Here is a 72,089-nt window from a genome sequence, read left to right on the forward strand (position 1 = left end):
AGTGATGATTTTGTAGACTCATCTGGCCAGGTAACATATAATATTATCTGGCTTATTAAGTGCAACACGAAGGGAGTAATCTATTATGCATGTTGCCCCAGCCCAAAAATCTATATTGGTCTCACTACAAGAGAACTCAAAACAAGGACGAGGGAACATGTAAATAGTATTGAGGCAGCTAGGGGTACGGCTCCTGATAATATAGATCTTTTGAAAACTCTGCCACAACATTTTCTCCTGCATCATAATTGCGCATCTAAAGACCTTAAAATTAAAGGCATTGATCATGTGGAACTTGACCTGAGAGGGGGGTCCTTAATGAAAAAACTGTTGAGAGTATAATCCAAATGGATCTGGAAACTGAAGACAGTACAACCCAATGGTTTGAATGAAAACCTGGGTTTTGCAGCTTTCCTGTGAGGGTGTTAGGATTCTTCATGGTGTTGTTTTTAAGATGTTTGTTTATGTGTCTAGCAAAGGCCGTTTTTTAATGTTTATCTGTTTTTAGTTCCTGCAGATTGTCATCCAATTTATTTGTGAATTTGCTGTGACCTAGTACTCTGATGTCCTCCTGAGCCTGTAATAATTCTTCATCCTTCTCATCGAATTGACGAATAGCTTATTAGGGGATGCACTCCATTTGACCTACCTCGACAGTGGTTATCTGGATCCAGATACAGCATATAGATGGATTCATTCATTTGGTGTTGCTTCTTCATCTTCTTTCTTTATTTAGCATCATCTTTCACTTTTTAACTTTATTATATTATATATGCATATATATGTTTTTCACTATATAATGAATTTTGTAATTGCTATTTTGCACTTTATGTCAATTTTGTATTTAATTTTCAGTGTATCTACGTATGTATGTATGTATGTATGTATGTATGTATGTATGTATGTATGTATGTATGTATGTGTGTATTTGTACGTATATGTATATATTTTAGCATTGCTTGTGCATTTACACAATCTCCTAGCATGTACTTGACAGATATCTATTTTTTTTAATCTATTATATTTTTTGTAAATGCTTCTTTAACATGGCTTTTGATAATCATCACTTTAGCTATATTATTAGTAGTTCTTGCACGACATTCACTCTTTTTTCAACAATATGTATTTGTTTATTATTTTATGATTTTATTATTTATATTCTTACTTGTCTTATAACTTTTCACAGTCTTAGTCACATACCTGACACAATTAATTAATTATTTATACACAGGTATACATGTATATATATATATATATATATATATATATATATATATATATCCTCTGATGTACACAATCATATATCACATTATCCCATTTTTAGCGACTATTTTACCGTCGTCTTACACAGTTTTGTGATGTTTCTTGTGGTTTTCTTTATTCATACTTTATCTTTATTTTTGGTTTTCCCACTTTTTTCATTAATAATAAATTTCTCTCCTCCGGTAGCAGATTGTCACTACATTGAATTATATTTCCTTATTTATGTTTTTCAGTTTGTCACCTCATTATATTTATTTATTCACTTTCATAGTCTGATATGCTCAGATATGCAGCGCACAAGTATGAGCATGTATATATATCTTACATATATTGTTTTTAAGTGTAACTTTTTATATTCTCCATTACTTTAAACATCTAAAACAAAATTTTTTTTATGTGCACTTATGAATTTTTCATGTGCACTTATAACAATGTTATTTTTCATTAATTCTATGTACTGTCACGTTATGTATGTGTTATAGATGTGTAAATATATATTTTTTGGAAACAACAAATTGATTTGTATGTTCAGTTGATTCAATTGACTATTTTACTCTTTATTGAATATGTATAGATGCTTTATGCAATAATGGTATGCAACACCAATTTTTATTGTGGGTTTATTCAATTTACATATTTTTCCTTCTTTCCCCTTTTATAATGAGTGTAGAGATAGGTTAGGGATAGATTATAGATCCATAAATATACAATAACAAGTCCCTTTTTCCCACATGCTTGCATTGCGCTCTTTTCTTATGTATGTATCCATCAAATGTTTTCTGTATCACGAACGATCCCCTGCATCCTACCTTATGCGCATGCGTGGTCTCGCAGTCCGTGTCTCCACCTCCCAGGCAAGACCAGATTGCGGGACACGTGTCTCTGACGTCTTCTGCTTCCGGTGCCATGCCCCGGATGTTGACGCATCGGACTGTGATGCCGTAGATGTTATTTTATTAGACCTTTCAAAACTCCTTTCCTGTGATTGGTTGATGGGGATTTAAAGGGCTTGGGTACTCTTCTTGACACCACCCCCAGACGAAGGCTTCTGGGCCAAAATGCGCGTCAGGGTTGACGCCAGATACGGTGACTCTTGAGATGGGTAAGAGATCTTCTTGTGCATTATAACAGACCTTTATATATGGTGTGTATACTCCTGTGCTAAATTTATTTACTACTGTTATGGGCAAGTTCTCATATGCATCCTGTAGAGGCCACGCATGGTGAATATATCATTGTTGCATCCATCATCGAACCACCATATGTTTATATACATTTGGCTGCTGGAATTATCTTTCAAATATAGTCCATATACAAAAGGCTGAGTACGTTTTCTTACTCCTTTATGCTGTGATAAATATATATATATACATAGGTGTAATGTGCTATAGTCTTGTCCTTTCTGGTTTATACAGCGCCATCATCTCTATGTTTTTAATGTGTTTTGTTAAGTTTAATTGATCTAATAAATTTATATCGCTTTAATTCATTTTTGGTGTGTCAGACTCCAATCTTTAGGTTTTGTTTCAAATCAGCGGGTTTCACCGTTACCACCATGTTCACTATGGCCCTTTGTGCCCGGTTCCCTACAGACATCATACATCAATTGGAATGCATATTTACAAAGAATATTCTAGGGATTCTCTTGGTGTTCTCCACTTAGTTATAGTAGACACATTAAGCAGAGGCGTAGCTAGGTTCTTCTGCACCCGGGGCAAAGATTCAGATTGGCGCCCCCCCCCCAACTTATTTCCCGACATCTCCTTCCCCCTCGCCATATTTTCTTTCCCTACCAATCATTGAGATGTAATTTTTTGTTCACAATTTTTTTAATGTAACTCGAGTATAAAAGCATTTCTACATTTTACAAGCGATATAGTTCTATAATGTAATTAACATAAAAATAAATTAAAAGAAAATAAATTAAAGAGGCCACACACAGCCCCCCTTGTAAATAGCGCCACACAGCCCCCCTTGTACTTAGCGCCACACTCCTCCCCCTTTGTACTTAGCGCCACACTGTGAACAGTGGTGTTACATAGGACTGCAGGCAACAGCTACTACATTATCTGTAATCAGAGTAATCACTGTGTTATCTGTGGTGTTACATAGGACTGCAGGTAACACTACTACATTATCTGTACTCAGAGAGATATCACTGTGATATCTGTGGTGTTACATAGGACTGCAGATAACATCTACTACATTATCTATACTCAGAGCGTTATCACTGTGTTATCTGAGGTGTTACATAGGACTTCAGGCAACACTACTACATTATCTGTACTCAGAGAGATATCACTGTGTTATCTGTGGTGTTACATAGGACCGCAGGTAACATCTACTACATTATCTGTACTGTGTAGCAGAGCTGAGATTGTAATTTAGCACACAGTACAGATAAAGTAGTAGATGTTACCTGCAGTCCTATGTAACACCACAGATAACACAGTCATGTCTCTCTGAGTACAGATAATGTAGTAGTGTTATCTGCAGTCCTATGTAACACCACATATAACACAGTGATAACTCTCTGAGTATAGATAATGTAGTAGATGGCAGAGACAAACACATGCAGAGACAAACACATGCAGAGACAAACACATGCAGAGACACACACATGCAGAGACACACACACGCAGAGACACACACACACACACACACACACACACACACACACGCAGAGAGACACTCACCATGTCTTCTTGCTGACAGGTCAGGACGGGCTGTGTGTGGGCAGAGCTTCCTCTCTGCTTCTCGGCAGAGCACAGAGCACAGGCAGATGCAGGGAGGCTGCAGCACGGGAGTGGACCTGGCTTTGGATGCTCCCAATCTGCCAACCTCCAAAGAATGCACCTTCACCAGGTCACCCATGATATTGCTAACAACCTCATCCACAAGGAGAATTTTCTTCTGGGTAGAAACCAGACATTGTGCGTTCCACGTAAAGTGCCTGACCACTATACTGTCTAGAAACAAGGTGCAATGGTCCCTACAACCAAGGTCTCTGAACATCCCATAGGCCCAACCATCATAGGAGAGGCTGGAGGCTTCCACCCTTTTGTATACCTCTGTATTAAAAGGGCAATGAAGCAGGAAATGCTCCATGCTTTCCAGCATTCCGCCGCACTCCAACCCCTATCATCAGAGTTTCTGTACTTCAAATTGTCCTTTACATACAGTCTCCCGTGGAAGCAACGCCAAGCCAGATCCCAAAACTTCTGGGGAATCCTCGCTGAATTTAAAAGTTTTAATCCCACCCCAAGGTCAATACTTGGGCAGTCTTTGAGCACCAGGGGCTTCTGGAAGTGAGTCATCAGGACCCTCATGTCAAGAAATTTTCTCGACATGGTCCTGATCTCCCACACTCCCAGACCCCACGACTAACAATCTTCAGTGCCAGGGTGGCATAAGCCGGGAGATGTCCGTGAGGTGTGCGCAGGTCTCTCACTTGCCCCCCTCTCTCCCATTCCTGGAAGAAAGGCCGAAACCACCCCTTGCAGGAGGATATCCACCAAGGAGCCCTCTCTTGCCAGAGGTTTGCTAGGTTGATCTTAATAGAGGTGTTCACTAGGAACACCACCAGGTTAAACATACCTAACTCGCCTAGTGTACTTGGTACGTAAGTAACCTCACTTGATTAGGTTAAGCCTGTTCCCCCATAACAGCTGGAAGAACAGGCTATAGACCCGAGCCCAGAGAGGTTCTGGCAAGATGCACACACTGCCCAGGTTAAGCAACATGGGCAACAGGTAGGCCCTGGCCAGGTGAATTCTTTCTCTCAGGGTTAAGGACCAACCCTTCCATTGGCCGACCTTCTGGGCAGCTAGATTCAGCCTATCCTCCCAGTTCTTCTCGGGGTAATCACCCGTGCCAAATTAGACTCCTAAGATCTTAGCAGACCCCTGATGCTCTGGAAGGGTGTATACGGGAGATCAAAACCAGGATCTCCTCCTCTCAGCCAGAAACTCTTGCACTTATCCTGGTTGATCTTGGACCCAGATGCCAATGATGCCAACGTTCCACTTCCGACATCACCCACTCTGCCCCCCCTCTCGAGGAGACAAAAATGGAGATGTCATCTGCGTACGCAACCACCCTCTGAGTGGCTTCCGGCTCCTCCAGGCCGGCCCCGATTCCTGCTTAATGGCCCACGTTCAATATTTTTAAGACAAGGATTAATTGCGAACGTATATAGCAAAGGGAACTTAGAGAAAAAGAAGTCATTACGCCACAAGTATGATAAAAATGTACAAATTTTATTAGGACATACAACACAAAATACTAATATATAAAATTCAAAGGAGAATCCGAAAAAGAAAACCAGTGTGATGGCTTCAAGCAAATAGAAATTGGGGTATCTAGCCCACCAACAGAGTTCCCTGGCAATAGTTCTCTGTCTGATGTAGATCACAGGTAACAAAATCTAAGTAATATAATAAGGGCGTAACTGCGACTTGGTGGTGACAGCACAATTATAAAAATTACAAGGAACAAAAAGGTCAATCTATGACCATATGTTTCAAAATTGGCCAGATACAAAATATTACAAAGCAAGTTTACGCTTAAATAGTAAGAATAGATCAGGACCAGAGTGTCATAATCAGAACAAAGTTGCTAGAAAGGAAGTCAGGTGTACATAGCATGTGTAGATCACAATAGATCTGTTTGTAGCGTAAGAGATATTAAGGTAGGCTTACCCATAAGAATGAACGTTATAGTGGCCCCACACTGCAGCCTGAAATGGTAGCGCCCCGACGCGCGTTTCGCTAATCTAGCTTCCTCAGGGGGTAGTGTATTGAATACTGACATTGTTATGCTTTTTATATGGTTGAGTCAGTAATGGTGATTGGGCTCCGGTGTCTGTCCTCTAGTTCCGGTCCACGGCGCATGCACGGGATTCTGACTTGAGCCGCGAGATCCATGGAGATCCTTGTGGCGTAATGACTTCTTTTTCTCTAAGTTCTCTATGATGTAATGAAGTTTGCTATGTTACTTATATACAATGAGGTGCGTGGACACTTGTTAATGGCGTCTAACTTGCAACTCAACCTGGTGAGTCTTTATATTTAAAGTATATAGCAAAGGGCTCAGGGACAACCCTGGCGGACACCAGACCCAACCTCAAAGGGGGTTCCAACCCACCCATTCACAAGCGCAAAAGTCTCAGCCCCAGTGTATAAGGTCTGTAGCCAATTGACAAACCCCCCCCCCCCCGGTAGCCGTACCTCAGAAGGACCGACCAGAGGTATTCGTGGTCCACCCGGTCAAAAGCCTTGGCCTGGTCCAAGGACAGGATATACTCCTTCCACCGACCAGAATTTCCCTGCTCCACTGCCTCTCTGACACTGCGGACAGCACTAAACGTGCTGCGGTCTGGAACAGAGCAATGCTGGACCAGCAAAAGAAGCCGGGATGCAAACTTCACCAGCCAATTAAACAGCACCTTTGCAAGAACCTTTCTTTCCATATTGAGCAGCGCTATGGGACGCCAATTCTCAATACGGGTCGAGTCTTTTCCCTTGGATAAAATGATCAAGGCTGACCTCCTTATTGACTTTGGCAAAGTACACGAGGAAAGACAATCATTAAACACCGCAGTCAAGAGGGGAACTAGGGTTCCTTTAAAGGTCCTATGAAACTCGGATGTTAAGCCATCCGGCCCTGGCGATTTTTTGAGGGCAAGCCCATCAATCGCCAGTCCCACTTCCTCTTCCTTGATCGAGTCTATCAAAACACTGAGAGCGGGGTCTACCCTTGGCTCAGAAATGGTTTCAGCCAGGAAAGCCGACATCTCGTCTCTGCTTAGATCCTGCTTTCCCAAGAGGTGCGAGTAGAAGGATCTGACGACCTCCAGGATTCCTGATTTGGATCTCTTCAGGGAGCCTGTACTATCAGCCAGTCCTTTAACAATCTTACGACTCACTGACATCTTACAGTTCCAGTAGGGGTCGGGCGAGCGGTACCTCCCGAAATCCCTCTCAAGAACCAAAGATGAGTGCCTATCATACTGACACCTCTTAAGCAAAGCTTTCACCCCGGAGATCTCCTCCCCACTACCTCCGGTTGAGACCAGATGTTCGAGTTTCCTCCTCATCTCCTGATATAGGCAATACATACTCATGGACCTGAGGCACGAGAGCTGGCGGAAAAACTCTGCCACCTGTTCTTTGAACATTTACCACCACTAAGACTTAGTACCACTGAGACCCAACAAAGGTACCTGGCTCTGAAGAAAATCCTCAAAGGCCTGTCTTATCTCCGTTTCTTCCAAGAGAGTAGAATTCAGCCTTCATATACCTCTTCCCATCTGGAGGGACTCTGCAATGTTCAAAGAGAAAATAATCATACAGTGATCGGAGAACTCCACCTCAACAACGGACACTGGTGAAGAGATGGCTTCCTCCTTCAAAAAAAACCTGTCTATTCTAGACCTACAACTACCTTTACGATAGGTGAAACCCGAGTGACCTGGGGTATGCCTGATGTGGATATCCACCAGGCGAGCATCGCTAACTATGCTATCTAATGCTACACTATCATAAGTCAGTCTATCTCTGGAAACTCCTCTGTCTCGGGGTCTAACGACAGTAAAAAACAATCCACTCCAAAGATAACTTGTCTGCTCGTAAAAAGGAAAGGCTTAATTTTCATGAAGAGGCTTTTCCTGTCCCACTTGGTCTGGGGACCATAGATATTAATTAATCTTAGTTCTTGCCCCCTCATGAGAACATCTAAGATCAAGCACCTCCCCATTTCTAACTCAATCATCCATCGGCATGTTACCGGTATGGTGAAAAGAACCGCCACACCGCTATACGGCTCAGCCGCAAGAGACCAGTAGGAGGGCCCGCGTCGCCATTCCCTCCTAGCTTTTACGATGTCTGCCAAAAGTGACAGCCTGGTCTCCTGCAAAAACAAAATGTCGGCTTTAACTCGGCCAAGAAAATCAAAGGCTGCAAATCTAGCCGTATCAGACTTAATGCTGGCAACGTTAATCTATGCCAGCGTCAACGGTGCGGGTTCTGCCATCTAAGATGATTGTGTTAGACAGCTTTCCTCTTCCCACCCTGATTTTCTTTGTCCGAGGAGGACCCCTCAGACTTGTTCCCCTTTCCTCTTTTTCTTTAAACAGAAGAGTCCATATCTTCAGGACATTTTGCCTTCCCTTCCTTATCCTCCGACTCCATGGTAACCCCCGCCCCTGAGGCCAGTGCACCTTGCAAGGGAGGGTGCTCAGCGTCCCTAGAGACCCCTACCTCACTCTCCTCCTCGCTTTGAGGAGCTGGAATATCCACAAGGGCTTGGTAGCGGCTGGGGGAGAGACCCAGAGGGTTGCAGGTCCTGCCTTCCATGGTCAGGGCAGAGCCAGCTGTTCTTGGCTCTCTCCTCCTCACCAACACTTTCATATTGGGAGGACTGGGAGTCTTCAGCCACTCACTCTCTCCAGATTCTCCTGATCTCCTCGTTCAGATCGGTCTCCCCAAGGGCATCTGTTTCTGGGGCAGGGTCCAGGTCAGGGCCAGAGATCACCCCAGTTGCCTGGGCTTCTCTCCGCTCCCTTTCCTTTCTCATTTTCTCCAACCTCCGCTGGTAAGAAGGGGGCCTCTCTTGGTATTCTTCACTTGCCCTTGGGCTCCGCCATCTCCGCATGACTCCTCACCTGCAGAAGCCACCCCACTTTCTTCCGCTACAGATTTGGAGAACGCATTGACCACAGAGCGAGGACACCTACTGAACGGGTGACCTAGGTCACCACACAGATGACACCTAACCTGGTCACACGATGCAGTCAGAAGGCCTACCCCTCCACAATGAGCGCAATTCTGCACAGGGCAGCCCGCGCTCAAGGGTCACCGCTTTGGTTGCCCCTGGTAGAAGACCACGATACGATCCCTCCCGAGAAAAGCGGAGGATGGAATGTGGGACACAGTTTGCTCCAGACGTTTAAGTTTGACCATAAATGTTCAGGCCCCTGACCAGATGCCAAATTCGTCCAAGTTCTTCCTTGGCATCTCCGCCACCTCACCATATCTGCTCAACCAGGTCATGATGTCAACGCAAGAAAGTGACTCGTTATGGGTAAGAACGGTCATCTTCTTGAGACCATTCTGGCGGGATATTGCTTGTACAGCAAAATCCCGCCAGCCGGGCTCGCTTTTCATCAGCTTGTAGTTGCCCCAGAATACCTCAAGGCCCCCCGGGTGAACAAAGCTGACGTCAAACTCAGCCGTACCATGAGGATGTATCAAGGCAAAGATGTCACTCACCTTGAAGCCCATCTCCAGTAGCAGCTCCACCACCCTCTTTCTAGGAGGGCACGCATCATTGCCACGCCTCCGGAGATGGACTACATTTCTCCTGGCAGTGGCCGGCCCGGTTGTTGGGAGCGACCATTGATCTCTCCTCGTCTCTTGGAAGGCATTCAGACCGTACCTCTCTATCCAAGAGGATAGGTCTCCCTGCACACCCCCTACTGTTAGGGTCTGCTTCCCCTCCCTTAAGGCCTCCAGGAGACATTGTTGCAAGTTACCATCCCTGGGGCCTGAGGATGAGGAAGGGTGAGCGGGCGGTCCCCACCCCACGACTCCAGCATAAGATCTGCTGGGAGCAGTATTAGAGGGAGCACCCGACCCCCCTAATCCCCTGGTTGAGCCCTATCACCTATACACATTCTACCACCAACACCCATCACATCTTTATTTACATTTGACACATTCCTAACCAGGTCTGGCTCTATGTTATTATATTTCTCTTTTACTTTAGCCCCTCCTCTATTTTCTCCACCGCATCATAGTTACATAGTTACATAGTTAGTACGGCTGAAAAAAGACACATGTCCATCAAGTTCAACCAAGGGACGGGAAAAGGGAAGGGAAACATTTCTACACATAGGAGCTAATACTTTTTTGTTCTAGGAAAGTATCTAACCCTTTTTTAAAGCCATCTACTGTCCCTGCTGTGACCAGCTCCTGCTGTAGGCTATTCCATAAATTCACCGTTCTCACAGTAAAGAAGGCTTGTCGCCTCTGCAGGTTGAACCTTTTTTCTCTAGACGGAAGGAGTGTCCCCTTGTTTTTTGAGGGGGTTTTACATGGAACAGGATTTCACCATATTTTTTGTATGTTCCATTAATATATTTATATAAATTAATCAAGTCCCCCCTTAGTCGTCTTTTTTCAAGGCTAAATAGGTTTAATTCTCTTAATCTTTCCTCATAACTTAGATTCTCCATGCCTCTTATTAGCTTCGTTGCTCTTCTTTGTATTTTTTTCCATCTCCAGGGCATCCTTTCTATGAACTGGAGCCCAGAATTGAACTTCATATTCTAGATGAGGCCTCACTAATGCTTTGTAAAGTGGCAATATTACATCCCTGTCCCGCGAATCCATGCCTCTTTTAATACACGACAATATCCTGCTGGCCATTGAAGCAGCTGATTGACACTGCATTCTGTTATTTAGTTTATGATTTACAAGTACACCCAGATCCTTCTCAACAAGTGAATCCACCAGTGTAGCTCCCCCTAGGACATATGATGCATGCAGGTTGTTGGTACCCAGATGCATAACTTTACATTTATCTACATTAAACTTAATTTGCCAACTGGATGCCCAAACACTTAGTTTGTTTAAATCCGCTTGCAATTCACGAACATCTTCCATAGACTGAACTATATTACATAGCTTGGTGTCATCTGCAAAAATAGAAATAGTGCTATTAATCCCATCCTCTATATCATTAATAAATAAGTTGAATAATAGCGGTCCCAGCACTGAACCCTGGGGTACACCACTTATTACCGGGGACCATTCAGAGTAGGAATCATTTACCACAACTCTCTGGATATGGTCCTTGAGCCAATTCTCAATCCAATTACAAACTCATCATGTGCTTTTGTGGAGGGACCGCAAAATGTTATGAGCGGTACCTCCACGCTACCCTCCGCATCAGTGGTGTCCATGGCAACTGAAGGGGGAGGCGTTACATCTCTGACAGAACCTTGCGGCAATGTCAACTGCGGAATTACTATTAAACCGCCCCCAACCTGGGCAGTGGTTTTAGAGCCACTCCCCCTTTCCAAAGCGCGGTGGCTACCAGCCTGCTTAACGCTCCTGTCCGCTCCGTCTCTGTACGAGGCAGCAGCTGACCATTGCTCTGTCTCATCAGCCGGCCCGGATGTTGCATGGCTGGCTGACTTCCGGTCAGCTAAATCCCAGGAACGCACCGGCGGTTTCCGGTCCGCCCTTTCCGCTGCCTCACGCCATTTGCCAGCTTCAGGGGCTCGCCTTCCGCCAGCCTTGGGACCACGCCCCTTAACATGACAGCACTGGCACCGCCCCCTTTACAAAGAACGGCGTCTGGCGCCATTTCGCCTGGCCTCGTGATTTTCTCCTCGCTTACCCATTCCGGCCCACTACAGAAGCCGAAACTGGGGGTTTTGCAGGATCTGCAGCCCGAACCGAGATATTCTCTGGTCCGGAGTGCAGGGGAGACTGCAGTTTGTATACCAGCCTCATCTGTCCTGTGTCAGCTTTCTTCCTCCGCTTCCCCTTCTTCCTCTTGCCGGTCTCAGCGGGCAGCTCCGAACTGAAGCAAAATCCCTGCATTGATACCGGGGATTCCAGCTCCTGGATCTGGGTGAGCACATCCGTGGGACGCTCGTCCTCTGACTCGGAGCTGCCTTCAGATTACGAGGTGGGAGGCAAATGGATATTATAACCCTCCACCACCTTCTTTACCACTTTTGGTTTCTCCTCCTCTTCGCTGCCGGTCTCCCTAGTCTCTGGCGGCATTTCTGAGTCTGGAGACTGGTGCCGATGGTGCGGTTACTTTTGCTTCTTTATCCTGTTTTTCTTTGCCTTTCTCTCTTGTGCTAGGGGACGCCATCTCTGCAAATCAGTCATCGTTTTTGAGTTTTTTCGCAACGGCATGACCTCCGGATACAATTTCTTGGCGTCTTTCCTCCATCTCCGTTATTTCTCGCTTCATATTTTTTGATCAAAATGTGCACTAAGAACCACCCTATTATAAGTAGATTTAGCAGTAATGCATATTTATTTATATTTAGTGGTTTAGGTGGCATTAGTGTCACAGTGTGCTGTCGCCATTCTTTTTCCGCTATATATACAATTATATATATATATATATATATATATATACATACACACTAAGTTATTGTTAGATACAATGAAATATTAATTAATCTTTATTTATTAATCTGTATTTCAGTTGGTTGTTGACCAGACCACTTCATTCGGAGGGCGCACTATACCAGTGGTGGCTAGTATAACGACTATAATACTGCCCTATATACAAAAAAGATTGATTACTTACCGGTAATCTGTTTTTCATGAACCTATGACAGCACCCCTGGAGAGACATCCCATTCACTGGACAGGAAGCCTGAGGATATAAAAAAAAGGACACACCTCTCCACACACCCAGTCTTAGAAAGAACTCATGATGAGAATTAGTTTAGTTTATATATTAGTTTAGTATATATATATATATATATATATATTTATTTATTTTTTTGCGCCACCCAAGTGGAATTACCTCACACCTTCATATATACAGTATTTACAAGGAATACCTTTGTACTCATGTTGGAACTCAACCTTATGAGGACTGTATACGCTATTAGGGAGGGTAACAGAGGGGTGCTGTCATAGGTTCATGAAAAACCGATTACCGGTAAGTAGTCAATCTTTTACCCTTTCACCTATGACAGCACCCCTTGAGATGTACAATAGAAGTCAAAATTTAGGGTGGGACCATAGCTTGTAGTACCTTTCTACCAAAGGCCAAGTCAGAGGCTGTATGCAGTTGTAATCGGTAATGCTTGAGGAATGTATGAGGAGAGCTCCATGTAGCAGCCTTGCATATCTGATCTAGGAGGGCCTCTGCTCTCTCAGCCCAGGAAGTGGACACAGCCCTGGTGGAGTGGGATCCGAAGAACTCTGGAGGCTGGAGATTATGACTTACATAGGCTAAATGTATAGCCTGTTTAATCCATCTCGCTATAGTGGATCTACTGGCTGCCGAACCCTTGTTGGGACCCTGGAACTGGACAAGCACATTTTCTGAGGTTCTTAAATCTTTAGTGATTTCTAGGTGTTGGACTAGGCACCCCCTTATGTCCAGGCAGTTAAAATGCTGTTCCCTCTGATTTTTCGGGGAATTACAAAAAGATGGAAGAACAATTTCTTAGTCTAGATGAAACAGAGAGATCATTTTAGGAAGAAACTTTGTTAAGGTTTTTAAGATGACCCTGTCATCTAATGATCTAATGGTAGAGTATATGGAGAAAAAGCAGAAAGGGCCTGAATCTCACTTACTCTACTGGCCAATGTAATGGCTAACAAGAACGTCATTTTGAGTGTCAGTATCTTTATGGTTATAGAGTCTATTGGTTCGAACGGTGGATTTGTCATGACCTGGATAACAATATTTAAGTCTCAAGGGGGAACTGAGCATCTAATCTGGGGCTTAAAGAGGCTCTGTCACCAGATTTTGCAACCCCTATCTGCTATTGCAGCAGATAGGCGCTGCAATGTAGATTACAGTAACGTTTTTATTTTAAAAAAACGAGCATTTTTGGCCAAGTTATGACCATTTTTGTAGTTATGCAAATGAGGCTTGCAAAAGTCCAAGTGGGTGTGTTTAAAAGTACAAGTCCAAGTGGGTGTGTATTATGTGCGTACATCGGGGCGTTTTTAATACTTTCACTAGCTGGGCGCTCTGATGAGAAGTAACATCCTCTTCTCTTCAGAACGCCCAGCTTGTGACAGTGCAGACCTGTGACGTCACTCACAGGTCCTGCATCGTGACGGCCACATCGGCACCAGAGGCTACAGCTGATTCTGCAGCAGCATCAGCGTTTGCAGGTAAGTCGATCTTACCTGCAAACGCTGATGCTGCTGCAGAATCAGCTGTAGCCTCTGGTGCCGATGTGGCCGTCACGATGCAGGACCTGTGAGTGACGTCACAGGTCTGCACTGTCACAAGCTGGGCGTTCTGAAGAGAAGAGGATGTTACTTCTCTTCACAGCGCCCAGCTAGTACAAGTATTAAAAACGCCCCGATGTACGCACATAATACACACCCACTTGGACTTGTACTTTTAAACACACCCACTTGGACTTTTGCAAGCCTCATTTGCATAACTACAAAAATGGTCATAACTTGGCCAAAAATGCTCGTTTTTTAAAAATAAAAACGTTACTGTAATCTACATTGCAGCGCCTATCTGCTGCAATAGCAGATAGGGGTTGCAAAATCTGGTGACAGAGCCTCTTTAAGTATAGAGGAGGCTGTCAGGAATCTCCTAACCCAGGGGTTTTCCGCAAATCTGAAATCAAAGAAGAAACTTAGTGCGGATATATAAACCTTTAAGGTGCTGGGCTTGAGGTTCTTATTTAATCCTGCCTGGAGAAAATCAAAGGGATATCTGGTTTGGTTAGAGTATTTATGTTCACCCCTGCAAAATTTGTAAATGCTTTCCAGGCCCTTAGATATATTTCAGATGTAACCTTTTTCCTACTTGCTAGCAGAGTAGAAATGATAGACTCTGAGAACCCTCTCTGTTTAAGGATTACCCTTTCAGTCTCCAGGCTGTCAGATAAAGCTTTTGAATTTCAGGTTGCATGACTGGGCCCTGGTATAGGAGATCTGGTAGAGTCGGGAGAATCCAAGGTTGGTCTGAGGACATTTTCCTTAACCATGTGAACCATGGTCTCTTTGGCCAGAAGGGGGCTATCAGGATTATTGAAGCTTTGTCTTCCCTGATTTTCTGATCACCCTTGGGAGAAAACATAGGGGGGAGGCATAACCCCTCTCTTGACTCCAACACTGGGAGAATGCATCTATTGCCGTTGGGTTTTCTGATGGATCCAGGGAGAAGAATCTCTTGACCTTCCTGTTTCCTCCGGACGCAAACAGGTCTATTGAGGGAATCCCCCATCTGTAAACAATCTTCTGAAATATTTCCGTATTCAGAGACCAGTCTGACTGGCGTAACCTTTCTCGACTTAGGAAGTCTGCTACCTGGTTGTCCATTCCCTTTAGGTGGCAGCTGAGAGGGTCAACAGATGGTGCTCTGCCAGAGAAAATATCTGGGAAGATAAACCCATCAGGGGAACAGATCTCGTCCCCCACTGATGACTCGTCATGTTGTCCGAATATATCTTTAAATTCTGACCTGAAATTGCTAGTATAGAGTTTTTCATAGTTTTAATAACTGCTGCCAGGTCCTTGAAGTTGGAGGACCTCTGCATGGTTTGGTGATCCCACTGACTCTGAAGAAAAGAGGTGTCGTATTGAGCTCCCCATCCCCAAGGACTCGCATCCGTAGTTATATTTAGAGTAGGGGTTGTTATCCATGGGATGCCCCGCCTGAGGTTTTCCCTTTTCAACCACCATCTGAGAGACAGCCTGGCTGCTAATGATATGTGGAGGGATTGATCTAGGGAGAGACTGTTCTTGTCCCACTGATTTAAAATGTCCTATTGTAGGGCCCTGGATCTGAAGGGAGCCCATAATACTGCTGGGATGCGTGACGTCATGAGGCCCAGCACGGACATAGCTTCCCTGAAAGAGGTCATATGGTCTAAATATACTGTAGCTCTGAGACCCTGTCTATCAGGGGATTGATCTTCCCTTCTGGAAGAAAGGACATCTGCCTGGAGGAATCTAGCAGAATCCCTAGACAGATACATCTGGTTGATGGGATTAAATTGGACTTTTTTTAGATTTATCTTCCATCCTAAATTCGTTAGGATGGAGCAAATTATTTTTATCTGTTGGATCAGGCCTGAGATGTTTCTGCCATTATTAGAAAATCGTCCAGGTAGGGAATCAGGAGGATGCCCCTCGTCCTGATATATGTCATTTCTGCTATTATCTTTGAGAACACCCTTGGGGCTTGTGAAATGCCAAAGGGAAGGACTCTGTACTGAAGGTGAAACAAAGACTTGTTGAGGGTCACTGCTATTCTTAGATATTTCTGGTGAGGACTGCATATTGGCACATGATGATATGCATCCTCCAGGTCTAGTGATGCCATCACACAATCTTTGGAGAGGAGATTTATAGTAGAAGGAATGCCTTCCATATGAAATTTTTGTATGTCAGATAAGAGAACAAATCCTTTAGATTTATTATGACCCTGTATTTCCCTTCTGGTTTCTTCACCAGGAAGAGAGGGGAATGAAAGCCCTGGCCTGCCTCTGCATTTGGGACTTGAATTAGAACCCCTTTTCTTATAAGTGACAGAATTTCTGCCTCTAAAACTTCTTGTTTCTCTAAATTCTTTAGGGTCTTTGTGGAAAAGAATCTGTTTGGGAGAAGAGATCCTAATTCTAGGACGTACCCAGTTTTTATAATTCCTAGGATCCACGGATTTGATGTTATTTCTTCCCAATTTTTGTAATACCTGGATAGATGATCCCTCACCATGGGCTTTCTGGCATCATTGCTGGTGGTCTCTGTTTTTGGGGTCGTTTTGAGGCCTGAAAAGGAAGCCCTTGTTTTTCTTAGGAAATTTTGAGGGCCTAGACTCCTGTCCCCTAGGGTTAGGTCTTTTATTAAGCCTCCTGGAATGAAAGGAATCCATTGGTTTCCCTTGTGTAGGGAACCCCTTCTTCCTATCAGACGCTTTTTCTAATAGGTCATCTAGCGGGGGTCCAAACAAATAATCACCAGAGCAGGGAATAGGCACATAGCTTCCCTTTTGACCCAGTGTCACCCTTGCAGGTTTTTAGCCAAATAGCCCTCCTGGTGGAGTTTGAGAGAGCCGCTGATCTGGCAAAGAGGCGAATAGAATCTACCGAGGCGTCGGTCAACAAATCTGCTGCCTTAGATAACATTGGAAGGGAGGAGAAGATCTGATTCCTAGAAGTCTTATCTCTAAGTTGGAGCTCTAAGTGCGCTAGCCATATCTTTAGAGACCTAGCCACACAAGTGGTGGCAATGCCTGGCTTAAAAACCCCCGTAGAAGCTTCCCAGGTTCTCTTGAGGTAGTAATCGGCTTTCCTATCAATGGGATCGAATAAAGAGCCTAGATCCTCAAATGGAAGAGCATTCTTCCTTGATATTTTTGCCACTGGGGCATTATCCCAGTCCTTCCTCAAAGGGATATTTCCTCTTAAGAAATTTGGGAATACCAACTTTCCTATCTGGATTTTTCCATTCCCTTTTAATGAGGCTTCATACATTCTTATGAATGGGAAAGTTTCACTGTTTTCTAGGCCCTAAGCCTTCAGACATTATGTCCTGGGCGGAACGAGGTTCTTTGGGGTCATCGATGTTCATAGTTGCTCTTACGGTTTTAAGAAGCTGGTCTACGTCTTCTGCTAAGAACAAATCCCCCTCCCCGTCCTCGTCTGAGGAATAATCTGAAGAGCTCAGCTCTTCATCTTTTTCTAGCTGAAAATCCTCTTCAGCAGAGGAATCGGATAGATCTACCTGACCAGACAAGATGGATGGAAGATCCTTCTGTTCCTTTAGGGACTTTAGGGAGTTCCTAACTTCTGCCCTCACAATCTCTTTAATGCTCGAGGCCAGACTTGTAGATTCTTCCGTGATTATTTTATGTAAACAATTCTGGAAAAGTCTTTTATTTTAAGAGGCTGCTAGTTTTTGTATTACAAACTGCACACTCCTTGTTACGGGTTTTATCCAGTTTTTCCCTAGGACCTGGAGGATCTTGTGGCATCCGAGCGGTCAGTGCGTCCTGTTGCTTCTCCTGTCGTTTCCATTATGGAAGGAGATGCTGGAGACTGAGGCTCCATATTGTTCAGGCCTAGATAGGCCTTGGATTGGCTGGGGAGGTTCTCTGCTACAGACACCTGGAGCCCCTCCTCCCTTTGGGGCCGCAGAAACCAACGTTTCCTGGAATAGGGCGCGTCACTCTGCCGGAAGTGACGCGTCGCGGTGACTGGAAGATTTGCACAGAGTGCGCCGAAAGCCCCCAACACTGGGCATGCGTGCCGGCCCGACTAGGGAACCAAGTAAGGCCCCTGGGAGAACCGCTCTCCCTCCAGAGGAAGGTCTCACCTCGTGGGACTTAAAACTACCTCCAGGGACGGAAGCGATGGACTGGGAGAGGAAGGAGTAACCAAACCCAGACTTAAGGTTGCTCCCTCCAAGGAGACTTACACCTTCCAGAGGCACCCTAGGGAGAAAAGGTAAAAACCTTGCTAGGGGGTCTGCAACTCATGGAGATGTGCTTCTTTTCCTAACAGAACAATCCCATCCGGAGGACCGGAAACCTGACTAGGTGGGTGGAGAGGTGTGTCCTTTTTTATATCCTTAGGCTTCCTGTCCAGCGAATGGGATGTCCCTCCAGGGGTGCTGTCATAGGTGAAAGGGTAAATATAAATACTATATTTCTGCTCCCTATGTACATGAATATAATTGCTACAATACTGGCTCCTATATTCAAGAATATAACTACTGTAATGCTGGCTCCTATATACAAGAATATAACTACTTTAATACTGTATACTTTGTACAAGAATAGAACTACTGTAATACTGCCCCATATGTACAAGAATATAACTACTATAATACTGCCCTTTATGCAGAAGTAATTAATGCTGTACAAACCCATTAATAAAAGTTCTAAACTGAATGCTATATACAAGATTTGAACTACTAAAACACTGCTTCCTATGTACAATAATATACACACTGTAATCCCGGTCCCTATTTTTAAAAATCTATATTGTAGATCTACATCGAGCTTATGAACATATTGTAATGATGGGGGTAAGGAAACAGACAAGTGATCCCTAATCTACCCGCCACTCAGTCCCTGCCTACTTGCAACGGCCCGCCCTAGGCAACGGGGTACAACTGGGCGACGGTCCCTACGCTCTATCAGTGCACGTGACACCGTGAGCAACAGGAGTGGTGAACGAGCCGAGTCAAACCAGGAGTGTACGAAGTACAAAACGCAGAGCAGGAGAGTAGTGAACAAGCCGAGTCAAACCAGGAGTGTACGAGGTACCAAACGCAGAGCAGGAGAGTAGTCAGTAAGCCAGGGTCAATATGAAGCAGGGTCAAATATTCAAAGAAGCTGCAGCAGGGCCAGGAAAGCACACAAGAAGAATCACAAGCAAGGAGGAACAGGAAAGGCAGGTATAAATAGACAGGGGGCGGGAACTAGCTCCGTCTGGCCAGGCTGTGATAGGCTCTCCCACTCCTAAGCCTACCATCCTGAGTGGTGGAAGATGGAGTCAGTCTCACAGACATAGAAGCAGGTGCAGACTGATTACCTATGGGCGTGGATACAGAAGCTGTGCCTGGCAGATCCTTAACACATATATGTATATATATGATCTTAATTTTGTTAAATATGCTATTCTACGTACCTGTTATGTTAGGTAATTATTCTCACGATTTCAAAAAAATTAAAAAGAAAAAATACTATTGACTATGTGCAAGCAAATCATGGTACATGGCATAAGCAACCTAAATCGTTCAAGTAGTTTGAATCCTACTACTTATAGCCTGTTATACATATTTATTTCATTTTTATTTCTTTTTAGGACAACATCGAGTACTCGAGAGCCTGAAGTCCTTCGTGAAGCGATCACTAGAGAGGACAACTCTGCTGGCCCCTCTATCCCCCAAATGTCTGTTCAGGGCACTGGTGCTCCCCTACCAGAAGCCTCTTCCGCCTTAACAGGCAGATCATTAATTCACACAAATTTTGAGAATCTGTTAAGGTGGGAGAGACCTGGTAGGAGACGCCCAAGTGAATGGGAGGATCTCACAAGATACTGTAGGGATACCTTGCTGAGATTAGATGAACAGATTGACTACTTTTAGGGAGCAGATTTTACATCTAATTCGTCGTTCGGAGGGCGTGGGAGTGACAAATTTCCCTACAACTAGTCATCATTTCTTCGAAACTCTCATTCCTTGGGTGGAGCAAATGACACCTGAACAGATATTGGAGTGCTGGGTGACACTCGCTCAAACTGTCTGTCTACACCGCCCCCCATCCCAGTCTTATCCCCCATCCCAAGCACATTCCTCCTCTCATTCCCAACCCCACTCACAATCCTTTACACCAACACATTCCAACCCACCTTCACACTCTCAATCCGCTCATTCTCACTCTTTCTCCTCTGCTCACTCTCCATCTTCTCATTTTCCTCTACCTACCTCGTTTCCTACACCTTCCACACCTCGCACTCAACTCTTTCCTTCTTTACCGATTCTTATTCTCTCCAAACCCCTCACCAATCTACTCCTGTAGTACTTCCAGAGAGCGCAAGATTTTTCAGAGTGGCATTACGGAAGAAACTCAAGATAGAGGGGTCAGCAGACAAAGGCATGTATCTGCCTCCCCCAGCGTGAATAAAGGTAAATTTAGTTTTTATATATTGTAATTTTGTTTGAAAAAAACATGAACACATTTGAAAATTTCACTTTTGATTATTGAAGAAAACAAAACAAAAAAACAATCTTCATAGTTTTGATGTTATTAATCATTTTATTGATAATTTAATTTTAACATATAAAGTAAAGGTCTTAACCCCTTAACGACCAAGGACGAAAATGTACGTCATGGTCGGCTGCTAGTTCCCGCACCATGACGTACATTTTCGTCCGCATTTCAAACTGTCACTCTGTGTAAACACAGAGTGACAGACCCGCGCTGACAGTTGTCCCCGACAGCTGAGACATTAGTCTTGCCGGACAGCGGACCATCGCCGCTGATTTCGGCAGTTAACCCCTTAAGTGCGGCGACGGATTGCCGTCGCCGCATTTAAGTGGTTTGAAGCACATCAGCAGCCCCCACGAAGTGATCGTGGGGGCTACCGATGCTTGTCACGGCAATCGGAGGTCAGATAATGACCTCCGGGTTGCCATGCACGGAAGCCTCGGAGGAACAGCCTCCGGCCGTTCCTCCTCTGCTTCCTGTCAGTGTGACAGTCACGTCACAATGACAGTAAGGGTATGTTCACACGGCCTATTTACGGACGTAAATCGGGCGTTTTTGCCCCGAATTACGCCCGAAAATAGCGCCTCAATAGCGCTGACAAACATCTGCCCATTGAAAGCAATGGGCAGACGTTTGTCTGTTCACACGAGGCGTATATTTACGCGCCGCTGTCAAATGACGGCGCGTAAATAGACGCCCGCGTCAAAGAAGTGACCTGTCACTTCTTTGGCCGTAATTGGAGCCGCTATTCATTGACTCCAATGAATAGCAGCGCTAATTACGGCCGTGATTGACGCGCCGTTCAAGCGCCTGCACATGCCGTTACGGCTGAATTTACGGGGATGTTTTCAGGCTGAAACATCCCCGTAATTTCAGCCGTTACGGACCCCCGCCGTGTGAACATACCCTTAGAGTACATTACACTACGTGTGTAGTGTAATGTACTCTAGCAGCGATCAAAGCTGCAAGACTAAGTGTCCCCTAGTGGGACAAGTTAAAAAAGTAAAAAAAAGTAATAAAAATGTTTTAAAAAAAGTGTAAAAATAAAAGTTATAAGTTCTATAAACACTAAATGCTTTTTTTCCTATAATAAGACTTTTATTATAGAAAAAAAATGAACACGTTAAAAAAGTACACATATCTGGTATCACCGCGTTCGTAACGAACCCAACTATAAAACTATAATGTTATTTTTCCCGCACGATGAACACCCCAAAAAAAATCAATAAAAAACTACGACAGAATCGCAATTTTTTGGGTCACCACCGCTCCCTAAATAAAGAATAAAAAGTGATCAAAAAGTCGCATGTACCCGAAAATAGTACCAATAAAAACTTCTATCCGTCCCGCAAAAAACAAGCCCTTACACAGCTTTTTTGACTAAAAAATTAAAAAATTATGGCTCTCAGAATATGGTGACACAGAATTTTTTTTTTTTATAAATAAGTAATTTTATTGCGCAAACGCTAAAAAAAAGGACCAAACCTATATACATATGGTATCGCCGTAATCGTACCAACCCGCAGAATAAATTAAAAATGTCATTTATTGCGTACGGTGAGCGCCGCAAAAAAAAAACCTAAAAAAACGGTGTCAGAATTCCTGTTTTTTGCTCAGGATTGCAAAAAAATTTAATAAAAAGTGATCAAAAAAAATCGCATGTACCCCAAAATGGTACCAATGAAAACTACAGATTGTCCCGCAACAAATAAGCCTTCACACCACTCTATTGATGGAAAAATAAAAAAGTTATGGCTCTTGGAAAGCGGGGAGTGAAAATCTAAAATATGAAAGCAAAAAATGGATCAGTCCTGAAAGGGTTAATTCATTTCTAATGAAAAAACGTATGACAACATGTTGGGTATTTCCGTACTCGGGAGAAATTGCTTTATAAAAAAATGGTTGTTTTTTTCCTCCTTTATCCCTTGTGAAAATGAGAAAATGCAACATTTTAGTGGAAAAAATTTTGATATTAATTTTCGCGCCCTAATTCTAATAAACTCTGCAAAAGACCCGTGGGGTCTAAATGCTCACTATACCCCTAGAAAAATTCCTTGAAGGTTTTTCCAAAATGGGGTCACTTTTGGTGGGTTTCCACTGTTTTGGTCCCTCCAGTGCATTGCAAATGCGACATGGCACCGAAAAACATTCCAGCAAAATCATAAATCCAAATGGCGCTCCTTCCATTCTGAGCCCTGCTGTGGGTCCAAACAGCAGTTTATTACCACATATGGGGTATTGTCGTAATCGGGAGACATTGCTTTACAAATGTTGGGGTGCATTTTCTTCGTTATTCCTTGTAAATAATAAAAATTTCTATGTTGTTTCAGAAAAAAAGTACATTTTAATTCTTACAGACTAATTTCAATATATTTAGCGAAAAACCTGTGTGGTCAAAATGCTAACTATACCCCTAGATAAATACCTTAAGGGGTCTAGTTTTCGAAATGGGGTCGTTTATGGGGAGTTTCTATCATTCTGGCAGCTCAAAGCCTCTCCAAATGTACATTGGGGCCTAAAACATTTTCAAGCAAAATATGAGTCCTGAAAGCCTCCGGGTGCTCCCTTCATTTTGGGTCCTGCCGTGTGTCCAGGCAGCGCATTAGGGCCACAATGTTGGTATTTTTGAAAACAGGAGAAACAGGGTGATAGATTTTGTGGTGTGTTTCTTCATTCTCATGGTCGCTTTACAAAGAAATTGGTCTTCAAACTGATACTTTTATGAAAAAAGTGAAATTATATTTTTTTTCACCTGCTATGTATTAAATTTAGCAAAAAACTGTGGGGTCAAAATACTTACTATACCCTTAGGTAAATACCTTAAGGGGTCTAGTTTTCTAAATGGGGTCATTTGTGGGGGTTTCCATCACTCTGAGACCTATGAGCCTCTGAAAACCTGGCTTGGTGCCGGAAAACAAAATGTACTTCAAAATTTATAAAATTATTATTCAATTTGTAAGTCCTCTAAATTGCTGAAAATTTATTTTATTTTTTCAAAAGTGCTGCCAAAATGGAGTAAAGAGATAGAAATATATATTTAATTAAAAAAATTGTACAGTATGTGTGTACATATGTGACATATTGCAGTTAAAAATAGGGGAAAATGGTAATTTTTACAAAATTTCTTCAATTTTTCTATTTTTTAATTAATTTCCGCAAATCGTATCAGTCTACTTTTACCACTAAAATAAAGTACAACATGTGACGAAAAAACAATGTCAGAATTACTTGGATATTCAAAACTTTCACAGAGTTATTCTCTGATAAAGTCAGACATACCAGATTTGACAAATCTGGCTTGGTCATTAAGGTACAAACATGCCCGGTCATTAAGGGGTTAAATTGGACAAACTGTGTTCCGTGTGATTAATCTACTGAAATACCCAAAAAACATTGTATTCATTGTCATTGTATTTGTAAGTCTATAGTTGATAATTTGCTTCTTGTAGTTGAGCGCACGGCTGGCGTATGGTTTAAACAAGTTGCCACACATCTGAAAGGCCTCATTGCCAACAAAAACAAAGGGCATTGGAGGTCCATCATTCCCAGATGTCATTGGTGAAGGTAATCCAAAGTTCTTCAATATGCTGGAGTCATTTGTTTGGCCAAATGACCCAACATCCACAGCAACAAATCGATATTCTGCATCTGCAATGGCTATAACAATAATGGAAAAGTACTTCTTGTAATTTAAGTACTCCGATCCAGTTCCTGAAGTCTTCTGTTTCCAAATATGTTTTCCATTCATAGCACCAACACAGTTTGGGAATTGCATGACCTCCAAAAACTTGTCTGCAACTTCCATTGCTGGGTAGAGGGATGCGGAATATAGTCATCACGTAGTACATCCCATAAGGCTTGGTATGTGTCCCGCACGATGTATGAAATAGTAGACTTCCCAAGTCTAAATTGAAAATGAAGGGATGAGAAGCTTTCTCCTGTTGCCAAAAACTTTAAAGGAAAAACAGAAATAAGAGAAAAATATATAAAACGCAGAATAAAACAATAAAAATTTAAGAAAACACAGTTGAAAGAATCAAACGTGTCATTATAGAAATATTCTTTGTCATTTATAATACATTGCTTTTCCTTCTTGCTGTAATTTCTCTTTGAAGATCTACAGCAAAATAGCACTGCCCATAAAATAAATCATTAAATAATGTTTTTTGTTTTAAAGATTTAAACTTACCACAGGGTAACGATTAGCCGGTCATCTGGTGGAATGCTCTTACGGAAGTGTCTTCTCTCTAAAGTCATTGCGAAACACGCTGCAGGAGATGGTCAAAACTTGAAACACTCATGCGCAGGTAGTCACTAAACTTGTCTGGATGTTCGCAGAGATTACGGTATAAGGTAGAATAAACACCGCTGGTCATCCTTGTCGAAGTTATGGAGTGGACCCAATATCTCCGTCGCCGTCTCTCCCTCTCCAAATTTCTCCTCCTCATCCTCAAGATCCACACATCAAAACTGAAAATTAGATAAGCAGGAAACATGTTGAAAGTGCAGAACAGGAAAATCTGGAGCAGAAACAGAATGTACTCTCCTCTGAAAATATCTTGTCCAGACTGAAGTTCTTGGAATTTGTTCTGGTTTTTATAGTCCTTCTAGACAAAACAATACAAACAAACTTATCCGTTACAACGGAGTATAACTGATGGCAAACTGAGAGAAAGTGTCCGTTTTTTTGACGGATCCGTTAAACTGATCAATCAAAAAACAAGATATTTTACATCACGTTGCAATCAGTGTGGCATCCGTCAAGCAGTGAACGAAGCCTAACTGATGCTAAATTTGTAACCTTATGTATTCGTAATACAAAAACTGTAGTATAAAAATTATACTGCAGTAACTTTAGACTAAAACTATAAAGCTACGCTATGTAAAATTTAGTGAACCAACTTAAAAAAAAAACCTGAATGTCCGTCACTAAGGGCCTGTTCACATCAGCGTTGCTCTTCCATTGGGGGGGGGGGGGTTCCGTCTGCGGTTTCCGTCGGGTTAACCCCTCAGCGGAAAGGCAAATTGAAACCTTAGCTTCCGTTTCCCTCATGGTTTCCGTCTGTCACCATTGTGACAGGGTTCCGTTGATTTGGACGGAATCAATAGCGAAGTCGACTGGTGACAGACGGAAACCATTAGCTAAGTTTCCATCACCATTGAGTTTAATGGTGAGGAAAACAGAAGCTGATGTTTACATTTGACATTCCACTGAGGGGTTAACCAGACGGAAACCTCCGACGGAACCCCTCAGCGGAAACTAACGCTGATGTGAATACACCCTAATGCTCCAATATGTCAGGAAAGAAAATGCAGTTGTGCAGGCCCAACGGGAAAATTTCTTCTGTTTCAAAAGGCGATTTATCAAGGCCACAAAATTAGGGAACCAGGAAGGGCCCAAACAGATCTGCTGGAAGCGAGGGTGTCCGTATTATACCAGGACAACACTTTCCCAGCGAAATTCCCCAAATGGCAAAGGTGCAGAGTGTGACCACTGTTTTGATCCCACAGGGGCTTTGCAAATGCAACATAGCGCCCAGAAACCAATTCAGCAAAATCTGCATTCCAAAAGCCAAATGGCGCTCCTTCCCTTCTGAGCCCTACTGTGTGCCAAAACAGCAGATTATGACCACATATGGGGTATTGCCGTACTTGGGAGAAATTGCTTTACAAATGTTGGGGTGCCTATTCTACCTTATTTGTTGAGAGAATTAAAAAATTTGAACTAAAGTTACATCTTATTGGGAAAAAATGTAACTTTTATTTTCACTGCCTAATTCTAATAAAATCGACGAAACACCTGTGGGGTCAAAATGCTCGCTACACCCCTAGATTAATTCCTCAAGGGGTGTAGTATCCCAAATGGAGTCACTTTTTGGTAATTTACACTGTTTTGGTCCCACAGGGGCTTTGAAAATGCGACATGGTGCAGAAAAACCAATCCAGCAAAATCTGTGCTCCAATAGCCAAATGGCGCTTATTCTATACTGAGCCCTGCCATGTGCACAAACTGCAGTTTTTGCCCACATATTTCCATACATCAGAGAAGTTGCTTTACAGGTTTTAGGGGGCTTGTTCTCCTTTATTCCTTGTGGACATTGGTGTTTTTTTTTAGCTAAAATTACATCTTATTGGAAAAAAAATTACATTTTTCATTTTCACGTCCAAATTCTAATAAAATCTATGAAACACATGTGGGGTCAAAATGCTCACTAAACCCCTAGATGAATTCCTTGTGGGGTGTAGTTTCCCAAATGGGGTATTTTGGGGGGTGTTTCTTTTGTTTTGGCACCACATGACCTCTTCAAACCTGACATGGTGCCTAAAGTATATTCTAACAAAAAGAAGGCCCCAAAATACACTAGGTGATCCTTTGCATATGAGGCCTGTCAGTCCATTAGCACACTAGGGCCACATGTTGGATATTTCTAAAAAGTGCAGAATCAGGGCAATAAATATTGAGTTGCATTTCTCAGGTAAAACCTTCTGTGTTACAGAAAAAAATTGATTAACCCCTTCAGGACACAGCCTGTTTTGGCCTTGTGGAAGCAGGCGATTTTTTCAAATCTGACATGTGTCACTTTATGTGGTAATAGCATGGCAATGCTTATACCTATCCAAGCGATTCAGAAATTGTTTTCTCGTTACATATTGTACTTTACGAATGTGAAAAAATTTGGTCGATAAATTCAGTATTTATTTGTTAAAAACACCAAAATTTAGAGAAAATTTGCAAAAAATTAAATTTTTCTAAATTTGAATGTATCTGCTTGCAAAACAGATAATACCACACAAACTCGTTACAAGTTAACATCCCCCATTTGTCTACTTTATATTTGCATAGTTTTTTGAACGTCCTTTTATTTTTCTAGGACGTTACAAGGCTTAGGGTATGTGCACACACACTAATTACGTCCGTAATTGACGGACGTATTTCGGCCGCAAGTGCCGGACCGAACACAGTGCAGGGAGCCGGGCTCCTAGCATCATACTTATGTACGATGCTAGGAGTCCCTGCCTCGCTGCAGGACAACTGTCCCGTACTTTAATCATGTTTTCAGTACGGGACAGTTGTCCTGCAGCGAGGCAGGGACTCCTAGCATCGTACATAACTATGATGCTAGGAGCCCGGCTCCCTGCACTGTGTTCGGTCCGGTACTTGCGGCCGAAATACGTCCGTCAATTACGGACGTAATTAGTGTGTGTGCACATACCCTTAGATCTTTAGCAGCAATTTCTCACATTTTCAAGAAATTTTCAGAACCTATTTTTTCATGGACCAGTTCAGTTCTGAAGTGGCTTTGAGGGATTTATATATTAGAAACTCCCCATAAATCACCCCATTTTAAAAACTTCACCCCTCAAAGTATTCAAAACAGCATTCAGAAAGTTTCTTAACCCTTTAGGCATTTCACAGGAATTAAAGCAAAGTAGAGGTGAAATTTACAAATGTAATTTTTTTTGCAGAACTTCATTTGTAATAGAAAAATTTCTGTAACAGAAGGTTTTACATGAGAAACACAACTCAATATTTATTGCCCAGATTCTGCAGTATTTAAAAATATACCACTTGTGGCCCTAGTGTCCCATTGGACTGAAACACCGGTCTCAGAAGCAAAGGAGCACCTAGAGGATTTTGAAGCCTCCTTTTTATTACAATATATTTTAGTGCACATGCTAGCTACGTTCTACGTCTGAAAAGACAGACTGTTTTCAGGAGAAAACAGCTGCGTCGTTTCAGACGTAAATGCTCCTCCTCGCATTATGCGAGGCGTCTTTGACGCTCGTAAATCTTGAGCTGCTCTTCATTGACTTCAATGAAGAATGGCTGAAATTACGTTGCAAAGAAGTGTCCTGCACTTCTTTGCCGAGGCAGTCATTTTACGCGTCGTCGTTTGACAGCTGTCAAACGACGACGCGTAAATGACAGGTCGTCTGCACAGTATGTCGGCAAACCCATTCAAATGAATGGGCAGATGTTTGCCGACGTATTGTAGCCCTATTTTCAGACGTAAAATGAGGCATAATACGCCTCGTTTACGTCTGAAAATAGGTCGTGTGAACCCAGCCTTAGGCTCCATGTCTGGTTTGAAGATGGTACCTAAACAGCGGAAACCCCCAAAAAGTGACCCCATTTTGGAAACTACACCCCTCAAGGAATTTATCTAGTTGTATAGTGAGCATTTTAAACCCACAGGTTTCTTGCTGAATTTATTGGCGTTAGTCTGTGAAAATGAAAATCTTCTGAAGAAACATAGACATTTTTAATTTTCGCAAGTAATAAAGGAGAAAAAGCACCCCAACATTTGTAAAGGAATTTATCCTGATTACTGCAATACCCCATATGTGGTCATAAACTTATATTTGAACACATTACAGCCCTCAGAAGGGAAGGAGCGCCATTTGGGTTTTGGAGCTCAAATTTTGCTATAATGGTTTTCGGTGCCATGTCGCATTTGCAACGCCCTGTAGGGACCAAAACAGCGGAAACCACCCAAAAGTGACATTCACTATCAGAATCCAAGAGAGCAAATGCCTCTTCAGTGGTATATAACTTGCGTGCCATTTTTTTTATGTATTTTTTTTTTTACTTATTTTTTGCAACAGTTTTAATAAAAGTAACAAAGAAAAAGTCCACTAATCCATTGATCAATAAATTTATGGACAACCCTAAGTCCCTGTTCACACTGAGTTTTTTGGCGTGGAAACCGCTCTGCAAAACTCTTAAAAAACCGCCCGAAAATGTCTCCCATTTATTTCAAAGGGAGTTGGACGAGCCTTTTTACCGTGAGCAAAAAAAACGCATCGCGGTAAAAAGAAGCGACATAACCTATCTTGAGGCGGTTTCCGCCTCCAAAACCCCATTTCAATCAGTCAGGAGGGTAAAGAAAACACCTCGACGAGTGTTTTGACGAGTTTTTGCAAAACCACTGTGCAAAAAACACCTGGAGCAGTTTTTGCAGGAGGAATTTTCCTCCTGCAAAAAACTCTGTGTGAACACAGCCTAACAATGAATCAATGTATTTAGAATTTACAGACGTGTAAAATATATGAAGAGATTTATATAAGTAAATGTGTGCATGAGTATATATTACATGTACGTATATATCTATATGATGTTATAGATATATAACATCCCTAATTATAAATTTTTTGTATTAACAAATTTCAAATATATGTCTATATATAATATATATTACGTGTGTATATGTGTATATATATGTGTATGCATATATATATATATATATATATATATATATATATGCACATATATAATATAGACATGTATATATATATATATATATATATATACACACACACACACACACACACACACACACACACACAGTATATAAATATATATATATAGCTATAATTTTATATATATATATATATATATATATATATATATATATATATATATATATATATATATATATATATATATACACTCACACATTATAAGCCCTAATTGATTATCAATTAACTAATTTATTGCCCTAATCTGAGTACTATCTACCTAAACTATAACTAGCTGCCTAAACTAAACTATCTATGTGGAGGTGTTTTTGTGTTTCACAGTCATTGTGTCTTTATACGAGACACACAGCAGCTGCTCGGCACAGCTTCTTCTCCCCCACTGTCTCAGAACGATCTGGCAGGGAGGGAGGAGAAACATTGTAACAAACAGCACGAAAGTTTGTTGCTGCAACAAACTTTGCTGTGAACACCATGATAGCTTTATCATGGTGATCACGTCATCGGGACCGACACCAATCCGGTCCTGATGTCTTATCTCAGGCCCCATGCACACGACCGTGCCCTCAATCACAGCCCGCGCTTGCGGGCACGGCTGGCCGCTGACTGACAGCCGCATTTTCGGGCCGTGCTCCCATACAAAGTATGGGAGCACGGCCCGCAAAATGCGAAAGAACGGACATGTTCCATAATTCCCGGAACATTTCCACGGCACTGACACCCTTCCGTGGTGCTACGGAAAGGTGTCAGTGTTCAATGAAAGTGAATGGCTCCGTTTTTGCGGACCGCAATTGCGGTCCGCAAAAACGGAGGTTTTTTGCTGTCGTGTGCATGGAGCCTCAGCACTTAGGCTGCTAGTAGCAGCGTGTGCTGAGAGATTCAGAGCACAGGGAGAGCGCTGTGCACTCTGTTCTCACAGCACGTGGATTAACGGGCTGCAGGACAAAAGCCCAGCACGGCAGCCCATTAATCTACGTGGGCTGGTCGTGAAGGGGTTAAATATGAATTTCTGCAAGAATTTTTTTTTGGGTAAATTTCACCTCTACATTGCTTTCATTCTTGTGAGAAGCCTAAAGGGTTAAGAAACTTTCTAAATGCTGTTTTGAATACCTTGAGGGGGTGAAGTTTTTAAAATGGGGTGACTTATGAGGGTTTTTATTGTATAGGCCCCTCAAAGCCACTTCAGAACTGAACTGGCACCTGTAAAAATAGTATTTTTACATTTTCTTGAAAACGGGAGAAATTTCTACTAAAGTTCTAAGCCTTGTAACGTCCTAGACAATGGCGGATTATAATATGGGCGGATCGGGCGGTCGCCCGGGGCCCGAGGCTGCCAGGGTGCCGCGCTGCCCGCTTCCAACTGAATCTGCGTCCGCAGGACGCAGATTCAGTTGGGTTGAATGCTGGAGCCTCGCCCCGGCATTCACTCTGCCGTGAGCGGCTCGGTGCAGGCAGGCGTGATGTAGTGATGTCATCGCGCCTGTCTGCATGGAGTCACTCACAGTACAGTGCAGAGGAGGAGAAGCATCCCCCACCGTCGTGGGAACCGGGATAGGTAAGTAATTATGTTTTCTTTTTTATTAGGTACGTACATATGGGGCATTATACTGTGTCAGCTATGGGGCATTATACTGTGTCAGTAAGGGTATGTTCACACGGCCTATTTACGGACGTAAATCGGGCGTTTTTGCCCCGAATTACGCCCGAAAATAGCGCCTCAATAGCGCTGACAAACATCTGCCCATTGAAAGCAATGGGCAGACGTTTGTCTGTTCACACGAGGCGTATATTTACGCGCCGCTGTCAAATGACGGCGCGTAAATAGACGCCCGCGTAGAAGAAGTGACCTGTCACTTCTTTGGCCGTAATTGGAGCCGCTATTCATTGACTCCAATGAATAGCAGCGCTAATTACGGCAGTAATTGACGCGGCGTTCAAGCGCCTGCATATGCCGGTACGGCTGAAATTACGGGGATGTTTTCAGGCTGAAACATCCCCGTAATTTCAGCCGTTACGGACCCCCGCCGTGTGAACATACCCTTATGGGGAATTATACTGTGTCAGTTATGGGGCATTATACTGTGTCAGCTATGGGGCATTATACTGTGTCAGCTATGGGGCATTATACTGTGTCAGCTATGGGGCATTATACTGTGTCAGCTATGGGGCATTATACTGTGTCACATCTATGGAGGCATGATACTGTGTTGCAGCTATGGAGGCATTAAACTGTGTCGCAGCTATGGGGAATTATACTGTGTCATAGCTATTATACTCTGTCACATCTATGGAGGCATTATACTGTGTCGCAGCTATGGAGGCATTATACTGTGTCGCAGCTATGGAGGCATTATACTGTGTCGCAGCTATGGAGGCATTATACTGTGTCGCAGCTATGGGGGCATTATACTGTGTTGCAGCTATGGGGAATTATACTGTGTCGTAGCTATGGAGGCATTATACTGTGTCGCAGCTATGGAGGCATTATACTGTGTCGCAGCTATGGAGGCATTATACTGTGTCGCAGCTATGGGGGCATTATACTGTGTTGCAACTATGGGGGCATTATACTGTGTCATAGCTATGGGGGCATTATACTGTGTCACATCTATGGAGGCATTATACTGTGTCGCAGCTATGGGGAATTATACTGTGTCGCAGCTATGGAGGCATTATACTGTGTCGCAGCTATGGAGGCATTATACTGTGTCGCCGCTATGGAGGCATTATACTGTGTCGCAGCTATGGAGGCATTATACTGTGTCGCAGCTATGGGGGCATTATACTGTGTTGCAGCTATGGGGGCATTATACTGTGTCATATCTATGGGGGCATTATACAGTGTCGCAGCTATGGAGGCATTATACTGTGTCGCAGCTATGGAGGCATTATACTGTGTCGCAGCTATGGAGGCATTATACTGTGTCGCAGCTATGGGGGCATTATACTGTGTTGCAGCTATGGGGAATTATACTGTGTCGTAGCTATGGAGGCATTATACTGTGTCGCAGCTATGGAGGCATTATACTGTGTCGCAGCTATGGAGGCATTATACTGTGTCGCAGCTATGGGGGCATTATACTGTGTCGCAGCTATGGGGAATTATACTGTGTCACATCTATGGAGGCATTATACTGTGTCGCAGCTATGGGGAATTATACTGTGTCGCAGCTATGGGGGCATTATACTGTGTCGCAGCTATGGAGGCATTATACTGTGTCGCAGCTATGGGGGCATTATACTGTGTCATAGCTATGGGGGCATTATACTGTGTCACATCTATGGAGGCATTATACTGTGTCGCAGCTATGGGGAATTATACTGTGTCGCAGCTATGGAGGCATTATACTGTGTCGCAGCTATGGAGGCATTATACTGTGTCGCAGCTAAGGGGGTATTATACTGTGTTGCAGCTATGGGGGCATTATACTGTGCCATAGCTATGGGGGCATTATACAGTGTTGCAGCTATGGAGGCATTATACTGTGTCGCAGCTATGGGGATATTATACTGTGTCGCAGCTATGGAGGCAATATACCATGTAGCAGCTATGGAGATATTATACTGTGTCGTAGCTATGGGGGCATTATACTGTGTCGCAGCTATGAAGGGCATTATACTGTGGGGGCAGCTACGGGGGACATTATACTGAGCAATTACAAGAGCTGCAGGTCCAAGGGGGGAGACGCTGTGTAGCACAATATACAAGGGGGGATTGTTGTATAGCACTATATAGAAGGGAGTGCTGTGTATCACTATATCTAAGGGGGATTGCTGTGTAGCACTATATACAAGAGGGGGAGGGCTATGTGATGCTATTTACAGAGGGGGAGGACTGTATAGCGCTATTTACAGGGGGCTGTGTGTGGTGCTATCTACAGTGTTTGACACAATTATATTCAGGGGCGCAGTCTATGGTGCTATAATATTTAGGGGCACAGTGTTTGTACTATTTTATTCAGGGGCTCAGTGTTTGGTGCTATTATATTTAGGGGCACAGTGTGTGGCACCATGATAATATTATCTTTGTTTATAGGTGTGGAAATGTTGGAAAAGTGAGGAGCCAAAGACATCTGAGTGGCAAATTCTGCAGAAATTGGTCATGGCCGGGAAAAGTCGTCATGAAGTCTGGACTGGATGGAGAAAAGGAAAAAAACTACGTCGTCACCTGTGAGTCACTAGATTTATAGACAATCTGTCATCTCTACTGACATGTTTATTATATGAAATCCTTGTATTTCACAAAGTCTTTGTGCAGTCCAGGACTGATAGACAAATAAGGGTATGTTCACACGGCCTATTTACGGACGTAATTCGGGCGTTTTTGCCTCGAATTACGCCTGAAAATAGCGCCTCAATAGCGCTGACAAACATCTGCCCATTGAAAGCAATGGGCAGACGTTTGTCTGTTCACACGAGGCGTATATTTACGCGCCGCTGTCAAATGACGGCGCGTAAATAGACGCCCGCGTAGAAGAAGTGACCTGTCACTTCTTTGGCCGTAATTGGAGCCGCTATTCATTGACTCCAATGAATAGCAGCGCTAATTACGGCAGTAATTGACGCGGCGTTCAAGCGCCTGCATATGCCGGTACGGCTGAAATTACGGGGGTGTTTTCAGGCTGAAACATCCCCGTAATTTCAGCCGTTACGGACCCCCGCCGTGTGAACATACCCTTATGGGGAATTATACTGTGTCAGTTATGGGGCATTATACTGTGTCAGCTATGGGGCATTATACTGTGTCAGCTATGGGGCATTATACTGTGTCAGCTATGGGGCATTATACTGTGTCAGCTATGGGGCATTATACTGTGTCACATCTATGGAGGCATGATACTGTGTTGCAGCTATGGAGGCATTAAACTGTGTCGCAGCTATGGAGGCATTATACTGTGTCGCAGCTATGGAGGCATTATACTGTGTCGCAGCTATGGGGCATTATACTGTGTCAGCTATGGTGCATTATACTGTGTCACATCTATGGGGCATTATACTGTGTCAGCTATGGGGCATTATACTGTGTCACATCTATGGAGGCATTATACTGTGTTGCAGCTATGGAGGCATTATACTGTGTCGCAGCTATGGGGAATTATACTGTGTCATAGCTATTATACTGTGTCACATCTATGGAGGCATTATACTGTGTCGCAGCTATGGAGGCATTATACTGTGTCGCAGCTATGGAGGCATTATACTGTGTCGCAGCTATGGAGGCATTATACTGTGTCGCAGCTATGGGGGCATTATACTGTGTTGCAGCTATGGGGAATTATACTGTGTCGTACCTATGGAGGCATTATACTGTGTCGCAGCTATGGAGGCATTATACTGTGTCGCAGCTATGGAGGCATTATACTGTGTCGCAGCTATGGGGGCATTATACTGTGTTGCAACTATGGGGGCATTATACTGTGTCATAGCTATGGGGGCATTATACTGTGTCACATCTATGGAGGCATTATACTGTGTCGCAGCTATGGGGAATTATACTGTGTCGCAGCTATGGAGGCATTATACTGTGTCGCAGCTATGGAGGCATTATACTGTGTCGCCGCTATGGAGGCATTATACTGTGTCGCAGCTATGGAGGCATTATACTGTGTCGCAGCTATGGGGGCATTATACTGTGTTGCAGCTATGGGGGCATTATACTGTGTCTTATCTATGGGGGCATTATACAGTGTCGCAGCTATGGAGGCATTATACTGTGTCGCAGCTATGGAGGCATTATACTGTGTCGCAGCTATGGAGGCATTATACTGTGTCGCAGCTATGGGGGCATTATACTGTGTTGCAGCTATGGGGAATTATACTGTGTCGTAGCTATGGAGGCATTATACTGTGTCGCAGCTATGGAGGCATTATACTGTGTCGCAGCTATGGAGGCATTATACTGTGTCGCAGCTATGGGGGCATTATACTGTGTCGCAGCTATGGGGAATTATACTGTGTCACATCTATGGAGGCATTATACTGTGTCGCAGCTATGGGGAATTATACTGTGTCGCAGCTATGGGGGCATTATACTGTGTCGCAGCTATGGAGGCATTATACTGTGTCGCAGCTATGGGGGCATTATACTGTGTCATAGCTATGGGGGCATTATACTGTGTCACATCTATGGAGGCATTATACTGTGTCGCAGCTATGGGGAATTATACTGTGTCGCAGCTATGGAGGCATTATACTGTGTCGCAGCTATGGAGGCATTATACTGTGTCGCAGCTAAGGGGGTATTATACTGTGTTGCAGCTATGGGGGCATTATACTGTGCCATAGCTATGGGGGCATTATACAGTGTTGCAGCTATGGAGGCATTATACTGTGTCGCAGCTATGGGGATATTATACTGTGTCGCAGCTATGGAGGCAATATACCATGTAGCAGCTATGGAGATATTATACTGTGTCGTAGCTATGGGGGCATTATACTGTGTCGCAGCTATGAAGGGCATTATACTGTGGGGGCAGCTACGGGGGACATTATACTGAGCAATTACAAGAGCTGCAGGTCCAAGGGGGGAGACGCTGTGTAGCACAATATACAAGGGGGGATTGTTGTATAGCACTATATAGAAGGGAGTGCTGTGTATCACTATATCTAAGGGGGATTGCTGTGTAGCACTATATACAAGAGGGGGAGGGCTATGTGACGCTATTTACAGAGGGGGAGGACTGTATAGCGCTATTTACAGGGGGCTGTGTGTGGTGCTATCTACAGTGTTTGACACAATTATATTCAGGGGCGCAGTCTATGGTGCTATAATATTTAGGGGCACAGTGTTTGTACTATTTTATTCAGAGGCTCAGTGTTTGGTGCTATTATATTTAGGGGCACAGTGTGTGGCACCATGATAATATTATCTTTGTTTATAGGTGTGGAAATGTTGGAAAAGTGAGGAGCCAAAGACATCTGAGTGGCAAATTCTGCAGAAATTGGTCATGGCCGGGAAAAGTCGTCATGAAGTCTGGACTGGATGGAGAAAAGGAAAAAAACTACGTCGTCACCTGTGAGTCACTAGATTTATAGACAATCTGTCATCTCTACTGACATGTTTATTATATGAAATCCTTGTATTTCACAAAGTCTTTGTGCAGTCCAGGACTGATAGACAAATAAGGGTATGTTCACACGGCCTATTTACGGACGTAATTCGGGCGTTTTTGCCTCGAATTACGCCCGAAAATAGCGCCTCAATAGCGCTGACAAACATCTGCCCATTGAAAGCAATGGGCAGACGTTTGTCTGTTCACACGAGGCGTATATTTACGCGCCGCTGTCAAATGACGGCGCGTAAATAGACGCCCGCGTCAAAGAAGTGACCTGTCACTTCTTTGGCCTTAATTGGAGCCGTTATTCATTGACTCCAATGAATAGCAGCGCTAATTACGGCCGTAATGGACGCGGTGTTCAAGCGCCTGCACATGCCGTTACGGCTGAAATTACGGGGATGTTTTCAGGCTGAAACATCCCCGTAATTTCAGCCGTAACGGACGCCCTCGTGTGAACATACCCTAAGTGTTACTATTCCCCTTGTCAGGAGAATGTGTCCCTACATACTGTCAGCGATGGTTGGAGACTGTCAGTATGTGGGGACACAGCCTTTTGACAAGGGGAGTAGTAACACCCATTTGTTAATGTCTGGACAAAAAGGAAGTGTTAACAATAGTTACAGGGCGGCGGTGGAGAAGGGGGGCCCAACTATGGGTAACAGCCCAGGGCCTATGGTCTACTTAATCCGCCACTGGTCCTAGAAAAATAAAAGGATGTTCAAAAAAAGATGCCAATCTAGACATATGGTAAATGTTAATTAGCATTTATTTAGTGTGGTATTACTATCTGTCTTAGCGCGCAAAAAGTCCACGTGTCATCGGCATATTATGCGTGGCTGCGAGATTTTCGCACAGCCGCCATCATTATGACACTCTGTTTTTATGTTTGTAAGGGTATGTGCACACGCTAGCTTCCTTTTATGTCTGAAAAGACAGACTGTTTTCAGGAGAAAACAGCTGTGTCGTTTCAGACGTAAAAGCTCCTCCTCGCATTATGCGAGGCGTCTTTGACGCTCGTAAATCTTGAGCTGCTCTTCATTGACTTCAATGAAGAATGGCTGAAATTACGTTGCAAAGAAGTGTCCTGCACTTCTTTGCCGAGGCAGTCATTTTACGCGTCGTCGTTTGACAGCTGTCAAACGACGACGCATAAATGACAGGTTGTCTGCACAGTACGTCGGCAAACCCATTCAAATGAATGGGCAGATGTTTGCCGACGTATTGTAGCCCTATTTTCAGACGTAAAACGAGGCATAATACGCCTCGTTTATGTCTGAAAATAGGTCGTGTGAACCCAGCCTAAACAGAAAAGCACGTGGTGCTTTTCTGTTTTCATTCATAGTTTTGACTACTGTAGCGCTCATCACGCGCGGCACACGGAAGTGCGCCCGTGTGCCGTGCGCAGTTTTCACGCATCCATTGACTTCAATGGGTGCGTGATGTGCGAAAAACGGGCAAATATAGGACGTGTCGTGCGTTTCACTGACAGTCTGAACGGCCCCATTCATTAACATAGATCCGTGCGACGCGCGTGATTTTTTACGCGCTTAGCACGGACGTATTATACGTTCGTCTGAATAAGCCCTTACAAGCAGGTAGATTTAAATTTAGAAAAATGCAAATTTTTGCAATTTTTCTCTAAATTGTGGTGTTTTTCACAATTAAATACTTAAAAGAGGCTCTGTCACCACATTATAAGTGCCCTATCTCCTACATGAGGAGATTGGCGCTGTAATGTAGATGACAGCAGTGCTTTTTATTTAAAAAAAACGATCTATTTTTACCACTTTATTAGTGATTTTGGTTTATGCTAATGAGTTGCTTAATGCCCAACTGGGCGTGTTTTTACTTTTGACTAAGTGGGCGTTGTACAGGGGAGTGTATGACGCTGACCAATCAGCCTCATGCACTCCTCTCCATTCATTTACACAGCAGCATCGCGTTCTTACTAGAACACGACCTGCAGCCACATACACAGATATTAACGTTAATCAAGTGTCCTGATAACGAATATACATTACCTCCAGCCAGGACGTCATGTGTATTCAGAATCCTGACACTTCTGAATCTTTTCTGTGAGCTTTCCAGTAAGGGAAACGAAATCTCGTTTACCTCGAAATCTCGCGAGATTATGCGTGGCTTGCTGGAATCTCACAGAAAAGATTCAGAAATGTCAGGATTCTGAATACACATGACGTCCAGGCTGGAGGTAATGTATATTCATTATCAGGACACTTGATTAACGTTAATGTCTGTGTATGTGGCTGCACATCATGTTCTAGTAAGAACGCGATGCTGCTGTGTAAATGAATGAAGAGGAGTGTATGACGCTGACTGGTCACTGATTGGTCAGCGTCATACACTCTGTACAACGCCCACTTGGTTGAAAGTAAAAACACGCCCACTTAGCTATTAAGAAACTCATTAGCATAAAGCTAAAAATCGCTAATAAAGTGGTTTCAAATAGATCTGTTTTCTAAATAAAAAGCATTACTGTCACCTACATTATAGCGCCGATCTCCTTATGTAGGAGACAGGGCACTAATAATGTGGTGACAGAGCCTCTTTAATGTATGGACCAAAATTTGCCACAAACTTAGAGTACAATGTGTCACGAGAAAATAATCTCAGAATTGCTTGGATAGGTAAAAAGCATTCCAAAGTTACCACATAAAGTGACACATGTCATAATAAAGCTCCGTCAGGAAGGTTAAAAGTGGCTGCAGCGAGAAGGGATTAAAAACCAACACTGAGCGTGACCTAGCGTCTTCCCAGCTACTCCCTCCTTACAGGTGTTGTGGCCCTAATATTAGCAATGCCGCCAAATTCTTTCAAAGAAAATGAGCTGATCCTCCTATAAAGCCCCATTTCACCACTACATCACGTTCTGTCAAGTCACTGGTTCCATTAGCTACTATCGCCACCTAGTGATACAACATCACTGCACACCCTCACTCGGCTGACGTCACTTAGCCGGGTCACTCTAGCGCAAGTGTCAAGACTCTATGGTAGTAAATAAGACCCAGAAGCTTATGTACGGAAGTGCGCCATGCCACGCCGGAAATTGTTGGTGATTGGTGTCGGAGCCGCTTATGGAAGTCACACGTGTGGTCTGTATCGCTGTGTAGAGGGGAGAACATGTCCGCGGCGCTACTCAGGAAAGGACTGGAGATACTGGGCCCTGTTTCCAGGGGTGAGAATTGTTTGTATGTGGAGAGCAGCCTAGCGACGGCACATAACTGCCCTGATCTATACTGGGGTATATAGCACCGATCTGCGACCTGTTCTCCAGTTAATATGAAACTGCAATTCACAGCATACCATATTATCTGCAAGAGAGCATGCTGGGATTTGTGTCTCCGCAGCACTTGTGACACTACATCATTGTTATATTGGACTTATTTTTGTATTACATTGGTTTCGTTTAACCATGCTATACGGCTACATTCACACGACAGTGAAAAACGGCCGATCTTTGAACGGTCGTCAATGATTTTCTATGGGTGTATTTACACTGCCGTTTTTTAACGGCCCGTGAATATTGGCCGTCAAAAAAATAGGACATGTCCTATGTTTGGCCGTTTAGACGGCCCACATAGAAGTCAATGGCTCCATTTTTAACCGCTGTGAATACATGTAAGGGTCTGTTCACATTGCTGTTCATTTCCGTTCCGGGGTTCCGTCTGAGGTTTCTGTCGGGTGAACCCCGCAACGGAAACCTCCGATGGAACCCTGGAATGGAAACGAACGGTGATGTGAACAGGCCCTAACAGCCGTTAAAAACGGATCTATCACATGGTGGTTCAAGAGGCAAGGGAATTATTGGTTCCCTTGTTGGCTATTGGCGGCGTGATGACACATACTCACCGATGCAGCGCCGTCCTCTATAGGTGTGGTCTCTAGTCTCACGGGTTCTGCGAAGGTGACAAGAGGATGTCATCGCGCTGCCTTCGCAGAACTCGTGAAGACTAGAGACCCCATATGAAGTAGGCAGCGCTGCATCAGTGAGCGTGTAGGGCATTCAGGCGGAATTATATGTCGGGTATTGTGCTCACTACAAGGGTAGTGTGGCGCTAGTACAGGGGGCATTGTTGTCAACTGCAGCATATTTTACGGGGCTGTCCTAAGTTTAGGCTCTGTTCACATCTGCGTCGGGGTCCCGTTCTGACTTTCCGCCGGAGGTTTCTGTCAGAACGGGACCCTGAGCAGACACAAACTGACACCGACAGAAACCAGAGGTTTCCGTTTCCATCACCATTAATTTCCGTGGTTTCCGTTTGTCTCTTTTGTGCACCGGATCCATCGTTTTGCCGGAAGCAATAGCTTATTCGGTGCACAAAACAGACAAACGGAAACCACCGTCTCCGTTGAAATCGATGGTGATGGAAATGGAAACCTCTGGTGTCGGTTTGTGTCTGCTCAGGGTGGCTTTCTGACGGAAACCTCAGACTGAACGTCAGAAAGGGACCCCGACGCAGATGTGAACAGAGCTATACAGAACCAGTACCGGAAGATTACTACAGGGAGGGGGTGGTGCCTTCTCCGGAGAGCTGTGTGTGTGTGTGTGGCATCATCTACAGGGGGGCTGTATAACAATCATGACAATGACCTTCTTTTTGTTGTTTTCAGGGGGTTGGGACAAAAAAGCCTGACAAATGAAATTCAGTTTTTTTTAATGGCCATGCAAAACGGATATCAAATAGATAGATTGTGAAAGTGATTTAAAGGAACAGTGTCATCACAAATAATTTTTTTTATATGTTAAAGATGTTAGTGCTTTAATAAAAACGTTTATATTCATTTGTGTGTTTGTGTTTTACTGTTTCTTATTTTTACACTTTTTCTTCCCTATGGGGGCTGCCATTTTTTGTTCCATTTCTGTGTGTGTCGATTAACGACACACACAGACATGGAATACGGCAGCCACAGTCCCATAGGGACTGTGAACGGCTCCCGTCCCATTGACTGCCGTGTACGGCGTCTGTGTGGGAACTGCGCATGCGCCGCTCCCACACAGTCCTATTCGAAATTGGCGCCGTCCGGCGCCATTTTCCTGTGGACCGGAAGTCGCGGCCGGACAGTAATATTACTACTTCCGGTCGCGGCTTCCGGACTTGTGCACATGGAACAGCGGCAGCAAACGGAGCGGACGGGCCGGAGGGAGCCGCGGCGGCAGGAGCAGGTAAGATATTTCAATGTATGTTAGTGTTTGTGTGTGTTTACTACTGTATGTAAACCTACTACACTGTGGGTTACCTCAAAAAATGGCGACACACAGTGTAGGAGGTTAAACCTTTCAAACCCCTCGTTTATCCCGGCACTAGCCAGGATAAAGGAGGGGGGGATGCTGAGAGCTCACTAGAGCGAGGGCTTTTAACCCAATGTTGCAATGCTGCAATTTTGGGAACTAGCTCCATCTAGTGACCAAAAATGGGTAGTATTATAAATTAGAAAAAATTTATAATATTTCCTGACTCGCGAAAAAAATAAAAAAAATTTGAACAATGTTTAATCACCCACACACTAAATGTTTAATTTTTAAAAAAAAAACATGTTTTTCTGGCAACACATTCCCTTTAAATGTTTAGATTCATTTTGTGCACCGTCCAACTTGGTTGTTTTGTAGTGAATAAGAAAGTCATTGACCCTTTAAGGCTCTATTCACACGACCGGGTCCGAGTGTCGATCGATAAAAACGTCAGTTTTTCTCGGCCGTTTTGCATCCGTTCCGGGCCAAGTTTTTCGGGCCAACGGACGATTTTGACCCGTTTTGCATCCTTTTTTTTTTTTTTTTTTTTTCCCTGTCCGTTTTAAAATTGGATGAATTTCATTTGTACATTTTTTTCAACACACTGCCCTCTGTAGATAATGCCCCACGCTGCCCTCTGTAGATAATGCCCCACGCTGCCCTCTGTAGATAATGCCCACGCTGCCCTCTGTAGATAATGCCACACAGACACCCTTGTACATAGTCACCCCCAATAGATAGCACCCCCCCCTACTTTCCTGTAGAGGACGGCTCCAGGAGACGTCCCTCACTTCACTGTCCATATATGTTCCGTTTTAGTTAAACTGTTAGTGTATAAATGATTAAACATTGTTATAATTTTTTTTTTATTTTTTCACAAGTCAGGAAATATTATAAATTAGATTCTAATTTATAACATTTCCCTGTGCTGATCACTAGAGGGAGCAATTCCCAAAATTTCAGCATTTGCATGTGGTAAAGCAACCACATTGCTTTATGCTGCAAATTTGGTGTAAACACACACGCTCTAGTGAGCTCACAGAATCTCCCCCTCACTTATCCTGGCTAGTGCCAGGAGAAAGGAGGGGATTGAATGTTCAAGCCTCCTACACTGTGCCGCCATTTTTTGAGCGAATACAGTGTAGTAGGCTTACATACAGTGGTAATCACACACTAAAACACGTACATACACAGACATAACTTACCTGCTCCTGCTGCCGCCGCTCCCTCCGGTCCGTACGCTCTGTCTGCTCCCTCCGCTCCTAGTGCTTGCTTCAGAACACATGTCCGGAAGCTGCAACCGGAAGTAGTCATCTTGCTGTCCGGCCGCGGCTTCCGGTCCACAAGAAAATGGCGCCTGATGGCGCTCGGTCGAAGACCTTCCATTTGGACTGTGTGGGAGCGGCGCATGCGCCGTTCCCACGCAGACGGCGTACACCATAGTGAATGCGAACGGTTCCCGTTCGCATTCTCTATGAGGATGTATGTGCCGTATTCCATCTCTGTATGTGTCGTTAATCGACATACAGAGATGAAGAAAAAAAATGGCAGCCCCCATAGTGAAGAAAAAGTTTGAAAAAATAAAAGCAAAACACAAACACACAAATAAATATTTTTTAAAAAAAATAAAACACGAACAGCAAATTGATCTAAAAATTATTTTTTTCGCGGCACCCTTCCTTTAAGTGCTGCATGGCGCTACACCGCGGCGACGGCTAACTGTGCAGAGTGTCTGCCCAGCTCTCTGTGTTGCCGATCAGCGGCCCATCGACAATGTCCTCTGGGCTGCCATGTACGGAATTTATGAGGACCAGGAAAAAAATCAACACGTTAAAAAAAAGTTCCAGATCTTAGAATATGGCGATGCAAAATGTGCAGTGTTCCAAAAGCGGATTAAATTGGGCACCATTTAGCAGTGTGACACTGCCCACACATCTATGAATTATTTATTTACCACATTATTATGCCCTGATGTACTTCAGAGTTTACATATGCCCCCACATTATAAACTGAAATACCAGCAAAACGCCAAACAGAACTACTACCAAGCTGAATCGCTGCTCCCTCCCTTCTCAGCCCTGCAGCGTGCCCAACAGCAGTTTACGTCCACCGATATGGCATCACCATAGCCGGGAGAACCCGGTTAATATTTTAAGGTATTTGTCTTCAGTGGCACAAACTGGGCATAATTTATAGTGCTCTGAAATGGTAAATCAGTGGAAAATTAAAATTTTCGCTCTGCACCATCCGCTGCGCATTAACCTCTTTGCGCACCACGACATAGCATGTTGTGTTGTGGGGGGGTAATATATGGAGCGGGCTCACGCTCTGAGCCAGTGCCATACGCTGTCCGCTGTGTATTACAGCTGACACGCATGACTAACGGTCAGGAACAGCGGTCGCGCTGTTACAGGAGAGTGTAAAAATGACAATATACTGCAATACATTAATATTGCAGTGTATTGTACCAGCTATCTACTGATTGCTGGTCCAAGTCCCTTATAGGGACTAATAAAATATGTATAAAAAAAAAAAAGTTAATAATTATTAGTTGAAAAAATATTTCAAGTACAAAAAAAAACCTTTTCACTTTTTTTTGGTCTAAAGTGATGTAAAAATGTAAAAAAAAAAGCCACTAAATTGGTATCGCTGTGTCTATAAAGTCCAAACTATTACAATATACCATTATTTAACTCGCAAGGTAAACGCGGGGAGGGAAAAAGAAAATTCAAAAAATGGTTGTCCGGAAAGGGTTAATTACTTTCTAATGAAAAAACCATTTATGACTATGTGGGGTATTGCCATACTCGATAGAAATTGCTTTACAAATGTTGGGGTGCTTTTTCCTCCTTTATCCTTTGTGAAATTGAAAAAATGCAACATTTTAGTGGAAATAATGTTGATATTCATTTTCACTGCCTAATTCTAATTCTGCAAAAAACCTGTGGGGTCTAAATGCTCACTATACCCCTAGATCGATTCCTTCAGTTTTGTAGTTTCCCAAATGGGGTAACTTTTGGGTGGTTTTCACTGCTTTGGCCTTTCAGAGGCTTTGCAAATGCGACATGGCATCCGAAAACCAATTCAGCTAAATTTGAGCTCCAAAAGCCAAATAGCGCTCCTTCATTTGCAAGACCCGCTGTGGGTCCAAACTGCAATTTATTACCACATATGGCATATTTATGTAATCGGGAGATATTGTTTTACAAATGTTGGGGTGCTTTTTCTCCTTTATTCCTTGTAAAAATTAAAAATGGCTAAGTTTTTTTCAGAGAAAGGGGTGTAGTTTCCAAAATGGGGTAATTTTTGGGGGGGTTTCCACTATTTTGGACCCTCCGGTGCATTGAAAACGCGACACGGCACTGAAAACTGTTCCAGCAAAATCAAAAATCCAAATGGTGCTCTGTCCCTTCTGAGCCCTGCTGTGGGTCCAAACAGCAGTTCATTACCACATATGGGCAGTGGCGGATTATCATTAGGGCGGTTCGGGTGGCTGCCCGGGGCCAAAGGCTCCCAGGGGGCCCGAACCCCCTCATGCCCGGTGGCGTCGCTAGCACCAAAGGGAGCCCCGGTGCCAGGACCGCACCTGTCATGAGGCGAAGTGAGCTTCGCTCCTACTTAGCAGCCATGGTCTGTACTGAAACTCCCCCTCCAGCCCCCCTTCCCTGCTCTACAAATCTCTCCTCCTGCTGCTAGCAGTCAGGACATGGGGGAGGGGAGGCTGTTTGCGGGCTCTGTCGGGCTGTGAGCAGAAGAAACGCTGAGTGAAGGCTCCCACCACATCAACCTGCTGAACGGCCCTTCACAAATATCCTACATAAAAGGTAAGTGCATGTGTGTTTACAATGTGTACTTTATATGTGTATAATGTGCATACTCATGTGTGTCTGCGATGTGTACATGTGTGTATATATATCGTGTGTGTGTGTGTGTGTGTGTGTGTGTATATATATATATATATATATATCTCTGCAGAAAAAAGCACCATTTCCTGTATTTTTACTGCAGAAAATGGTGCGTATTTTGCGGCGTTTTTCTCAATGTTGGGGGATGGTGACATCTCCTCTGAAAAAACGCAGCAATTCTGTCCGTTTTCCGCAGCAGGAATTGACATGCTGCAGTACGAGAAATACGCACCGCAGGACAAAATGTCTGGTCGGAAATTTTACGCAGCGTCTGGATGAGATTTGGTAAATTCACTCACTTTGCCACTACTGTATTTTGCGTATTTTCCTGGCGGAAAATACGCAGCAATTCTGTTAAGTGTGGAGAAGCCCTAATACAGTAGCAGCACAGTAGATTAGATGTGAACAATTCTCATCCACACGCTGCGTAAATAAGTGGGGAAAAGAAGCTCAGAAATTGACCTGCGGTGCAGTTTTTATTCCGCAGCATGTCAATTGTATTTGTGTAAATACTGCTCATTTGTTTTGGGTTTTCCCCCATTTAATTCAATGGGGAGGTAAAACCCGCAACAAATAACAGATGTTATGTAAAAACGCAATTTGGAAAAAATAAAAATCTTATACTTGCCCATAATTCTGTTTCTTGGTCCGGGCCGGCCTGCTGTGATGACGTTTCACCCCATGTGACCGCTGCAGCCAATCGCAGACTTCAGCAGTCATATGGGATAAAATGACAGCGACGCTGTGTAGCACTATATACAAGGGGGGAGCGCTGTGTGGCACTATATATAAGGAAGGGAGCACTGTGTGGCACTATATACAAGGGGGAGGCCTGTGTGGTGCACTCTACAGGGAGTTGTGTGTGTGGCGCTGTCTACAGGGGGGGGGGGGGGTTGGCGCTATCTACAGGGGGCACTGTATGTGGTGCCTTATAGTTGTGTCACACACTGTAAAGTATTCAGGGGCGCAGTGCATGGTGATATTATATTTAAAGGCTGCAGAAATGGGTCATGGCCAGGAGAAGTCGTCTTGAGCTCAGGACCGGATGGAGAAGAAAAGAGGAAAAAAAACTACTAGCTTCTGAGACGTCGTCGCCTGTGAGTCACTGGATTTGTAGAGAATCTGTCCCCTCTCCTGTTTATTATAGGAAATCCTTGTATTCCACATAACGTCTTTGTGCAGTCCAGGACTGATAGGAAAATTGGTGTTACCAATCCCCTTGTCAGGAGGATGTGTCCCTTGCACAGTGTGATACTGTCAGTATGTAGGGACACAGCCCTGTGAAAGGGGAATCGTAACACCCATTTGTTAATGCTTGTGCAAAAAGGTAGTGTTAGCAATAGTTACAGCGCGGCATCGCGGCGGTGGAGAAGGGGGGGCCCAAGTTTGGGTAACAGCCCATGTTCTTCTTAATCCGCCACTGCATATGGGGTATTGCTATAATCGGGAGAAATTGCTTTGCATATGTTGGGGTGTTTTTTTTTTTCTCCTTTTATTCCTTGTAAAAATTTAAAATGTCTACGTTTTTTCAGAAAAAAAGTCGATTTTTATCATCCCATACCAATTCAAAAAAAATTGCGGGTTCAAAATGCTAACTATACCCCTTGATAAATTCCTTTAGAGGTGTAGTTTTTCCGAAATGGGGTCACTTTTGGTGGTATTTACTGTTTTGGCCCCACAAGATCTATTCAAACCTGACATGGTGCCTAAAATATATTCTTAAAAAAAAAAGAGGCCCCAAAATCCCCTAGGTGCTCCTTTGCTACTGAGACCTGTGTTTCAGTCCATTAGCACACTAAGACCACATGTGGAATATTTCTAAAAACTGCAGAATCTGGGCAATAAGTATTTTGTTGCATTTGTCGGGTAAAACCTTCTGTGGTACAGAAAACAATGTATTACAAATGAATTTTGGCAAAAAAAATGAAATTGCTTTAATTCCTGTGGCATGCGTAGCGGACGTGACGCGCGGACGTCTGTTACGAGAACCGCCCACAGCTTCCCACTAGAAGCCTGACGGAGGGAGAGGAGCCATTAACGCTGGGCAGGGTAAGTATTTTTTTTCTTTACTTTGTTAGCAGTTGTGTGAGAAATGGAGCCAGAATGCCGGAGGTTGTAGTCCTCTCCTCTTATACCTCCTCTCTGTAATGTCCTCTGATATCCCATAATAATGTCCTGCACATGCTGGGAGTTGTAGTTCTCTCCTCTTATACCTCTTTTCTGTAATGTCCTCTGATATCCCATAATAACGTCCTGGACCGTCTGGTAGTTGTAGTTCTCTCCTCTTGTCCTCTGATATCCCATAATAACGTCCTGGACATGCTGGTAGTTGTAGTCCTCTCCTCTTATACCTCCTCTCTGTAATGTCCTCTGATATCCCATAACATCCTGGACATGATGGGAGTTGTAGTTCTCATATCTCCTTCCTGTAATGTCCATTGATATCACATAATAGCCTGGACATGCTGGGAGTTGTTGTTCTTATAGCTCCTTATTTATTCCTTCCCCAGGAGTAAGCACACTTTCTCTCTGTGATGGTCACTTTTACTAGAGGGGCAGATGGTCATTTTATCGGGGGGGGGGGGGGGGGTGGGACGACGGCGGATGACTGAGGCTGATGGTGGCTTTACTGGAGGGGGCTGATGGTCATTTTACTGGGGGACGGAGGCTGATGGTCGTTTTACTGGGGGACGGAGGCTGATGGTCTCTTTACTGAGGGGTCATACTGTGAGTGGGCGGCTGGTGGTCATTACTGTGAGTGGGCGGCTGATGGTCATTACTGTGAGTGGGCGGCTGATGGTCATTACTGTGAGTGGGCGGCTGATGGTCATTACTGTGAGTGGGCGGCTGATGGTCATTACTGTGAGTGGCGGGTTGATGGTCTTCGAGTGGTTTCCGCCTCTGACCTCCCATTGAAATTAATAGGAGGCAGAAAAAAACCTGCGGCGCTCGTTTGGTGCTTTTTTGTCTGCGGTTTTTGCATTTGCTTTAACGGCTTAAAAAAAAATGTGGGCAAAAAACAGTCAAACAACGCTGTCAATTCAAAATCTGTCTCAAAATTCCTAAATGAATTTGAAGGCAGATTTTTAGTTTCTACCTTACAAAAAAACGTTGTGTGAACATACCATAAGAGTGTAGTGCTTGTTTTTAGCCGGTTTTTGTCGTTTTGTAAACAATTTTTGGTAGGGGTGCCCTGAGAATTTTTTTTTCCCCTGGGGTGCCTTGAGCCTGAAAAGGTTGGGAAACTCTGGCCTAAAGGGTTAAAACACTTTCTGAATGCTGTTTTGAATGAGGGGTGCAGTTTTCAAAATGGGGTGATTTATGGGGACTTTCTAATATATAAGGCCCTCAAAGCCACTTCAGAACTGAACTGGTGCCTGAAAAAATAGCTTTTTGAAATTTTCTTGACAATGTGAGAAATTGCTGCTAAAGTTCTAAGCCTTGTAACGCCCTAGAAAAAACGATGCAAACATAAAGTAGACATATGGGAAATGTAAACTAGTAACTATTTTGCGTGGTATTTTACAAGCAGATACATTTAAATTTACAAAATTGCTAATTTTTTAAAATGTTCTCAATCTTGCCATTTTTTTTTACAAATAAATATTGAATTTATCGTCCAAATTTTTTCACTAACGTAACGTAGTTCCGAAGTTATTACCACATCGTGACATGTGTCAGATTTGGATAATCTTCTTTGTCCTGAAGGTCAAAACAGGCTCAGTCCTGAAGGGGTTAAATTAAAAAAAAAACGCACACGCACATACACCTTTTTTACAATAAACATTAATAAGTCTCAATACATACAACATACATGTATTCGGTATTGTCGCGGCCGTAATAAATTTATAGCGTCATTTATGATATTTACAATGTTATGAAATAAAAACTGCTTTCTTTCACTTATTAATGTGAGGTACGAGGTATTATGAATTTTGAACCCCCACGTGCCTCACATTCATGGTAATTAACCCATCATGTATCTCGCACATGAACCCAATGTTGTTCATTATGGCTGAGGAACATGATGGGATTAATTACTATTAATGTGAGTCAAGTGGAGGTTCAAAATTCATCACACCACGTGCCTCACATCAGAGAATGGAAGAACTTCTTTTTTTTCATTGTTGGCAAAGTATCGTTTTGGTATCGAGTATCGCAATACTACACGAAGTATCGGTATCGAAGTCCAAATTCTGGTATTGTGACATCCCTACCATGGACGCATTTAATGTGCACGTCTGAAACTTTCCCGACATACATGCTAAATGGACGTCACAAATGTGATATGAAGAGGGCATTCGATGTATTGAGGAGTAAATTGATAGTTGAAGATTTGCAGTTGGTGTATCGGTACATTGGCTTTGAGTTTTATTGACTAATTAATTTTCTAATCTCTAAAAGAATTTCAGTAAATACAATAATATGTTTAGACTAACGCTTCTCGCATATTGCCACAGAAGGGAAGCGGTATTCTGAAAGTTATAGCGACATCCATTACCACGACTACTTCCAGATCACATTAGTGCCTCTCACAAAGACCACCCCTTTTCAGAAGCCACGGGCCCAGCTCCTCACACCTCCGGCAAACAGCTGAATTTGCCAAGTATATGATGGCCATTTAGATGCATTACATAGATTGCTCCAGTCTGCCAGAGCAAGAGCTGCTGCTTGGCAGTGGCTCTGGTTCAATATGGGGAGTTTCAAGCGTAGTCATTGTTAAGGGGTTTTCCCATCATTAGAAGGGATGGTATTCTGCCAATCAGATGAATGAATTAAAAAACAAACAAACCGGTAACTGCAGCATGGGAGTGCTGTTGTGCAGAGATAATCCGATGGAACCTCTCTCCATTCATTCTCACGATCGATGCGGTGCCTAGAGGTCGAATTCCCACCGATATGCCATAAAACTAGAAGGTGGGAGTATCCTCTCATGTTGGTTTAATTCTACTCCCTGTAATGTAAACCTTGTGATAGTCCGCTTGCAATGAACGTGGGTAAATAAAGGTTATGACATTGTTCACACTGTTTTAGTGAGTAAGTGCTCATTCAGACGAGCATGATTCTCGTCCATGTGCTGTGCATTGAAACCACGCACATCACACTGCCCCTTTGATTTCAATGGGGCTATTCACACGTGCATGGGTTTTCACGCAGCGAGTGTTCGTTGCGTGAAGCGCACTGCATGTCTTATATTGGTGCGTTTTCACCCACCTAGTCGCCTATTGAAGTCAATGGGTGTGTGAAAACCACGAACAACACACGGACGCACATCCGTGTGCTGTCCGTGTTTCACGCATCAATTACACTTAAAAAAAAAAAAAAAAGTGCAAGTGCGTGAAAAACATGCCACACACAAAGCACACTGATGCAAAAACGCAACGCACACGGACAGATTGACGCAAGTTTTTTATGCGTGTAAATCTGTCACGCTCGTGTGAATGTAGAGAAATTAATGTCATTTTGGCCATAACCTTTATGTTGTTGTCATCTCCTCCCTGTTACATTTTTTTCTACTTGACACAGATAATAAATCGTCACGTTTAAAGAAAAAAACAAGAGCCCACAATCCACATGCAGCCATAAGTTGTGACAAGACCGGAATGAAGAAACGGCGTAGGAAACTGAAGCAACAGGGACAGCCCCAAAACCAGAGAGCGTCTGCCAAAAACAGAGTCATCAAATCCGCAGTTGGTGAGAATCCTGAGCACAACACAACACCGTGTAAACCCTTTTTTTTTTTTTTTTTCTCCTTTTTTTTAAATGTATTTTAAACAAGTTTTCAGTTGGGTTTTATTGAAAAAAAATAACTTTTTGAGGTACAGCTTCTATGTATCCTGGGATTGTGGTCACAGCCGAATCCGTCAGGTCAGCGGGACATACTGCTTCGGTGAGCACTGGCCACACAGGATCCAACTGTTATCAATCTCATCCAAGTTTGTGAATTTGGATGCTGCCCTCAGTGGGGACAGAATAATTTGGACGGCAGATTCCATTTAAATGCAGCAGTAAGAGACGGCTGTAGTCTAAGTCCTGCCAGGCATTCTCTCTGCTCAGTTCTATGGTAATTCTCCATTGAAGATGAAGCCCTAATTTTAGATGGAAATGTTCAAGGTTCTAAAAGGGGGGGGGGGGATCCCTAACAAATTTAGGATGGAAGCTAAGTTTTCAACTTTGACTTTAGACATATGTCTAGTCCTCAGAAAATCATACTTATCATCTGTATAGATGTTGCAATGTAAATAACTACTGAAATAAGACATGGGGCTTTTTTACACAAGCATTTGAGCTCCATTTCCCTTTTTATTACATAAACTCAACAGATTGTCCATTAAATGGGCTGTCTTACCATGACCACTCCTTTTTATGCAGAAGCTGAACAGTCTATCAGCTTCTCCACAGGTCAGGTTTCCTGACAGTCAGAAACCGCTGCAGTGTCCTGATTTGCCAAAGCGGGTGCTGCTGTTTTTAATAAGGCTTTGCATTTTTAAAATAAATGTTGATCATTGATGCATACTCTTGTATCTGGGCAATGTCTGATTTCTTCTTACAGAGGAGTATAAGAAGCGTACAGCGCAGGATCATCTTGCACAGAACCTCAAGTACATGCGTGAATCACAAGCTGTTGCAAATAAGGTCTCAGTCAACAAGGTGAGTGAATTGTAAAAAATCGTTTGAAGAGTGGTTGGACGCTATGTATGTTTACTACGGTAGTAAACTGCTTAAATATTCAAATAGGTTTTCTGGGATTTAACAATGATAACCTATCCTAAGGAGAGGTGATCCGTGGTGGACCAACTGCCAGAACCTCACTGATCAGCAGAAAGTAGGGGTTGTGGCTCTTGCTAGTTCACGGCGGTCCCTTTACTGTATTTCCTACCAATGTGCTGCTCTTGTCAATTTGGCTAGTATTGCAGCACACCCTCATTTACATCAATAAGCCTGAGCTGCAGTACCTAACACCGCTTTAGCCCTGTCTGTGCAACTGTCTGGTACTGCAGCTGTGCTGTAATGGGCCTGCTCTGTTTATCGGGAGGAGGGGTACTGAGAGACAGACACTCATACTTTGATGGCCTATCCTATGGCGCATCAATGTTATATCCTAGAAAATCCCATTACAATGAAGAAATGAAATAAGCAAGATAACATTTTTAATCTGAGAAAAAAGGAGTACATGTAGCAATCTATCAATATTCAATATGTTTTATGTTCGTGATACAGATTCTGACTCAGCACTGTGGACGGAAAGCAAAAGATCAGCGTGTAAAAAAGGAAAAGACGGTGCAAGAGAACTCTATGTTTACAGATCAGGACTTCAAAAAGTTTCAAAAGGAGTATTTTGGAACCAGATAGCAGCAGAGAGGAGGCTCTATCACCCCCTGGACAGATATATATATTTTTTGGGTGTTACATGCCTACTGCATGGTTCTGTTATGTTGCTAAGATTGGGTCAACTCAAAACCACAGAGTGGAGCAGAATGTTCTGTGCTGGCAATCCGAGGTGCTGATATAACAATGTATATAATCTATGGTATAAAGTTGGGGGCAAACTAGAAATATGTCACTTATGGAACAGAAGCGTCCAATACAAGAAAAAGAACAAAGAGTGGAAGTAGAGAAATCTCAATAAAGATACATGGTTTCCTGATCACATTAGGGACAAGGACCTCTGCATTATTAACTAGACAGGGACAGTTCAGCACAAGTCTAACTTACAACTATGTCACTGGTTCTCAGTCACTGCATTGTCTACAGGACTTATTGCAATTATTAATTGTACATTGGTTTGGCACCTGATATCTCAGGACTACTCCTGGTCTGGCACGTACTTAAATATGGAAGGGAAAGTGCTGGAACTCTAGAATTTTACTAGGTAGAAAGCCAGGTGGTAGAATACTAGGTTTTTATCAAGTATTTTCCACAACTCCTCTTTGTTGAAGTTTAATAGTCCTGGGAATCTGATATTCCAGTTTTATGCCTCCCTTATACTTGCACTTTTTGTTCCTTATTTTATCCATACGGTGTAGGTTCTGATTATGGAAGCAGTGTTATTCTGTGGATCTAGAACAATACAGAGCTTAAAGAATAAAATACCGTGTTTCCCCGATAGTAAGACACCCCCGATTGTAAGACGTATCGGGGGTTTCAGGGGGGTCGGCTAATATAAGCCGTACCCCGAAAGTAAGACATATGTCTTACTTTCGGGGAAACACGGGGGTATTTCTGATGCGCGGCTGCGTGATTTTCGCGCAGCCGCCATCATAGAGATGAGTCTAGTCGACGCCCGTCACTGTCCAAGGTGCTGAAAGAGCTAACTCTTTCAGCACCCTCGACAGTGAATGCCGTGAAAAAAAGAAAAAGTTCGTACTTACCGAGAACTTCCCGGCCGTTGCCTTGGTGACGCGTCCTTGGTGACGCGCCTCTCGACATCGGGCCCCACCTCCCTGGATGACGCGCCAGTCCATGTGACTGCTGCAGGCTGTGCTTGGCCTGTGATTGGCTGGAGCTGTCACTTGGCCTGAATCGTCATCCCGGGAGGTCAGACTGGAGGAAGACGCCGGGAGTTATCGGTACGTCAGAACTTCTTTTTTTTTTTGACAGGTTCATGTTTATTGGGATCGGAAGTCACTGTCCATGGTGCTGAAACAGTTTAACTCTTTCAGCACCATGAACAGTGACTATCTAGAAAATCGAGCAACGCAACGCAATATAAGACATACCCCGAAAGTAAGACATAGTGGGGATTTTGGGGATAAAAAGAAAGTAAGACACTGTCTTACTTTCGGGGAAACACGGTAGTAACCTAAATACTGAGCTAAATGGAAGACAACAATCTGTTCTGAAATAGGCCTTGCAAAAATCCTGTAGATCCCAGACACTTAGGACATGCCATACATTTCTCTGGGTATATAGAACTTTTCTTGACAGCCTCTTCTGACCCCTTTTTAAATCTCTGAATAATCCCATTCTAATGTGGATTCACACTGAAACTCAGCCATGAAAAACTTTTTACCTTGATTTTTAAGCTGCATTCTGAGGTTACGTGTCTAATTTCCATGCAGGAAGGGCGGGCGTCTAATAAAGTGGCCATTCAGTGTACATAGCTGTTGTAGGAGACAGGAAATTTGCAGTTGTGTTCAAATCAATAGATTATGCTTAAAGAGAATCTGTAACCTGACAAATGTTATAGGGGTTGGCCACTACCAGGCAACTGATGACCTATCCACCAGATAAGTTATCAGTACCCATTGATCTGTGGGGGTCCGAAACCCAGACCCTGCATCTTTAAGCTGCTTCGGCTGCTTCTGTGCACCGGATGTCAATGTCTGAAGCTGATCGCTCCGGTCATGGAATAGTAGCAGAGCTGCAGTTCGGCAGCAGGGCCACTATGCAATGTACAGAGCCAACGGCTTCTGGCTGCTTACATTGCATAATGGCCATAACATCCAGTGCCCGAAGGCCTCTGGAGCATCTGATCGGTGTGGGGTTTGGCTGTCAGACCCGCACTGATGATATGCTGATGACCTATCCGGTGGATAGGTCATCAGTTGTCTGGTAGTGGACAACCCCTTTCAAGTAAATTAGGGGATATATTTCTGGTATTAGGATATCAGAAAGATGCACTAATTTAAGGAAATATATAACGTCTCTCTAAGGTCCCATGCACATGAATGTATTATTTTCCTCCCGTAAATACGGGTGCTTTGTCACACGTATTCCACCCCGTATTTACGGACCCGTTTTCTCTGCACTAATCGGTAGCCCCTTCTCTCTAGCAGTACTAGGTAGAGAGAAGAGGCAGCCCTTTCGGGCATAGTTTACGCAGAGATTGAAAGTAAAAGAAATTCATATGTACCCCCGACAGTTGTCTTGGTGACACATGCCTCTTTTGACATCCAGTCCGACCTCCCTGGATGACGCGGCAGTCCATGTGACCGCTGCAGCCTGTGATTGACTGCATCGGTCACATGGGATGAAACGTCATCCCTGGAGGCCGGACTGGAGAAAGAAGCAGGGAGTTCTGGGTAAGTTAACTTTTAATACTATTAACTCCAGTGGTAGTCATTGTCCCGGGTGCTGAAAGAGTTACTGTCGATCAGTTAACTCTTTCAGCGCCCTGGACAGTGACTATCCCCTGACGTCGCCTAGCAACGCTCCCGTAATTACGGGTGCTCAAACCACGGTTTCTGAGGCTAACTCTTGAACCGTAAGGATGGGTTCACACGACCTATTTTCAGGCGTAAACGAGGCGTATTATGCCTCGATTTACGCATGAAAATATGGCTCCAAAACGTCGGCAAACATCTGCCCATTCATTTGAATGGGTTTGCCGACGTACTGTGCCGACGACCTGTAAGTTACGCGTCGTCGTTTGACAGCTGTCAAAAGACGACACGTAAAATTACAGCCTCGTCAAAAGTGCAGGACACATCTTGGGACGTTTTTGGAGCCGTTTTCTCATAGACTCTATTGAAAACAGCTACGAAAACGCAGCGAAAAACGTGAGTTGTTAAAAAAAAGTCTGAAAATCAGGTGCTGTTTTCCCTTGAAAACATACTCTAAGTCATAGACGCTCGATCTTGGTTGCATTCGTTTCAGCGCCTGGCAGCCAGTATAGAAGCACTGTCTTTGACTTCTCTGGATGTTTCCCAGGCGAGTTATTGACAAGTAAATCCTAGACGCTCGATCTTGGTTATTTTCGCTTTCGCGGCTGGCAGTAAAGTTCAGAACCATGTTTCTGTGAATAACTCTTGAACCGTAAGTCACAGACGCTCGCTCTTGGCTGCATTCGATTCAGCTCGTGGCAGCCAGTCTAAAAAACACTATCTTGGACGTCTCTGCATGTTTCCCAGGCGAGCTATTGGCAGCATGTTCAGAACCATGTTTCTGTGAATAACTCTTGAACCGTAAGTCATAGACGCTCGATCTTGGTTGCATACGTTTCGGCGCCTGGCAGCCAGTATAGAAGCACTGTGTTTGACTTCTCTGGATGTTTCTCAGGCGAGCTATTGGCAGCAAGTTCAGAACCACTGTTTGTGAGGCTAACTCTTGAACCGTAATTCATAGACTCGATCCTTGTTGCATTCGTTTCAGCGCCTGGCAGTTAGTATAGAAGCACTGTCTTTGACTTCTCTGGATGTTTCTGAGGCTAGCTATTGACCCGTAAATCATAGACGCTCGATCTTGGTTGCATTCGTTTCAGCGCCTGGCAGCCAGTATAGAAGATTAGTTTCGCACCTGTAATTACGGGAGCCCTATAGACTTCTATGGGCCTGCCTGTGCCGTAATTACGGCCTGAAATAGGACATGGTCCATATTTTTCAACGGCACAGGCACCTTCCCGTAAGCAAACGGGAAGGTACCCGTGGCCAATAGAAGTCTATGGGCCCGGAATTGCGAGCGTTTTTACGTTCGTGTGCATGTGGCCCAAAGGAGTTCTGTTATGTTTGAGCTAAGGAGTGCGCTCCATAAAATGTCATTTATGTTTTGAACACCTTCTTATACATCGGAGATACTAATAAGTTATACATCTGGGTTTGTTTTTTTTGGCTGTGTAGACAAGTTTTTCTGACATTTTGTGTGAAGTGTGGATGTCCGTTCCAGGAGTGTATATTGTTACCTGCGTACAAAAAAATGTAGTCTTTGGAACTTTTCTGAAAAAAAAACAAACTACTTCCACCAATTTATAAGTAGACCCTTAATTTTTTTGTTTACAAAAAACAATGATATTTCAAAGCAACCTATTTTTTATATTGCGCCAATGCATCTAAAATAATGAAGCAACTTTGCAAATAGCTTCATTTAAAAAAAAAAGAAAAGAGATCCTACCATTTTGTGTCTACATCTCCTATACAGAACTATTCGTCTCCATGGTCACACACTGTGTAGTCTAAACCTGCAATCAACTACCCCCTTCTTCTTGCTAACCTAGGTGGAGTATAAAAGAACAGACTATACATTATTTGTTTGAGATTTTATGTCATGCAGATACATATGTAGGTCTGCATAGGAGCTGGAAACACAAAACGTTTTTATTTTTCTAATGCACTGGAGAAAAAAAGATTAAGGCCAGGTTCACGCACAGGTTTTTTGACTCAAGATTTTTGAGCCAAGCACAGAAGTGGACACCAAAAGATATTTATACTTTTCCTTCCCTTTTGGATCCACTTCTGGCTTCCATTATAGTTATAGTACTACCTATTTTGCGTTTTCTCTATCTATGCAAATCTCTAAAAAAAATGTGTTGTTTTTTTTTTCGACAAGGTGGTGGAAGGCTAGTGCTACTTGGCGACTTTGGTCATGCTACAGGAAGATTGCAATGCTGCAGACAAGTCCCAATTATAATTTTTTTTTTGTTTAGCTCTAGTCATACGTTGGTGCCAAGCTAGATTTGTGGTTGAGAAGGTGAAGCAGTGGCTGTATGGGTCTATAACTTTTAATGAAGGATCTAAGAAGCTACACACCAAATTTAAAGAGGACCATGGCACAATCATTGATTGTTCATCAATGTAGAGTATTGGCTTAAACATACAAATATGAAAAAGTGTATAGACACCAGAACAATAAGAACACAAAAAAAGAGCGCAGAGACAACAAAGACACTACAGACAGACAATGACAAACACGCAAAGTCTAAATAAAAAAAGGGACGTGATTAAAGGAGGGGGTATTAGCCAGGGATGGTTGGACTACTCCTACTTCAAGTGTAACTATATGTTCAAGAAGCTCCTGACGTGTCATAGGGACATGTCAGAAGTTTTGATTGGTGGGGGTCCGAGCACTGAGACTACCACCAATTGCTAAAACAAAGCTACAAAAGTGCTCATGTGAGTGCTGAGCCACTTCGTTTCTGTTCGGCTTTTTCCAGAAATCGATATATAGCGGTGTATGGGCTCAATAGAAAGTCTATGAGCCGCTACATCGGCTCCCATAGAAATGAACAGGACTGCAATTCACCCGCAGATTTACGGGTGAATAGTGGCTGCAAAAACACGTTCTTGTGCATGGGGCCTAACTGGAAAAACGTTATATGCTTCAGTTTTGTGTCTGTGACCATAGAGCTGATGTGACTTGGAAAAATCTCCAGTTTTGTCTCATCTGGCCAAAGCTTTGTGGCTTGTCAATATGCGTTTTGGCAAATTCTGACAGCTGGAGCAGTGTCCTCTCGAGGAGTGGCCAAAATACCTGTGAACAGGTGCAGAAGTCTCATTGAGAGTTACAGAAATAGTTTGTTTGCAGCAATTGCCTTAAAAGGTTGTGCAACAAAAAAGTTAAGGCGACCATCATTTATGTCCAGGCCAGTTTCATTCGTTTTTATTTTTTAAATTTTTCTGTTGAACCACAATTCAAAAGCAATGTCTGATTTACATTAGTTGATTTTCAGTAAATTAAAACTTATTAGTACTTTTGTCAGTTTCAAGTTATTTCAGTGACCATTTTGGGTTTCTCTTTCTTTATCCCCTTAATGACCGGGCCTGAAAAGGCTTTAATGACCAGCTACATTTTTCTGTTTTTGCCTTTCAGCAGCCATAACTTTTTTTATTTTTTCATTGATGTGGCTGTTTGAGGCCTTGTTTTATGCAGGAGAAATAGTTGTTTTTTTTGCAGTTTGGGGGGTAGAAAAAATGTATTACAGTGTGAATATAGGAAAAAGCGATTCTCTGCATAGTTTTTCTTGTTTCATTTTTACCCTGTTCACGCTAAATAACCTGTTAAATGAATTCTTCAGGTTATTATGGTCGTGTAGATACCTAATATGTGTAGGTTTTTTGTTTTTATGTAATGTAGGGGCAATAAAATATATTTGATGCAAAATAATGAATTATTTTTTTTTTTTTTTTTTTAAACCCAATATGCCTCTTGCACTTGACTGTTGTGCCATTTGACGGCATCCGAGTGGCACCCGATTGTCTTCACGGACCCATTCACTTTAGCGAGTGAATCGGGTCCATGAAAAATGGTCCGAGTCTCCGATCCGTGGAAAGATAGAACATGTCCTATCTTTCCTCGGATCACTGACGGGACTCGGTCATATGCATGACGCGTTAAGCGATAACTTTACTTATAACTTTATTTTTTACTTATAATGTATTAGCATACTCCTGTATGCTAATACATTATACTGTGTCACTGACACAGGCTGCTGTTAGGGCAGCAGATAGTGTGTCCAAACAGCAGGCAAACTAAGCAGACTGCCCTGGGATCCTTTCTAGGTCCCCAGTGCTGACTGCAGAGGTATGCCCCTGTCTTTGATCACCTGGTTTCTGATGACGAGATCAAAGAGTGGAGTCCCCATTGATCATGCCACGGTCACGGACTGTGGCGATCAAAGGATTAAACACCTGGGGTTGGAATGTTTTCCGACCCCAGCTGTATTTAGCAGACCTCTTTTAAGATCATGATCTGTAAGTTACAGCTCCTGCTTAAAGGATTACTGGTTTTAGAGCCAAGTGTGTCCTCTAGGTATTCAGTTTTAAATTTAGCAGTTTGTTTTTTTAAATCTGTGCTAGAAGGGCACCTGCTCGATCTCCCTAGTTCTACGGGGCGTGGCCGGATGCTGAAGTAAGAAGTCGTGTGAGGCAGGAGCTCCGCACAGTGATCAACTTCAGCGGCTCAAACAGAAGCTGGTAACCTATCCAGTACATTTAACCCGTTAGTGACCGCCAGTCCGCCTTTTAACGGCGGCCACTAACGGGCTTTATTCTGATGCATATGCCTTTTTACGGCACTGCATCAGGATAAAGTAAACAGCAGGGAGTGTCAAATCTCCCTGCTCTCAGCTGCTAGAGGCAGCTGAGGGCTGGGAGCGTCCCTGCTCTGCCGGGTGAGATCGATATTAGTATCGATCTCACCCGTTTAACCCTTCAGATGCGGTGCGCAATAGCGTGCACCGCATCTGAGTGGTTTTGGAGAGAGGGAGGGAGCTCCCTCTCTCTCCCACCGACACCCGACGATACGATCGCCGAGTGTCTGTGTCTCTAATCGCAGCCGGGGGCCTAATAAAGGCCCCCAGGTCTGCCTGGAGCGACTGCCTGCTAGATCATGCTGGAGGCATGACCTAGCAGCTGTTTTAAACGGACAGGCAGTAATACACTGCAATACAAAAGTATTGCAGTGTATTACAATAATGATCGGAGAATCGGATATTCGCATATTATAGTCCCCTAGTGGGACTAGTAAAAAAGTAAAAAAATAAAAGTTTAATAAAGTTAATGAAAAAAAAATGAAAAACCCAGCTTTTCCCCTTACACAATGCTTTACTATTAAAAAAACAAAATAAAGTAAAAAAGTTACACATATTTGGGATCGCCGCGTCCGTAACGACCCCGACTATAAATCTATAACATTATTTAACTCGCACGGTGAACGCCATAAAAAATGTAATAAAAAAACTGGAAAAATTGCTGTTTTCTATGAATCCTGACTTTAAAAAAATGTTATAAAAAGTGATCAAAAAGTCGCTTCTACTCAAAAATGGTACCAATAAAAACTACAAGTCTTCCCGCAAAAAAAAAAGCCCTCATACAACCGCATCGGCGAAAAAATGTAACGTTATGGCTCTTCAAATATGGAGACACAAAAACAAATAATTTTGAAAAAAAAGCGTTTTTACTGTGTAAAAGTAGTAAAACATACAAAAACTATACAAATTTGGTATCGTTGCAATCGTAACAACCCGCTGAATAAAGTTATGGTCTTATTTATATCACACGGTAAACGCCGTTGATTTAAGACGCGAAAAAGAGTGGCGAAATTTCAGGTTTTATTTCTATCCCCCCCCCCCCCAAAAAAAAGTTAATAAAAGTTAATCAATAAATAATATGTCCCCCAAAATGGTGCTATTAAAGAGTACAACTTGTCCCGCAAAAAACAAGATCTTATACAGCTATGTCGACGCAAAAATAAGAGTTATAGCGCTTGGAATGCGGCAATGGAAAAACGTAAAAAATGGCTTGGTCATTAAGGTCTAAAATAGGCTGGTCATTAAGGGGTTAAAATAGGTCTCAGATGCTCACCATCCTGGGAAGATCCATAATCATGACCCGCAGCATAAGTCTACCAAGACTAACGGCCTTGTATCTGCCAGTCTCCTCCATCCGTGATGGCGCTGGTTCCGGAGCGTGACGGAGACCAGCCCTGTTACAAGCATCAATGGAGGTGAGCAGATCCCAGCCTTTACCCGGCCTGGCTTCTTCAGCGGCCACAAATAGCAGTAAGCCTGCATGGCATAATCTCTCCCCAGAGAACTCACCCTTACCACACAGCATTTCCTGCGACAGAGCGTGGCCACGCTGTCCTTTATGCCTCCTTCAGATGCTCCCATTTCCTCAGCAAAAATGAGACACTTGGTTCAAGAGCTAAAAGACTCACTCCATTAAGACATACATGCAGCCATTTCTATTATGAATACTGTGATAAGTAGATGCAGAAAAGTAGGCTCTATAACGGCGCTGCTACGTGGTACAAGTCTGTGGAAAACAAGGAGTCTCTTCTATATTGCAAGAATATTTATTGTAAAGGTAGCAACGCGTTTCGACGCCAAACTGGCGTCGTCATCAGGCATAATATGTATTAAAAAAGCTTGGTATATATACACACCACTGGGTTTTGATTGGCCCAGTTCAGACGGAACAGTGATGGAAAAAACCGCCAAAACATGGCGGGTCAAAGTTCATGATAAAATCAATATAAAATAACAGCATAGCAAAATTGGTAGTATACTTAAAAGTTAAAAGAAGGGACATATGATCGGGTGTCACATGAAAATACATATCAGGAGCGGAGTCGCAACAGGTATGGATAGAAACATGTTCAACACATAGAAAGACATAGTAACAGTGGGGGCGATAAGGATTGGTTCGCCCGTCTACTGATAGCGACATAAACCTAACAGTATTTTGTGTATTTATTGTATCGAGTGGTATATACAATGAATAGGGTTCTATTGGTAAACACGGGCCGTAGTCAAGGAGATCATCCTAAACTACGGAGGCCGAGGAGGGCCAAACAGGGCGGTGGAACGCATAATGGCACGCAAACCGCGAGGACTCGTGTGATCCGCTACTGAAGAGGAGAATGAGTGAACCAGCTGTTAAAAACATGTAAGTAGACACAGAAAAATTATCCTGATGTGTGTATAGGGAATGGTTAGTTCACATGTAGTTATATTTAAAAGATTTTTCTAGAAGTAAGCATTAAGGTAATTTAGAGTGGGTTTAACCCTTTAGAATTTCTTACATAAAAACATAGAAGATTACTTGTTGGCAATAGTTGTTAATGTTGATCCAATGGATTTGGTTGGTAATAAGAATTGGGAATAGACCTTTTCATACGGAAAGGAGTCCTCTAGAGACGGATCTCTATGAAAACATAAGATCTTGTAATGGGGGACTCTTCACAGGAGTATTGGTTATTAGATCCCGGAGTACCTGGGTATTGGGACCAGAGTCTAAAGGAGAAAGAACCGCTTACATCCATGAGTGTGAGACCGTAATATACCGTAATGATATATTCGGTCGTTGAGAGATGTTTACTTGATAGATCTCAATAAGAACATCATATAGTTCTTTAGTGGTGTGTATGTACGTTCAGTACATCGTGTCAGTTAAAGGGACAAGAGAACGGGAACCTTGAGGAATTGGTCAATAATAATAAGGTTAATCCAAGGCAGACTCTGCGATGTCATTCATGCCTCCTGGGTGTAGTGTGTTCATTTTGAATATCCAGAAGTTTTCTCTTTGTTTCAACTTATTGAACCTGTTGGGAACATCTGTATGGATGTGTTCAATCGGTGTGATTCTAATTTCACTGAATTGACAGTTATGTACCTGAGCAAAGTGACGGGATACGCTGTGTTTCAGCAAACCAGTGTTGACGTTAAAACGATGGTTGTTGACACGGGTTCGTAGGCATTGGGTGATCCTACCTATATATTGCAGTTGGCATGGACATTCAATTAAATAGACGACATATGAACTGCCACAATTGAGAAATGTTTTAATTGGGAATGTTTCATTGGTGACTGATGATGTGTACGTATGCTTTTTATGGTTAATAATGTTGCAACATAGGCAGCGTGGGTGACCACATTTATAGGACCCTTTCAGCTCAGAGGAAATTGCTGGGGGCTAGGATATTTTTAAGGGTTAAAGATCGCCTAAAGGTGATACTCGGTTTGGCTGGAACCAAATCTTTCAAGTATGGGTCATTCTTTATGATGTGCCAGTGTCTGTCTAAAATAGCTCTAATTATTTTGCTTCCCTTGTTGTAGGTGGTGATGAAATTGGTGTTGTAGTTTTTGTTCGGTTTGGGCTCCTTAGGGGGCGGGTTAAGGCAGGAATCTTGAGATAATTCTGTAGCCTTGCGTCTTGCACCTTTTTATAAGATTTTGAGGAAAATGTTTATCTTTAAACCTTTTCTCAAGGACATTGCATTCTTTTTGGTAATATGCATCTGTGCTACAGTTCTTTCTGATTCTCCTAAATTGTCCGAAAGGTTTGTTTTTGAGCCAAGGGCGGTAGTGGGCACTTCTAAAATCGATATAACTTTTCACGTCTACTAATTTAAAGTGTGTTCGGGTGACAAATTTGTTGTGATCGCTATCATAGCCAATTGTAAGGTCTAGAAAGTCTATGGAGATGGGAGAAAAAGTATGTGTGAATGTTAATTCGTAATTATTACTATTTAAAGTATCAATGAACTGAGAGGCATCTTCCTACAACACCAATTTCGTCACCACCTACAACAAGGGAAGCAAAATAATTAGAGCTATTTTAGACAGACACTGCAATATATAGGTAATGTCACTTTGCTCAGGTACATAACTGTCAATTCAGTGAAATTAGAATCACACCGATTGAACACATCCATACAGATGTTCCCAACAGGTTCAATAAGTTGAAACAAAGAGAAAACTTCTGGATATTTAAAATGAACACACTACACCCAGGAGGCATGAATGACATCGCAGAGTCTGCCTTGGATTAACCTTATTATTATTGACCAATTCCTCAAGGTTCCCGTTCTCTTGTCCCTTTAACTGACACGATGTACTGGATGTACATACACACCACTAAAGAACTATATGATGTTCTTATTGAGATCTATCAAGTAAACATCTCTCAACGACCGCATGTATCATTACGGTATATTACGGTCTCACACTCATGGATGTAAGCGGTTCTTTCTCCTTTAGACTCTGGTCCCAATACCCAGGTACTCCGGGATCTAATAACCAATACTCCTGTGAAGAGTCCCCCATTACAAGATCTTATGTTTTCATAGAGATCCGTCTCTAGAGGACTCCTTTCCGTATGAAAAGGTCTATTCCCAATTCTTATTACCAACCAAATCCATTGTATCAACATTAACAACTATTGCCAACAAGTAATCTTCTATGTTTTTATGTAAGAAATTCTAAAGGGTTAAACCCACTCTAAATTACCTTAATGCTTACTTCTAGAAAAATCTTTTAAATATAACTACATGTGAACTAACCATTCCCTATACCCACATCAGGATAATTTTTCTGTGTCTACTTACATGTTTTTACAGCTGGTTCACTCATTCTCCTCTTCAGTAGCGGATCACACGAGTCCTCGCGGTTTGCGTGCCATTATGCGTTCCACCGCCCTGTTTGGCCCTCCTCGGCCTCCGTAGTTTAGGATGATCTCCTTGACTACGGCCCGTGTTTACCAATAGAACCCTATTCATTGTATATACCACTCGATACAATAAATACACAAAATACTGTTAGGTTTATGTCGCTATCAGTAGACGGGCGAACCAATTCTTATCGCCCCCACTGTTACTATGTCTTTCTATGTGTTGAACATGTTTCTATCCATACCTGTTGCGACTCCGCTCCTGATATGTATTTTCTTAGAATTTTAATGTGACACCCGATCATATGTCCCTTCTTTTAACCCCTTCCCGACTTCTTGCCGTACATGTACGCCGAATGTTTGGGACCGGCTCAGATCACCGGATCTGAGCTGTATCTTACAGCTGACATCCGGCTGTAACGGCGGGGACCGAAATTAGCTTCGATCCCCGCCATTAACCCCTTAAGTGCAGCGCTCAAACGCGATCGCTGCACTTAAGGTGTTTGCAGCTCATCGGAACCCCAGTAATGAAATTGCCGGGGTTCCGGTGGCTGCAATGGCAACCAGAGGCCTAATACTGGCCTCCCGGTCTGCCTAGCACCGAAGCCGGTCAAGATCCGAGCTGATCCGGCGTCATCAGCGGTGGAAGTCAGCTGTACTGTACAGCTGACATCCACCTGTAACGGCAGGAACCAGAGCTAGCTCCGATCCCTGCCATTAACCCCTTCGATGCAGCAATCGAAAGCGATTGCTGCATCGTAGCGGTTACTAGCAGATCGCCAGCCCTGACAGGCAATCGGGACTGGCGACTGCTGTTATGGCAACAGAAGAAACACAATTGTCTCCTGCTCTGCCATTACGGAAGCCGATTTAGGCCCCGCCGGGAGGCGAAGCCTAATCGGCTTGCTGTCAGTGAATGACTGACAGATCTAATACAGTGCACTACATAGGTAGTGCAATGTATTAGAAAAAAAAAATCTGACCGTTGGACCTTCAAGTCCCCTAGTGGGACTTGAGAAAAAGTGTAAAAAAAGTATAAAAAAGTGCAAAAAATAAAAGTTTGAAAACAGTAAAAGTTTCAAGTAATCAAATAAAACACAATCCCCCTTTTACTCTTATCAAGTCCTTTATTATTGAAAAATAATAATAAACCATATGTATTTGGTATCGCCACGACCGTAACGACCGGAGGTATCAAAATATTATATTATTTATTGCACGCGGTGAACAGCGTAAAAAAAAAACGTTACCAGAGTTTCTGTTTTTTGGTCACTTTGCCCTACAAATATTAGAATAAAAAATGATCAAAAAGTCGCACGTATCCAAAAATGGTACCTGTAAAAACTATAGCTCGTCCCGCAAAAAACAAGCCCTCATACAACTCCGTCGACAAAAAAATTAAAAAGTTATGGTTCTCACAACTTGGCGACAGAAAAAATACATTCTTTTTACAAAAGTAATTTTATTGTGCAAAAAGTTGTAAAACATAAAAAAGTGCTATAAATTAGGTATCGCCGGAATCGTACTGACCCGTAGAATAAAGTTAACATGTAATTTATAACGCATGGTGAACGCTGTATAAAAAAAGACGAAAAAAGCTGTGCCAGAATTGCGTTTTTTTGTTTACCTGGCATCCCAAAAAATAGGATAAAAGGTGATCAAAAAGTTGGATGTACCCCAAAATGGTACCAATAATAACTACAGCTCGTCCCGCAACAAACCAGCCCTCATACCGCTACATCTATGAAAAATAAAATTAGTTATGGCTCCAATAAGTCAGGAAATAAAAAAATATGCAGTTGTGCCCGAGGGGAACATTTCTTCTGTTTAAAGAGGCGATTTATCAAGGACCTAAAATTAGGGAACCAGGAAAGGGAGAGCCTAAACATATCCGCTGGAAGCGACGGTGCCCGTATTATACCAGGACAACACTTCCTAGCAAAATTCCCCAAACTACAAAGGCGCGGAGTGTGGATCAAAAGGGGGATAATAAAGGACGCCATATATCAGTGCGACACCGGCCTGTGCAGAAAGGATTGCTTCACAGCGTAACACACATCTATGGATTATTTTATTGTTTTTTTTTTACCCCATTATTATACCACCTGACTATGCCCCTTATATACTCCGCCCGGCTTACATATGCCCTACATTATAAACGGAAACACCAGTAAGACTCCAAACAAAACTACTACCAAGCAAAATCCACGCTCCAAAAGCCAAATGGCATTTCCTCCCATCTGAACCCTACAGCGTGCCCAAACAGCAGTTTCCTTCCACATATATGGCACTGTCATACCCGGGAGAACCCTTTTAGCAATTTTTGGGCTGTGTGTCTCCAGTGGCATAAGCTGGGCACGACATATTTGCCACTGAATGGCATATCTAGGGAAAAATATAAATTTTTAATTTGCACCATCCACAGCGCATTCATTTATGGAAAAGACCTGTGCGGTGAAAATGCTCACTACACCCCTTAATAAATGTCTTGAGGGGTGCAGTTTCCATAATGGGGTCACTTCTCAGGGGTTTATTTTTATTATTTCACATCTGAGCCTCTGCAGTTGTGAACCAATACTTTGTAAATTGCCAAATTAGGCCTCAATTTTACATGGTACGCTTTCACTCCTGAGCCTGGTCGACTGTCCAGGCAAGAGATTATGGCCACATGTAGGGTGTTTCTAAAACCAGGAAACCCAGCATAATAATTAGAGAGCTGTCTTGTTATGGTGGCACAAGCCGGGCACCACATATTGTCCACATATCTGTGGAAAAAAATCCCATTTTCACTCTGCAACATCGAGTTCACACTAATTTCTACAAAACACCTGCAGGGTTAACATGCTCACTACACCCCTAGGTAAATGCATTGAGGGGTGTAGTTTCCAAAATTGGGTCACTTCTGGGGGGTTTCCACTGTTTTGGGCCCACAGGCGTCCAGAAACCAATCCAGCAACATCTGCACTCCAAATGGCGGTCCTTCCCTTCTGAGCCCTGCCGTGTGCCCAAACAGCAGTTTATGACCACATATGGGGTATTGCCGTACTCGGTAGAAATTGCTTTACAAATGTTGGGTTCTTTTTTTTCCTTTATTTGTTGCGAAAATGAAAAAATTTGCGCTAAAGCTACGTCTTATTGAAGAAAAAGGATTGTTTTTATTTTCACTGCCCAATTCTAATAAATTCTATGAAACATCTGTGGGGTCAAAATGCTCACTACGCCCCTAGATGAATTCCTCAACAGGTGTAGTTTCCTAAATGGTGTAACTTTTTTGGCGTTTTCATTGTTTTTTCCCCTCAGGGGCTTTGCAAATGTGACATGGCCGCCGCAAACCATTACTGCTCAATGTGATCTCCAAAAGCCAAATAGCGCTCTTTACCTTCTAAGCCAAGCCGTGTCTCCAAACAGCCGTTTATTACCACATGTGGCGCATTGTTTTACTCGGGAGAAATTGCTTTACAAATTTTGTGGTGCTTTTTCTCCTTCAGTCCTTGTGGAAATGAGAAAAAATTAGCTAAACCTACATTTTCTTTGAAAAAATTTAGATTGTCATTTTCAGGGCCTATTTCCAATAATTTATGCAAAAAACCTGTTGGGTCAAAACGCTCACTATACCCCTAGATAATTTCCTCAATGGGTGTAGTTTCCAAAATGGGGTCACTTGTGGGGGGTTTCCACTGTTTTGTCCCCTCAGGGGCTTTGTAAATGTGACATGGCCTCCGCAAACCATTCCTGCTAAACTTGAGCTCCAAAAGCCAAATAGCGCTCTTTCCCTTCTCAGCCCTGCCGTGTCTCCAAACAACCGTTTATTACCACATGTGGGGTATTGTTTTACTCGGGAGAAATTGCTTTACAAATTTTACAGGCTTTTTCTCCTTTAGTCCTTGTGGAAATGAGAAAAAAAATCGCTAAACCTACATTTTCTTTGAAGAAATGTTGATTTTAATTTTCACGGCCTACTTCCAATAATTTCTGTAAAAAACCTGTGCGGTCAAAATGCTCACTGTACCCCTAGATAATTTCCTTGAGGTGTGTAGTTTCCCAGATGGGGTCACTTTTGGGGGATTTTTACTAATTTGGCACCGCAAGAGCCCTTCAAACCTGACATGGTGCCTAAAATTTATTCTAACAAAAATAAGGCCCCAAAATCCACTAGGTGTTCCTTTGCTTCTGAGGCCGGTGCTTCAGTCCAGTAGCACGCTACGGCCACATGTGGGATATTTCCTAAAACTGCAGAAACTGGGCAACAAATATTGAGTTGCATTTCTCTGGTAAAACCTTCTGTGTTATAAAAAAAAATTGTACTAAAAATTTATTTCTGCAAAAAAATATGTAATTTGTAAATTTCACCTCTACTTTGCTTTAATTCCTGTGACATGTGTAAAGGGTTAAGACATTTTCTAAATGCTGTTTTGAATACTTTGAGGGGTGAAGTTTTTAAAATGGGGTGACTTTTTGGCGGTTTCTAATATATAAGGCCCTCAAAGCCACTTCACAACTGAACTGGCCCCTGTAAAAATGGCCTTTTGAAATTTTCTTGAAAATGTGAGAAATTGCTGCTAAAGTTCTAAGCCTTGTAATGTCATAGAAAAATAAAAGGATGTTCAAAAAACGATGCCAATCTAAAGTAGACATATGGGGGATGTTAATTAGCAACAATTTTGTGTGGTATAACTGCCTGTCTTACAAGCAGATACATTTAAATTGAGAAAAATGCTAATTTTTGCAATTTTTCGCTAAATTTTGGTGTTTTTCACAATTAAATACTGAACATATCGAGCAAATTTTGCCAGTAACTTAAAGTCCAATGTGTCACGAGAAAACAATCTCAGAATCGCTTGGATAGGTGAAAGCATTCCGGAGTTATTACCACATAAAGTGACACATGTCAGATTTGAAAAATGAGGCTCGGTCAGGAAGGTCAAAAGTGGCTAAAGAGGGAAGGGGTTAAGTATACTACCAATTTTGCTATGCTGTTATTTTATATTGATTTTATCATGAACTTTGACCCGCCATGTTTTGGCGGTTTTTTCCATCACTGTTCCGTCTGAACTGGGCCAATCAAAACCCAGTGGTGTGTGTGTGTATATATACCAAGCTTTTTTAATACATATTATGCCTGATGAAGACGCCAGTTCGGCGTTGAAACGCGTTGCTACCTTTACAATAAATATTCTTGCAATATAGAAGAGACTCCTTGTTTTCCACCGACTTGTACCACGTAGCAGCGCCGTTATAGATCCTACTTTTCTGCATCTACTTATCATATACCAAGCGGTTACCGTTGGAAACAGGCCCGGATCTGGCAGCAGCACTAGTGGACCTATTCTGCGTATTACCTATGGCTAAATGGTGAGCATGGTTTTCTTATTCCTTCATCAGCCTACCCTATTGATTTGCACTATGTGGCGCCGTGGTTTTTGCTCTTTCTATTATGAATACTAACATTTCTGAAGTGGGTGAAAGAACAGCTCATTTGGAGGAAAAAAAATGGAGGAATTTGTTGGTTCTCATAACTTTTTGGTTGATACTCACAATGACATGAAATATGATATGTCCACTATGAAGCTAAAACTGTCTGATCTAGAGGACCTCTCTAGGATAAATAATATTGGATTCAGAAACATTCCTGAATCTGTCTCCGATTCACAACTACAGGAATTTCTAACCAAGCTTTTTATATCTCTCGGCTCACAGATATCCGAAATCTTCCGGCCAGTGCCTCAAGAGATCTACTTGCACGCCTCCATTTTTATCATTTCAAAGAAGCAGTAATGAAAGCTGCGATTCAGAAACAAGAACTTCCAGAAGGTTTCAACAGATCTCTCTATACGCAGACCTATCCGCCGTTACCCTCTCTAAGGGTATGTTCACACGGCCTATTTTCGGGGAGTAAACGCCCGAAAAACTGCCAAAGAATCGGAACACCTGCGGCCTAAGCCACCCCTGAATTAGGCCTCATTTACACGAGCGTAATATACGCGCGTGCTTTTCACGCGTGTCGTACGCACCTATATTACTCTATGGGGCAGTGCAGACGATGCGTGAATTATGCGCAGCGCGAGTGCGTTGCGTAAAACTCACGACATGTTCTATAATCGTGCGTTTTTCGCGCATCACGCACCCATTGAAGTCAATGGGTGCGTGAAAACCACGAAGGTCGCACGGAAGCACTTCCGTGCGAACTGCGTGATTCGCGCAAGAGCTGTCAAACTGAATGCACCACGTGCTTTTCTGTTTACAAACATCTGAACGGAGTGTCTTAGACATGAGCGAACCGAACTTTACCGGGTTC

At 43.0% G+C, this 72,089-nt stretch overlaps 1 protein-coding gene and 1 long non-coding RNA gene across 2 annotated transcripts; one reads left to right on the plus strand and one right to left on the minus strand.

Annotated features, from left to right (window-relative positions):
- Positions 1 to 23,910: 23,910 nt before the first annotated feature.
- Positions 23,911 to 40,231, minus strand: LOC142658011 (uncharacterized). The gene is made up of 3 exons (XR_012850015.1): positions 39,828 to 40,231; positions 24,911 to 25,191; positions 23,911 to 24,672 (listed from the first exon to the last, which is right to left on the minus strand). It is a non-coding gene; the product is annotated as an uncharacterized LOC142658011 (long non-coding RNA).
- On the plus strand, positions 40,021 to 59,599 carry LOC142658010 (active regulator of SIRT1-like). Its single transcript, XM_075833650.1, has 4 exons — positions 40,021 to 40,230; positions 51,717 to 51,884; positions 52,744 to 52,841; positions 53,412 to 59,599. Exons 1-4 carry the CDS (start codon positions 40,176 to 40,178, stop codon positions 53,541 to 53,543), a joined length of 453 nt encoding a protein of 150 aa, XP_075689765.1. The 5' UTR covers positions 40,021 to 40,175; the 3' UTR covers positions 53,544 to 59,599.
- Positions 59,600 to 72,089: the final 12,490 nt, after the last annotated feature.

The sequence above is a fragment of the Rhinoderma darwinii genome, chromosome 7 (assembly GCF_050947455.1).
Source record: "Rhinoderma darwinii isolate aRhiDar2 chromosome 7, aRhiDar2.hap1, whole genome shotgun sequence".
Taxonomy (NCBI): domain Eukaryota; kingdom Metazoa; phylum Chordata; class Amphibia; order Anura; family Rhinodermatidae; genus Rhinoderma; species Rhinoderma darwinii.

Excerpts from the sequence above, each read along its gene's own strand:
- LOC142658010 (XM_075833650.1), top strand. The coding sequence starts at position 40,176 with ATGTCCGCGGCGCTACTCAGGAAAGGACTGGAGATACTGGGCCCTGTT. Across the intron at positions 40,231-51,716 it reads ACTGGGCCCTGTTTCCAGGG|ATAATAAATCGTCACGTTTA; the intron begins GTGAGAATTGTT and ends TACTTGACACAG. Across the intron at positions 51,885-52,743 it reads AGTCATCAAATCCGCAGTTG|AGGAGTATAAGAAGCGTACA; the intron begins GTGAGAATCCTG and ends TTCTTCTTACAG.